Below are 72089 nucleotides of genomic sequence, written 5' to 3' on the forward strand. Positions count from 1 at the left end.
CATTCAGGCTACTGAATTAAAGTCATTCTTGCAGACTTAAAGTTAGAACTAGAATTTGTTTCTGAAGCCCAGTTCCCTTTGTTTTGCCTTTAACTGATCATTGGTCAGTAGTCTGTTCACTTCCTGTTTTTTGTTTTGTTTACTACAGTAAACCTCGGATATATCGGATTCAATTGTTCCCACTGGTTTTGTCCGATATAAGCGAAATCCGTTATATGTGTATACCGGAAAATGTCTGTTTTACGCATATATCGGATTTATATCCGGTATATGCGTAAATCGGATTTTATCCGTTATAAAAAGGCACTTCCTTGACTATGTTTCCAATGTACCTGGACTGGGCAATGAAAAGAGACGTAAGGTAATGAGAATTTAACTTTATTGGACTCTGAGCATAACAAATTGTTAATTAAGCTAGGCCCTGTTACGCCCGTCAGGCCTACGTTATTTCCAATAGTGAGGTTAAGATCTCATTCACTGCTGTGCTAGTATTATTGACGTCATTCACTTTTATATTTGTCCTAAATCTGAATAATAAACGTGAATATAAATCGCGCAGGCAACGCTGCAAATGACGTCGTATAGCGGCCTGTCGCGATTCGGCGAATCCGAGCGCCACAATGCGGCCATCCGATATATGCGAGGGAAATTGAATGGAATTGCATTGGAACGGGAGTGGAGATTTTGTCCGAAATAGGCGAAATCCGTTATAAAAAATCCGATATATGCAATGAATTTTTATTGGAAATGCATTACAGAAAAATCGGTTCTTTTTTATCTGTCCGTTGTGAGCGAATTTCCGATATATCCGAGTCCGAGGTTTACTGTATTTTACCATAAGGGACACAAACGACAAAATGATAAATCTGAAAAGCCCCCATCTAGACCGTTAGTTTGCCGTATAACTTCATATATTTTGCTAGAGCTGAACTTTAAGCCGAGTCTATCTCCGTCAGATCAACAAGCTTCAGATGAATCGACTAAGAAAGTAATCGTTTGTTGCAGGCCTTAATACATCCATACATCCACAAAAGTAAAACTCACAATTTCACTCTGTGTTGTCAGTCAATACTGAAGTCAAAAGGAAGTGCACTGGGAACAAGAGCGCCAGATAAGTGGTTCAGATGAAAGAATGAATGTAAAAACACATTGGAGTCTTAAGAGCAGAGGCAATAAACAGGATTTGGGGCAGGAGGGAGTCCGGGGATTTACTCCCATTCAGCAACAAGGGCTCCAGCGAGCTGGGCCTCTGATGTTGCCAGATAAAGGCTCGCCTCGCCAGCCGTGTTCCAGCTCATTGCATACGTGCAAGATGAGGTCCGAGCTCGCTGCAGGCCACTTAGGGCTCCTCGGAATCAAAGAGCAGGGAAGCAAAAACACCTTTGTGGGAGATGAGAGATAGAACTCATGTTTGCGGGGGCCTAACTCAAACATGAAAAGGAAAATCAGGAAGTGCCCGCAGAGTACAAACCTCAGAAATGAAGCAGAACGTATATATAGGTTCCATATAAACACCACAGACTGCACCTGCAGATGCTAACGTCCTAGCGTTCACATGTCGGGAATGGCTTGTCCTTCAAATCATAAACCGGGAGTTCTGAAAATATTCCCAGCGAGGGCTGCATACGGGAAAAATCAAAGGCTACAAGTCCACTTTCATATTTGACATTTTTTAATCTAACCCATGTACTGTAGATATGCCAACAACACTGTGTTATTCCTAGAATATTTTATTCAGGCAAAATGATCCGACACATTTGTAGGTTAAATAAAAGTAAAGAAACAAAAAAAGTGATTTTATTTTCAAAAAGTACATATAATGCAGTGGTCTCAAACACGCGGCCCGCGGGCCAAATGTGGCCCGCAGGACACTAGTTTGAGGCCCCCGCCTTGATATGAAAGTTTAATGTTAGTGCGGCTCCCGTGCAAGTTTGATACGGATGCTGTATGGCAGTGGTCCCCAAACTAAGGCCCGGGGGCCGGACACGGCCCACTTCCACATTTGTCCCGGCCCCCTGAACAATAAAGCATGGTCATTTTTCTGTCATAGAACTGGAAATGGTAACCTATTGTGACGTGACTACAACCACACTTTGCCCCAGTCATAGAACATAAACAAACATACGACCCTGACCCTGGCCCCCTTCAGAGGAAAGAAAAGTCATGTGGCCCTCACTGGAAAAAGTTTGGGGACCCATGCTGTATGGTATCATGTACCCAGAAAAAATGATTACGTTTGATTAATGTTCATGTTAAAGGTTAAATAACTGTTAATAGTTATCCTCCCTATCTGTGTGGAAGTGGTAAGTTTTTGGCTATTTAAGTTTGAAGGAAATAACTTGGAGGCTACCGTTTAGGTCGCTAGCTCTCTAGTTTGCGAGTTAGCATGTGTCTCAAGACCCTGCAGTTGCGCAATATGTTGTAAATAAAAAGAGTATAAATGTGACTATAGTCGTGTTTTGTCATGTCTACAGGGCTCTAATAATGCTTTGTTCATTTTAATCTGAAAAAAATAATTTGTCTACCCACCAACTATATGTGGTTTCTTAAGTTTTTATTATTTGCCTTTTTATTATTATTATTATTATATTTATTTATTACTGATTGATTTTATTTATTCTTGATTTGTTTATTTATTTTTCATCTTATTTTGTGCAGAAAAATAAAAATTAATACATTTGAGAACAGCGGAATGTTTTATCAGAGCTTTTATTGTAGAAAATCGGAACCAAAGCACTGAAAAAGTTTGTATATTTTTTTGTTTTTAATAAATGTGTTTTTTTTTTAACGCCAACATTTTGCGTACATTGCACGGTTAGTGTGCAATATGGAGCAAGTTTTGTGTTATTAATACACTGCAGAAGTGATACTGTGTTCTTAATGCATTTTCATCATAAAACGTCCTTGTTAGCAGCCTGTTAGCTTGCTAACACTACTGTATTTGCTTCCTATTTGTTGTCTTATTGTAGCTTTATTTTGTTGAACCAATTTCGAGGTTAATACTTGTGTTGCTCATTAGCTTCTGATTATAATCCGGGTTGAATAATAAGTCAAGCTTTTTAGTCAAAGTGTGTATTTGGGCAGGATCTAAGCTAATTCTTCTCCTGCAGGACTACTTTTAAGAATGTTTTTAAAGCTTCAACTTCATGTGTTTACAATAAAGGTTGAATGAAAGCACTGAAAGAAACTCAATTCCATCTTAATTGCATAGAAGCTTTGAATATCATTTACCATGCAAATCATGGAGATCTGATTTCCTTTGTCTTTGGAAATATTAATCGTCTCCATTACACCACAATGACTCATCTGCGACTCGTGCGGAGGGATTAGATATGAATGGAGGCATTAAATATGCCAGTCAATTATTACCACGCTGTTCGCATGCTCATAGCGTATGTCGAGCATCGCTGCATCCATTTATTAATACATTTTAGGTCTTGCTTGCCATACATGTGCTGTGTGTAATAATATACAAAAGCAATATTTTCATACTCTCGACACCAAACAAGAAAATTCAACAAAGTTTGGAGCTTTTATCCTGCCGGGGCTACAAATTGTAAGTCTTAGGATGACATTATTAACTCGTTATCGTTATTACTTCCCTCTGGTGTTTAAAAAAAAGTAAGAAACGAAAGGTTATGTCTCAGCCTTTACACATAGAACTACTGCCACTGCAATCATAGGACGTGTTTAATTTCCTCTAAATGCCAAGTTTTCAGGGCACCCCCCCGCCCCCCACCCTCCACCACGATGACATTCAAACACCCAAAAGGTAAAATAAATAAATAAGAAGTAAAATGTGTGCGGAACGGTGGAGGAGTGGTTAGCGTGCAGACCTCACAGCCTAGGAGACCAGGGTTCAATTCCACCCTCGGCCATGTCTGTGTGGAGTTTGCATGTTCTCCCCGTGCATGCGTGGGTTTTCTCCGGGTACCCACATTCCAAAAAAAAAAACATGCTAGGTTAATTGACGACTCCAAATTGTCCGTAGGTATGAATGTGAGTGTGAATGGTTGTTTGGCTATATGTGCACTGTGATTGGTGTACCCCGCCTCTTGGGATAGGCTCCAGCACCCCCACGACTTTTTCCTTGTGAGGAAAAAGTGGTAGAAAATGAATGAATGAATAAGTAAAGGTAAATAAAAAAATAAACGTTATCTTTGACTTTATGTGAGCACCTTTACACTCCCATTACCCAATGTCGTCGACATAATAAGAGGAAATAAGATATAAATAAGACTTGTGCTCATGTGTGTTGCACAGGAAGTGACATCAGCGGTTTAGGGTTGCGTTTTAGCTTGGCGTGAGTTACAGCTGCCACGGTATTTGTATCGTGAGAACATTCAAGCCTGCAATAAAAGCCTGTTGTTGTGGCGATTAAGTCTGGTGCTTGTGCGTCTCACTCAACATTACAGTAACATTACTGACACCTATTGACCGGTGTAGTGTACTACATATCATGACGTCTTCGAGTGCTAACGTAGGTCCATGTTTATAGCGTGCAGACAATCTCAGCACATCGTGCTTTCATTGTTTCATTTCATTTGTTTACCAAAACAAACAAATCTGTAATTGCAACACAACATAACAACGCACCGCCAGAACTGATTTAATTTTTAATAGTTAAATCATAATTAAATCATAAAATCATAATGAAACAGAATGGTGTTATATGTATTTTTTTTCGAAAATAAAAAACTTTCTTGTTTCTTTACTTTATTTGCCTTTTATTTAACCTACAAATGTGTCATTGTATCATGACTTCATCCATCCATTTTCCATGTCGCTGATCCTGACAAGGATGCTGGAGCCTATCCCAGCTGATTTTGGTTTTGTTGCAATATTACATTTTTTTTACATTAATATTAAGACATATTGGGGCGGCACGGCGGTCGAGTGGTTAGCGCGCAGACCTCACAGCTAGGAGACCAGGGTTCAATTCCACCCTCGGCGTGGGTTTTCTCCGGGTACTCCGGTTTCCTCCCACATTCCAAAAACATGCTAGGTTAATTAGCGACTCCAAATTGTCCATAGGTATGAATGTGAGTGTGAATGGTTGTTTGTCTATATGTGCCCTGTGATTGGCTGGCCATCAGTCCAGGGTGTACCCTGCCTCAGTAGTTGGAATACGGGCATTAAATGTTTTTTTGCAGGACTACCCGTGTTTAATAAGATACACCAATTGTGTTGGAAAAAGCATGCTAACAGGTAAGACGCTCATAATGCTAAACAGACAGCTACAAAATAAACCTCATTATCTGAAACAGTGGCATCATTTAACACGATAATCAAGTCCAGGGTCGCCAGCCAATCACAGGGCATATATAGACAAACAACCATTCACACTCACATTCATACCTATGGACAATTTGGAGTTACCAACTACCGGAGAACATGCAAATGCCCAAGCGGAGAATCGAACCCAGGTCTTCCCGACATGCTAAGCACTCGTCCACTGTGCGGCCATGTGCAATATCAAGCTTCTAAAGCCGATGAGTCTACAGTGTAGACTCATCGGCTTGTAGTGGGCAAACTACGGCCCGGGGGCCACATCCGGCCCGCCAAGTGTTTGAATACGGCCCGCCCAATCTTTCCAAAGTACTTCATTTAAACTCAACATACAACCTGGCATCATGGCCTGAGCCAACCTTTTGATGGTTTTATCAATTTCGTTTTTTGACATCGTCTGTTGTTTACAAAGTGTTCCTGAAAAAAGGGACACAAGCACATAATAATAATAATTATTATTATTATTAGATTATTATAATTATTATTAGAACTACTATGATTATTATAATTATTATATTAATGCTAATTATTATATTAATTATATATTATTGTTATATTTGCATATTTTACATAATAATAATATAATAATTATTATTTTAATTTTATTGTAATTATTATAATATTTTATTATTTTTAAAATATTTAAATATAAATATAAAATAATAAATAATAATAGCAGATTGCATGACAATTTTACAGATACAATAATACCAGGTGGACTGTTACGTGTAAAATATATAGTCTGCCCCCCCCCCGTAAATTTTGTCATATCAATGCGGCCACCCCTGGTCTATACTGTATGTGCCTTTAAAGTCTATATAAATCTGTATGTGCATATATAAAACATGCAAAGTGGTGCACAATTCCGGTGTTCCTTTCCTTCTTTCAGTTGGAATCAAACCTTATTGAATTTCCTGCATCTTTGCTCATTTGCATAATCCCAAACAGAGGTAGAAGCACGTTACGCAGGCAGCCCCTAAAGAAATGGCTTTGTTTTAAATGATAAACATGCAAATCTGTGAAGTCCCTGAATACTTACTTAGTAATACTTCTGTTGCTTTTTTGCATGTACTTTCCACTGTAAATGCTGTATACAATAAGTTCCTTACTAGCGTCACAGTGGAGATACGGGATTTGGGTGAAGGAAAAACAGCTTGAAAAGCAGCAAATGTGGCCAGATTCCATGAAAACATCATCGGCGTGGATGCAGATTTACAAGAAGCTAATGCACACCAGGTCCTGATTCAGCATTCATCTTCATTACTGCCATCCATAAAGCCAAATAGATTTTTTTTCAAGCAATTCCTGAAAGCCCATTATGTATCGTGTGCGTGGTGATCAATACTGTGTGCGATGGAGGGAATACATGAAAAATGCAACAACCTGGAATTGTCTTGGATTATTATCTTCACCGGAGTCGGAGGGAGGGTCCCGCTATGCAGCATCACAATGAAACAAAGCAGTACAGTGCTACTACAGAATATTTGGAAATATTCGGAACATGTCAAAATTAAACGCAAAACGGTTCAAAGTTCTATGACGGACAGCAGTTAGGCTCAAATACTTAACGCTAGCTTGACACTGTTAGTTGGGAGCTGGGAGAAGAGTGAAAATATACAAATGATATCAAAAAACCATCTGTGTGGTTCTTTGCTCATTATTTTCTTGGAAGACACACGTTCTGATAAAACTGCTAACAAAATCATTGAAACATTTCATCCATTCACACATTGCGTGGGTGTCACGTATTTTGTTTAAAATTCAAATCCAAAACACAAAATCATTCAATTATTCAAACACATTTGCAGTACTGACCATCATTGTACTAGGAATGCATGGTTTTCCCATGCAAAAACGCTTTATTATTATTATTATTATTATTATTATTATTATAATAATAAAAATAATGCAACAATGACTCGAGTCTTCATTGGATTGCCATCCTGCTGATGTTGTGCGCGATTCCTGGTTTAATAAAGTGGCACTCGCCGGAGGCAGGCGGAGTATTAATCCCTCTTAGTCACAAGAAAATGATCATGTGCTCATCAATATTTCAGTTGGAGCCAAGAAGGCAGGGCGGGAATCTACTTGTGCAGGCTTGGGAGAAGAAAAAAAAAAAAAAAACGATTACATGCAATTTTAATGTTTCATCATAAAATCCCTATTTTGGAGTGGCTGCATAAATCTAATGAGAGGCCGATATCGCTGCAAGACGGCGAGGGAAACGAAGGCTTTGTTGGATCAATTGAACTTTAATTACTACTCCACTCACCTTAGCTTACATACCTTCTTGCTTTCACGGGGGGCGGTGGTGGAGGGGGGCGCTTCCACAAGCTTCAGAGACTACAGTCATGGCGCCATCAGAGCGATTCCAACCTGAAGACACAAGAAAACTGCCGAAAATATTCTAACTTATTGAAACATCACAGTTGTGCTTTCAGCATCCCAGCATGCTTTGCGGTAATTTCATTCATTCATTCATTCATTCATTCATTCATTTTCTATCGCTTATTCTCGGGCGAGAAGCGGGGTGCACACTAGACTGGTGGCCAGCCAATCACAGGGCACATATAGACAAACAACCATTCACACTCACATTCATACCTATGGACAATTTGGAGTAGCTAATTAAGCTAGCATGTTTTTGGAATGTGGGAGAAAACCCACACATGCACGGGGAGAACATGCAAACTCCACACAGAGATGGCCGAGAGTGGAATTGAACTCAGGTGTCCTAGCTGTGAGTCCTGTGTATTAACCACTCGACCGCTGTGCAGCCGCCTTGCAGTACTTGTTTGGGAAAAAGTTGCTAGTTAAAATTCATTCATTTTCTACCGCTTTTTCCTCACGAGGGTCGCGGGGGATGCTGGAGCCTATCCCAGCTGTCTTTGGGCGAGAGGCGGGGTACACCCTGGACTGGTGGCCAGCCAATCACAGGGCACATATAGACAAACAACCATTCACACTCACATTCATACCTATGGACAATTTGGAGTCGCTAATTAACCTAGCATGTTTTTGGAATGTGGGAGGAAACCGGAGTACCCGGAGAAAACCCACGCATGCACGGGGAGAACATGCAAACTCCACACAGAGATGGCTGAGGGTGGAATTGAACTCTGGTCTCCTAGCTGTAAGGCCTGTGTATTAACCACTTCTCCACCATGCAAGCAGTACTTGTTTGGGAAAAAGTTGCTAGTTAAATTTTTTTTACAAGTAATTGTTTATTATTTCCCATAGTAGTAGTACTTGACCTGTTTCTTTACCTGTGGCAGAGTGATTGTAGGAACCCTCCTGCTCACATTATTCACCCATGCTTTAAATGTTTAAATGTTAAAAGAAGTAGGAATATCTACCTTTTGTCCATGTTTGTTCATATTCTGTCCATATCCTCTGCTGCTGTTAAAGAATGAAAATCGAATTTAGACTTAATCATGAGGAAATACACAAACAAAAACGGTGTATTGTATGACACCATTACATGAGAAACAGTTCCTTAATTCATTTAAACGTTGTAAGCATGTTTTACTATGCTAAAGTCCACACACACACACACTTCAAACTATAGTAATACAGTAAATTGAAAATTGATACATGTAAGGCATCTTCATAAGCACGTTTTAATATATTTAATTTCATATAGTTTCATATAGTATGCTCATTTCAAATACTTACTTTTGACGCTCATCATCACGCTAATTAGCATCAAATCAAACTAAACTCACACTTTCTTTTTCCTCAACATATGTCATATTTGTCGTTCACACTTAAATTAATAATGTAAACAAAAATCACTTCCGCTTCCTTATTTTGAGTTTTCTTCCTCGGCGCCATTTTCTCCTCACGTCTTACGTCGACTGCACTCTGCTGCCCCCTGTTGAAAGCTCCCATGCATGACGTCAGTTTGTTCCCTATTCATTGTAACGCACACGTGATTTGAAGTTGTTTTTAAAATAACAAACAGCTGATATGAAGTCACGCAGCGACAACAATCACAGCATATCATAGCAACCCCGATGTGAGCATAAAGAGCTTTTGTGCGTGATTATTACACGATGGCGGAGGTTTATTTGTATCAAAATAAGCAAGTGCTTCTGAGCCAAACATTGGTTCCAAGCGGAGCCCCGCCTCCCCTTCTTCTTCCTCCTCCTCTCCCTCCTTTCTCCTCATCCTTAAAAGCCAGAACTTGTGCCGTGGAAGCTCAGCTGTGACATCCACGCTGGAGATATCACACAATTCTGGATTATTATTATTTTTTATTGATATTTCCCCCGTATTCGCAGACATGGATTTTGTCAACCACAACTACTTGAGCGCGCGGCGGTCGTACGACTACACCTTTAACTTCTGGAACGACTACCTGGGCTTGACCACCCTGGTCACCAAGAACCACGCACTCAGCATGCCCCAGAGGAGCCCCAACTCCATCACGGAGTCCCTGAAGGCCACGCTGGGTCTGGACGACACTCCGGAGTGCGCCTGCGCCATCGCAGGAGCCATGGGCGACAGTCTCCCGCTCGACTGCTGCTGCCCTCCCGGAACCCCTCCGCCGGGCTCCATCCTGGAGCTGAAGGAGCGGTTCTCCATACTGAGCCCCTTCCAGAAGCAGCTGCCTGGTGGTCGAGAGGCGCACGGGTGTCTGGCGGGAAGCTTAGCCGGATTCGAGCTGCTCGGAGCGGAGCGCAGGACGCGCAAACCCTCCGCCAAGGCCAAGCAGGAGCCCAAAATCTGCGTGTTTTGCCGGAACAACGGCGCCCCGGAGGAGGTGTACGGCTCCCACGTCCTCAAGACCCCCGACGGGAGGGTGGTGTGCCCCATTCTGAGGGCGTACACCTGCCCCCTTTGCAGCGCCAACGGGGACAACGCGCACACCATCAAGTACTGCCCCCTGTCCAAGGACCAGCCCCCCCACAGGCCTCTCAAGGGGGGTAAGAGGATGCGAATCTTCTAGAAGCAGACTTTCAATTGCATCAATTGCACTGAACCATTTTCCCATCATGTGTCAGATTAGATGTCATATATTTTTATACTTCATTTATACTTTTGACTTTCCCACATGGGTGTAGAAAAACACCGTATAGAATGTCAGCTTTCTATTTTTATATCTTTTTTCTTCTTAAAAACCAAAGTTTTGTTCACCATTTCAAAAAAAAAAGTGAAGAAAGTATCCGGTAGCATAAAAAGAAACATGGCGGCCATCATGTCAACATTTCATTTATTAGCGACACTCTGACTGGATCCTTTCTTTGTCATAACTTTGCTTTTTCTTTACATTTCCACTCCCAAGACAAGCAAATGAATGTTAAAACACACACGGTTCTATTTCTATAATCCCAAATAATCCATGAGAATGTATCCCACTGACACGGAAGTTTAGTCGACCAAAGCATCCGTCGTGTCATTCAGTGTAGTCCAACCTTTCAGAAAAGTGACCTCAACCCCCCCCCCTCTCTCTTTTTGTACTTCTATGTAAAAAAAAAAACACAAAAACTTTATTGATATAGTGCCATTTATAATGAGGGTTTTTTGATAGTATTTGTATCGCATACTTGTACTTGTGTTACCATTTAACATCATTGTATGTAAATATACTCGATATACTTTTTAACTCCTTGCAAGAGAGCAAATCTACTGAATAAATGGACTTTTGAGTAAATGAAGATGAGATAATGAAACTTTTGTTATTTATATTTGCTGCTGTGCAGAATAACATGAAGAGAAATAAACATATGGAATATTTGGAAGCGTGTGCTCACCTCTTTTAGTTTTATTCCGTGGAAGAGTACTGCATGTCCAATCAAAACACGTGTGAAATTCTTGACAATATGCTAATATGCTAATATGCTCATCCCGGGGGCTCAAACAACAAAAAACATTCAAAGTGCACAAAAACACCTGTCCAGTTCTGATAAAACTGGTCCTGTGAAAACACCTAAAATTGCAGTCTCTGCTCACTGTCGGCCCCTAGCGGCCACTTCTGTCACCTTCAAGCATGGGGTGAGTAATTGCTAGTATTGTGTTAATAACTGAGGTAATTGGCTAGTTAATATATATAATACATTAATATTGATGACAATGGCCATCCATCCTCCATCTTCAATGCCCTTCATCCGCACTTAAGGTCACTAGTACTGTCCTAAAAACAGAATATTGACAAGTAATGCACTAAAATGGAGTACATTGGTAAGTACTGTACTAGAAACAGAAAACAGTGACTAGTACTGTACTAAAAACTCCAAATATTGGATAGTACAGTCTTTAAAAAGTCACAACATTGGCTTGCAATGTGCGAAGGATGGCCAACAAGGGCTAGTACTGCACTAAATATTTAAAACATTGAGTACCATCCTGGAAAATGGGATAGTACTGTGCTCAAAAAGCAAGAATAATGGCTTGTACTGTCTTAAGAACTGTACTAAAAACTGAAAACATTGGCTAGTACTGTCCTAATAACAGAATACTGACAAGTACTGCACTAAAATGGAGTACATCAGTACTGTACTGAAACCTCCAAATATTGGATAGTACAGTGCTTAAAAAGTCACAACATGGCTTGCAATGTGCGAAGGATGGCCAACAAGGGCTAGTACTGTACTAAATATTTAAAACATTGAGTACCATCCTGGAAAATAGGATAGTACTGTGCTAAAAAACAAGAATAATGGCTTGTACTGTCTTAGGAACTGTACTAAAAACTGAAAACATTGGCTAGTACTGTCCTAAAATGGAGTACATTGGTAAGTACTGTACTAAAAACAGAAAATAGTGACTAGTACTGTTCTAAAAACTCCAAATATTGGATAGTACCGTGCTTAAAAAGTCACAACATTGGCTTGCAATGTGCGAAGGATGGCCAACAAGGGCTAGTACTGCACTAAATATTTAAAACATTGAGTACCATCCTGGAAAATAGGATAGTACTGTGCTAAAAAACAAGAATAATGGCTTGTACTGTCTTAAGAACTGTACTAAAAACTGAAAACATTGGCTAGTACTGTCCTAATAACAGAATATTGACAAGTACTGCACTAAAATGGAGTACATCGGCAAAGCACTGTACTAAAAACTCCAAATATTGGATAGTACAGTGCTTAAAAAGTCACAACATTGGCTTGCAATGTGCAAAAGATGGAGACCAAGGGCTAGTACTGTACTAAATATTTAAAACATTGAGTACCATCTGGGAAAATAGGATAGTACTGTGCTAAAAAACAAGAATAATGGCTTGTACTGTCTTAGGAACTGTACTAAAAACTGAAAACATTGGCTAGTACTGTCCTAATAACAGAATACTGACAAGTACTGCACTAAAAGGAAGTACATCGGCAAGTAATGTACTAAAAACAAAAAACAGTGACTAGCACTGTACTAAAAACTCCAAATATTGGATAGTACAGTGCTTAAAAAGTCACAACATTGGCTTGCAATGTGCAAAGGATGTAGAACAAGGGCTAGTACTGTACTAAATATTTAAAACATTGAGTACCATCTATAAAAATAGGATAGTAGTGTCCTAAAAAAACAAGAATAATGGCTTGTACTGTCTTAGGAACTGTACTAAAAACTGAAAACATTGGCTAGTACTGTCCTAATAACAGAATACTGACAAGTACTGCACTAAAATGAAGTACATCGGCAAGTAATGTACTAAAAACAGAAAACAGGACTAGTACAGGCCTAAAAACAGGAAATTGACCAATAGTGCACTAAAAATGAAGAGAATTGGAAAGTAATGTACTCAAAAACAAAAACTCCAGCTAATAATACAGCAGTAAAAACTGAGTATTGACTAGTACTGTACTACAAATGGAGGAATGCTGTGGTAACAACTAAAATACTTTGCAATTGTGTTTATATTTCTTCAAAAAAAGTGTTGATTTCCAACACAATCACATCCATTTAAACCCAAAAGACAGCTAATATGTCGCCAACTACTGGCCTGGCATGCGTACTACAGCCTTTCTTGTATTTTTGTTGGACTATTTGTATAAATCTATGGCTTAAAACGATGACTGCGGGATTGAACACCTTCATGTTGGACTATCCGGACCGTATAGCGACTAAGGTTTTGATTGGTGTTGATGCTCAGCACGACAAGAAGCATCGGGAAAAAAAAAAAAAAAAAAAGACCCAAGTCAGCCGTTTGCATGTTCTTCCTGCAGCTGCGGCTGCTGCACATTAAAAATGGATGAGAACTAAGTGCAGGAGGGATTTATCTGGGCGAGAGCGAGAGAAGGGGCTGTCGGGCTGGCGTTGCAGGCAGCTAACGGGCAGCTAACGGATAGTATTCCCCGCGGGCCCACGCCTCCATTAGGCGCTGGGAGAATAATCCAGTTAGCTTGCGCATTTATGAGATATGTATCTGGCAGCAAGGTAGAAATGGGAGTGCACAATAAAAGTTGGAGTGCTTTTAAATGCATGGTAGGAGAACCAGGGGTGGTCAAAGTGTGGCCCGGGGTCCACAACAAAAGAGTCCAGGCACCTAGGAATTGTCTTATTGTATAGAAATATTTATGTATTTATGTATAATGAATGTCTTAGCTAATCCGATACCAAATGAATAACCATTTCCCACAATACACCTGCAGTGAGGATGCTGCCGTCGTCATAGCAACCCCTGCTATGAACATGGACAGCAGCTGGAGAGTAAAATTCTATCTTTAGGATTTGTTGTCCACTTTGTCTCGGGGGAGTCGCATCCAAATAAAGATGATGCACACGGGAAGATGTCATGAAATGATGGGAAAACGTCACGTGACCAGATCAGCTGGGTTTATGAATGAGTAATATTGCAATATTACTTGGATGGATGGATACCATCATAAAATGTATCGTACTAATAAAAGATTCTTTGTAATAAAAACATGGAACTCCAATTCAATGCAATTTCCAAACCATATGATTTTATAGTATTTAAAGGCTGGCCCTTTAAGGATGGCCCTTTAAGGCTGGCCCTTTAAGGCTGGCCCTTTAAGGCTGGAGCTTTAAGGCTAGCTCTGGCTGGCCCTTTAAGGCTGGCCCTTTAAGGCTAGCTCTGGCTGGCCCTTAAAGGCTGGCCCATTAAGGCTCGATCTTTAAGGCTGGATCTTTAAGGCTGGCCCATTAAGGCTGGCCCTTTAAGGCTGGCCCTTTAAGGCTGGCCCTTTAAGGCTGGAGCTTTAAGGCTAGCTCTGGCTGGCCCTTTAAGGCTGGCCCTTTAAGGCTGGCCCTCTAAGGCTGGCCCTTTAAGGCAGGCCCTTTAAGGCTAGCTCTGGCTGGCCCTTTAAGGCTGGCCCATTAAGGCTGGCCCTTTAAGGCTGGCCCTTTAAGGCTGGCCCTTTAAGGCTGGCCCTGTAAGGCTGGCCCTGTAAGGCTGGCCCTGTAAGGCTGGCCCTTTAAGGCTGGCCCTTTAAGGCTGGCCCTTTAAGGCTAGCTCTGGCTGGCCCTTTAAGGCTGGCCCTGTAAGGCTGGCCCTGTAAGGCTGGCCCTGTAAGGCTGGCCCTGTAAGGCTGGCCCTTTAAGGCTGGCCCTGTAAGGCTGGCCCTTTAAGGCTGGCCCATTAAAGCTGGCCCATTAAGGCTGGCCCCGTTCTTTCCCCAACATGACATCCTGTAGGAGTAGCGTGAATGAAGACGACTCAATTAGCGCAGCAGAAAATAACATTTAAATGTCTGTTCTTAATGTCCTTCTATTTTTAGGTTGCCCTTTTAGAAGCTGAGCTGGGGAAATGGCATTTAGCGAGAGTTGGGGAGGGGGGGGGCAGTCCAATTGTCAAAAGTTCGCAGTGACGAGGCGGTTTACTCACCTTCAAACGTCCTTTAAATCTTCCTTGATAAATTCTAATGGACCTGTTGAGCCGTGCGGCGGCCGTGATGATGCTAAGTAACAGATCTGCCGTCTTCTCCTTTCCAGTTCCAGATGCAGGCCAGAAGACACTGGCAGTCATCAGGATGTCCCTGTCGCCTAGCAACCCCCCCCCCCATCAAATTGGACCGCAGCCAAGCGTGAAAGTCATTCCACACAAGAGGTGAAGGGGGTTAGCATCTTTTAGCCCCCCCCCCCCGGCCGCCCCGGGGCCCACTCAATCTTTAAAAACAGCTCCTATTTCACGAATCCCTCCTGAGGAATTACACTCACATTTACATAAGATAATTCTTTGGACAAAACTGTGGAAGTGTAGCCACAGCAGTAATTTAGCAAGGATAACGTCAAAATATTATCATAAAATAAAATATAACGAGAAAATATTGTACTAGTATGACAATAACACAAGAACAATAGTATGAAGACAAATAAATAACGGCATTTCAGTAGCATAAAGTTCAAATATTACAAAAAAATAGACATTTACATTGGAATATTATGCCAAAAAAAGAAATTAATAAAGTAATTTTCCAAAAATAACATGAGGAAAAATAACCACTTGGCGCATTCGAATTTAACAGTGTCACTCTCAGGTTTTCAAAAACATTTTTTTAGTTGACGACTATTCCAAAAATATGCATATTTAAGTAAGTGTTATGTGGTTTTATTGTAAATTAAGCATTTCTGAGCATTAAAACGGCTCCATGAAGTAAAATACAAATATAAGGCAGGCAGAAGACGTATTGAAGGATGTGACATGCAGTATTATAGACTGGCCACTAGGTGTCAGTAGTGCATTCATGAGACGTATTAACGAGACAACCATGATAAACAAGGGATGACTGTACACCTTTATGACTATGATGACTGTACACCTTTATTATGATGACTGTACACCTTTATGACTGTGACTGTACACCTTTATTATGATGACTGTACACCTTTATGATTATGATGACTGTACACCATTATGACTATGACTGTACACCTTTATGATTGTGATGACTGTACACCTTTATGATTATGATGACTGTACATTATGACTATGACTGTACACCTTTATGATTGTGATGACTGTACACCTTTATGATTATGATGACTGTACACCTTTATGACTGATACTGTACACCTTTATGACTGTGATGACTGTACACTTTTGTGATTATGATGACTGTACACCTTTATGACTGATTACTGTACACCTTTATGATTATGATGACTGTACCTTTATGACTGTGATGACTACACCTCTATGATTGTGATGACTGTACACCTTTGGATTGTGATGACTGTACACCTTTATGACAGTGATGACTGTACACCTTTATGGTTGTGATGACTGTGCACCTTTATGATTGTGATGACTACACCTTTATGATTGTGATGACTACACCTTTATGACTGTGATGACTGTACACCTTTATGATTGTGATGACTGTACACCTTTATGACAGTGATGACTGTACACCTTTATGGTTGTGATGACTGTGCACCTTTATGACTCCACCTTTATGATTGTGATGACTACACCTTTATGACTGTGATGACTGTACACCTTTATGATTGTGATGACTGTGCACCTTTATGACTCCACCTTTATGATTGTGATGACTACACCTTTGACTGTGATGACTGTACACCTTTATGACTGATGACTGTACACCTTTATGACTGTGATGACTGTACACCTTTATGGTTGTGATGACTGCACCTTTATGACTCCACCTTTATGATTGTGATGACTACACCTTTATGATTGTGATGACTGTACACCTTAATGATTGTGATGACTGTACACCTTTATGACTGTACACCTTAATGATTGTGATGACTGTACACATTTATGACTGTACACCTTAATGATTGTGATGACTACACCTTTGATTGTGATGACTGTACACCTTTATAACTGTACATCATAACTCTATAAATGACATCATCGATCTACCGTACGGACTCCAATGGTGAAGATGACATCATAGATCTACTGTACGAACTCCAATGGTGAAGATGATGACGACATCATAGATCTACCGTACGAACTCCAATGGTGATGATGACATCATAGATCTACTGTACGAACTCCAATGGTGATGATGACATCATAGATCTACCGTACGGACTCCAATGGTGATGATGACATCATAGATCTACCGTACGGACTCCAATGGTGAAGATGACATCATAGATCTACCGTACGAACTCCAATGGTGATGATGACATCATAGATCTACCGTGCGGACTCCAATGGTGATGATGACATCATAGATCTACCGTACGGACTCCAATGGTGATGATGACATCATAGATCTACTGTACGGACTCCAATGGTGATGATGACATCAGTCCAGCTCCACAATCAAGCAGCGCAGAGCAGAAGACATTTGAATCGTCTCACATTTTTTCCTCCAGCTCCAAAGGCTGTGGCTCCAGGTGATGGTGGAGATCTTCTGGATAGATGAGTGATGAGTCGTGAGGAGGTCCAGTCGGCTTGGAGCAGTCACTTGTTAAGAGAAACAACTCGGTATCTGAGGAACTGATGACTGATCCTTCTGCTGACAGGACTTGGATTTTTGGTTTGAACATGCGTAGATGTGAGAACATTTCCTTCGGAGGGTCCGCATCCTGAAGATCAGGCAGATCATCAATGAAAAGTGGTTCTGCATCCCGTGGTGCAGTCTCTAGGGGACCAGAATCGGGTGCTTCATCAGGAGGGTCAACCTTCACAGAAGGAAGCTGGTTCTCGTGGCTTACAATTGCTGTGTCATTGCTAAGAACTTGAACCTGAACCTGCTGAAGCAGTTCATCATCTTGGATCTCAACAGACAATTCTTTGTGAAGATGCTCTAATTTAGAGTCTTCAGGTTTTTCGTTGGATTTCTGCGTTTGACTTTGGAAGCTCTCTAATGTGTCCTGGATGAAGTTCTCGGAGTTCTCAACTTCTGGTTCCAAATGCTCAGTTTTCAGTGGCAGTTCAGTCTCCAGTGTGCATGGACCTTCTGCTTCTTCGGGAGAATCTCCCCTCTCAGGGAGCGGCTTCTGATCCTGCTCCTCACTTGACTGGTTCACAGTTGGTTCTCTGGTTTGATCCTGATGCTCCTTACCATCTTTATCTTCAGACATCTTATCTTGGATCTTGGCCTCAAACCCTACATCGAGCTGTTCTGATTTGGAATCGTCTTCTGGTTTTTCTCCAGATTGCTGTGTTTGACTTTGATGGATCTCCAATGTGTCCTGTACAACGTTGTAGATGTTACCACCAGGTGGATCCACATCCTGAGGATCGGTTCGATTCTCAATGAGTAGTGGGTCTGCATCCTGTAGCCCAGTCTCTAGTGGACCAGGACAAGGTGTTCTTTTAGGAGGGTCTACCTTCACTGAAGGAAGCTGGTTGTCATGGTGCTCACTCCCATGGATTACAACGGTTGAAGATTCTCTTCCTGCTTTGATGCAAAGAACCTGATCTTCCTCTCCAATCACACACTGAGCCTGTTCTTCATCTTCCTCAGAACTCTTCACGTGGATCTCAACAGCCAAGCCTTCATTAAGATGGTCTGATGTCGAATCTTCTTCCAGTTTTTCATTGGAATGCTGTGTTGTAATCTGGTGGATGAAGCTCTGCATGTCATCAGAAGGTGGTTCCACATGTGGTTCTTCAGAAGAATCAACCCTCACAGAAGGAAGATCTCTTCCTCTTTTATCTCCAAGAACCTGATTATCATCTTCAACCACCTGCGGAAGAAGTTCATCCTCTTCTTCAGATATCATATCTTTGATCTTGTCCTCAAATTCCTCCTTAAGCTGCTCTGATTCGGATTTGAAGACTTTTTCATCGTCCTGGTTTTCCTTGGTCTGCTGTGTCATCTGGTTGTGGAAACACTTCTCATGGTGCTCCACTGTGGCCTGCACAAAGCTCTGGATGCTTCCAGCAGGTTGTTCATCATCTCGGAGAGCAGGAGCATCATCACGGTGCTGTGACTCTACTTCCTGTATCCCAGTTGCCATTGGGTGAGGGGAATGTGGTTCTTCAGAAGAATCAACCCTCACAGAAGGAAGATCTCTTCCTCTTTGATCTCCAAGAACCTGATTATCATCTTCATCCACCTCTTCTTCAGATATCTTATCTTTGGTCTTGTCCTCCAACTCTTCCTTAAGCTGCTCTGGTTCGGATTTGAAGGCTTTGTCATTTTCCTGGTTGTGGACCCACTCCTCATGGTGCTCCACTGTGGCCTGCACAAAGCTCTGGATGTTTCCAGCAGGTTGTTCATCATCTCGGAGAGCAGGAACATCATGGTGCTGTGACTCTACTTCCTGTATCCCAGTTGTACTGGAGGTGTGTGGTTTTTCAGAGAGATCTACCCTCACGGAAGGATGCTCCTGTCCTGCTGTATGTCTGAGAACCTGATTATCATCTTCATCCACCTGCTGAAGAAGTTCATCCTCTTCTTCAGATATCTTATCTTTGGTCTTGTCCTCCAACTCTTCCTGCTCTGGTTCGGATTTGAAGACTTTTTCGTTTTCCTGGTTTTCACTGGTCTGCTGTGTCATCTGGTTGTGGAAACACTCCTCATGGTTCTCCACTGTGGCCTGCACAAAGCTCTGGATGTTTCCAGCAAGTTCTCCAACATCCCACAGAGCAGGAACATCCTCAGCATGCAGTGGTTCTTCATCCTGTTGTCCAGTCTCCGGTGGACATGGACCTTGGGGCTCTACTCCGACCAAATCGATTGAAGATTCTCCTGCTTCATCACCAGGAAGTCCATACTCTTCTCCGTCGGCCTGCTGAGTCTGTTCATCTTCATCTGCAACCATGTTGACCTCTGAACTCTTTTCCTGGATTTCATCACATTGCAGTGTCTCCACCTGTGTCTCCAATGTGTCCTTCACAACGCTATGAATGTTCTGGACAGATGCTTCCACATCTCCAAGAATATGAAGAGACATTTGTGGTGGCTCCATGTCCTCCAGTCTAGTCCCAGGTCCAGGAGGACTTAGCGGTTCTTTGGGTGAGTCTCCCTTCATCGGATGAAGCTGGGTTTGATGTTCCTCTTTCAAATGACTCACAATTTTAGGTTCTCTTTTCGTTTCGTCACCAAGAACGTGATCCTCCTCTCCATCGGCGTGTTCATCTTCCTCGGACATCTTATCTTCAATCTTGGCCTCCAAACCTTCAACAAGTTCTGAGTTTTGGATGCTTGGTTGCAGCGTGGTTTGACCTGAGACCTCGTATGCTTCCAACATGTCCTTCACACAAATATGGATGTTCTCAAAAGGTGGTTCTACATCCTCAAGAACAGGTACAATATTCATGTGTACTGTTTGTGGTTCCTGCAGTCCAATCTCCAGAGGACCAGGATCATCTGGGTATTTAGGAGCTTCTACTTCCACAGAGGGATGTTCTTTGCCCTCGTAGCTTAATGTTTCAGGTTCAACCTCTGTTTCATCACAAGGAACATGAGCCTCTTCTCCATCGGCTTGTTCAAACATCTCAAATTCCATCACTGTTTCTCCTTTCTCCTCAAATTGCTCTGATTTGGAGTCTTTGCAGATTTCTTGGTTTTCGTTGGGTTGACTGTGGAGAATCTCCTCATGGACCTCCAGTGTGTCTTGCACAAAGATGGCTTCAGAAGGTGGCCCATCGATGTATAGAAGGTCTGCTTCCTCCACCCTAGACCCTGTGGAAGTAGGAACCTTTAGCTCTTTGGGAGGGTCTCCACTGACAGAGACCTGTTCCCTCTGTGGCTTCCTTTCATTGTTTGCAAACGTTGGAAGTTCTCTTTCTGGTTCTTTGACAAGATGGACCTGGTCCTCCTCACCATCTGCATGCTGAGCTCTTTCAGCTTCGTATATTTTATCTTCATCTTCAGCCTCCAAGTCATCAAGATGGTTTGTTTGAGGGTTTTCATTTTGCTGGTTCCCTTCGGATAGATTTGTTTGTTTCTGGAGAAACTCCTCATGGGAGTCCACTTTGTCCCACACAAAGGTCTGACTAGGTGGTTTCGCATCTTCAAGAATAGGAAGATCATCAACATGCGGCAACTGTGCATCCTCCTGTACAGTCACTAGAGTGCTGGGATTTTGTAGCGCCAACTCCAGTAAAAGAACCTTCTGTTGGTCGTCGTTAGCATGACTCACAATTGTCGGTTCTCTTCTAGTTTCATCCCTGAGAACCTGATTGTCCTGAACATCTACCTGATGAGCATGTTCATCAAGTTTCTCAGACTCCAACTCTTCATCAAGCTGGTCTGCTTTGCTTTCTTGGTTTTCTTTGGACAGTGGTCTTGTTTGACTTTGGAGGAACTCTTTATGGACTTCCAGCAAGTCCTGAGCTGAGCTTTGGATGTTGGGAGTAGGTGATTCCACATCCTCAAGAACAGGAAGCTCATCGACATCAACATGCTCAGTGGGTTCCATGGAAGGAAGCTTCTTCTCCTTTTCATTGTTCGCATTACTTGCAATTGTAGGTTCTCTTGTTTCATCACAGAGGACCTTCTCTTCATGGTCGACCTGCTGAGTCTGTTCATCAACTTTCTCGGCAAGATCATCGGCATGCAGCAACTCCGCATCATTCAGTTCCGTCTCCGGTGGACTTGCTCCTTGCGGGTCTTCCGTGACGAAACGAAGTTGGTTCTCATGACGTGCATCCTCACAGTTTACAATTATTGGAAGTTCGCAGATAACCTGATCCTCTACTTGACTTCCATCAGCCTGCTCAAGATGTTCTTCATCTTCCTCAGACATCTTATCTTCGGACTCTAGCTTGTCTGCCTCTAAGTCTTCATCATTTCCATGGTTTTCATCACACTGCATTGTTTGACTTTGAAGAAACTCCTCATGGGCATCCAAGGAGTTCTGCACAAAGCTGTGGATGTTCTCAGCAGATGATTCCTCACAAGATGTGTCTGACACGAGGGAAGACTGAAGCTCACCTGAAAGGAAACAAAATTCATTCATTCATTTTCAAACGCTTTTTCCTCACGAGGTTCGCGGGGGAGGCGGGGGTGCTGGAGCCTATCCCAGCTGTCTTCAGGCGAGAGGCGGGATAAACCCTGGACTGGTGGCCAGCCAATCACAGGGCACATATAGACAAACAACCATTCACACTCACATTCATACCTATGGACAATTTGGAGTCGCCAATTAACCTAGCATGTTTTTTGGAATGTGGGAGGAAACCAGAGTACCCGGCAAGAAAACCCGCACATGCAAACTCCACACAGAGATGGCCGAGGGTGGAATTGAACCCTGGTCTCCTGACCGCCGTGCCACTCCCAACAAAAAAAACAAAAATGTGCAAAAATAGTTGCAATTTTTCCCATAGGAAATAATCTAAATCTGTTCCAGACACCCAAAAATGTTACCAAAAAATACATTTTATTGAGAAAATATGTAATAAGAATGGAAATATTTATAAATAATGGATTGAACTTATTAAAATTAAATAATTAAATTCAATAATTTCTCACATTTATCAAAATCTCACCTCTCTCCGCTTCCTCTTTAAGACGTAGTTTCCTCTGGGCTTTCTTTTTCAGTAACGCCAAAGCATCCAAGCTGTCCCGGATTTTCTTCCTATCCTGGTTGTCCCACTGCTCCCTCTCCTTGCGCTCCCCCTCCAGGCCGCCAAGCGCCCAAGCCTCAGCGCAGGCTCTATCCCTGGGGAAGACCGGCCTGTCGTCCAGGAAGGTGAGCTGCTTGAGGCGGATGATGAGGGTCTTCCTGTAGTTGGGGATTCTGGTCACCACTTTGTTGCCCATCAGATTCAGAACACGTAATTCCGGCATGGCCTCAAAGACCGGAAGAATGTCTGGCTCGTGGAGGAGGTTGTGGGACAGATCCAAAACTGTGATGGCCACACACTGGCTCAGATGTTGAATGTCATCCACAACCTCCAATTTGTTATGTGAGATCTGCAGGGTGCTGAGTTGAGGCAGGCAGGAGATGTTCTCGATGGTGTTGATGTAGTTGTTGGAGACATTCAGGGAGCAGAGCTTCTGCAGCGGGGCCAGGTTCTCCAGCTTCTGGATCAGGTTCTGCTGCAGGAATAGGCAGCGGAGGTTAATCTGAGCGTCCAGGTTCTCGATACGTTGCAAGCCGTTGCTCTCCAGCCACAAACACTTGAGACCGGTGTACTCCTCCAAGTTCTCAATGGTGGAGAAACCCTTGAAGTGAAGGTAGAGCGTGTCATTCAGATATGGCGTAGAATACAGTTTGTTCTGCTTGCAGTGGTCCTTTAAGAACTTCTTTGTCATTCTTGGCCCGGTTTTTTGTTTTTTTTCTTGACATTGACTTTTTACAAAGGTTGTCTCTGCCTCGCCGCAACCACTCAATGAAATCCGCGTGGACGCTGCTTTTTCCATAGCGTCCCTGAACTCAGCAATGCTAACGTGAAGTTAAGCTAACTTGTAGCCTGACGTCCGCTACAATCCTTCTAAAGGCGTTTTCCGACGAAAGAAAAAGTGCCAATTAAAGCTATAAGGCGGTGTTCTGTTCGGTTATACTCACACTGGCGTCACCAGAAGTGCAGCTTTATCACGAAACGGAAGAAAAGCGGCGAGCGGGACGTCACATCGCTAACAGGCGCGCACGTCCTTTGAACGTCGTGGTGACGTGTCTGTGTCACGCGCCCGTAGTGACGTCACTCGCTGTGGTCCACAGTTGGCCTCGTGCAGGCGGGTGGAGGGACCCAACCGCCGGCCTCCATCATCACAACGAGTACCATGAAAGTCACGCCAGGAGAGTACCTGCTGTGGTGTGCCCTTAGAGCCCTCGTCCGCCTTCGTCGGTACGCCATTACACTTTTAAGATTTTTATTAAAAAATATATTGAACTTATTGTTATTTAACTTCAACACTTTGTATTGCAGGGCTGTTATTAACCACCGGCACCTTTTCTTGAAAGGTACAGTTTGGAAAACACACAACAGATCACTCACTTAAGTAGAATGCTCACCTCCGCCAAGTCCTTTCAAGGAAAACTGCACTTATTTAGAATTATATGAAACATGAACACAGGTGTTAATCTTTGATGTATTCTAAAGATACCAAAACAGATAAAAAAGACAGCTAAGAATGCATGTAATGGGGCGCATAATTAACCAAGTTATCCAGAATTTTCTATGCCGCTTATCGTCATTAGAGTCGCGGGGGTATGCTGGAGCCTATTCCAGCTGTCTTTGGCCAAAAGGCGGTCACCAGCCAATCACAGGGCACATACAGACAAACAACCATTCACACTCACATTCATACCTATTGACAATTTGGAGTCGCTAATTAACCTAGCATGTTTTGAGTACCCGGAGAACTACACACAAAGATGCCCAAGTGGAGATTGGTCTTCCCGATCTGACTGTGTGGCCGACATGCTAACCATTCGACCACTGTGCAGCTAACAACATTATTATTATGTTACTATTACTATTGTTACGCCGAAGAACTACGTGACTGGCGTAGTGACACCTAGCTACACCGCACTCGGCTAGCTACTAGCGTCACAAGCTCACATTGCATCAGATCTTTACTGAAAGCTAACGCTACATAATGGAGCTGCTACTGTTTTTATTTTCGAGTTTGAATAAGTTAATGCTAGGTGTAGCGTTTCTTTATGTTTAGCAATGTGAACTCAATACCCCCAGGAAGGAAGTTCCAGTAATGCTTAAGATTACCATAATACTTATTATTACATCTACATTACCATGAATCTGATACTGCATGGTCACAGCATGGATAAAAAAAAACATAAAATTAACTAATTCAATACAAAAGATGTATTCATATATTTTTAAAAAACCCGAAAGCGTGAGAAGCAAAAAGGTGATAACACAACTTTTAGAGCAGTTTTAAGCAATATACAGTAAAGTCTCGCTATATTGATATTCTCGGGAGTCGGAAAAAATATCGATATAACCGGACTATCCATATATCCAATCCTGCGCCGAACTGCATTAAAAGTGGGCGGATCTTTGATATGGCATGTAATTTTCTCCTTGAGTTCATGGATTGCATATCTAGCATGCTTTTGTACTACAATACATTTTGTACTACAGTAAATAAAAATAAACTTACGCTGTAGTGATTACCGGTTACCGGGACATAATTCAGCCCGGAACATAATCACCCCGGAACTATCGATAGGGAAGGTGTTGCCACCCGGAGGGGTAGGCGCAAGGGACGGGTGTTTTCCGCTGTGTGTGCTGCACTCTGGTGGTGGAAGTGTGAAAAAATAAAGTTGACGCCTTTTTGGTATTGAAATCCTTAAGCAAAGATTGATTTAAGCTGCTTTTGTATCGATATAAGCAGACCAAATTGGCTGGCGGGAGATGAAAAGGGCATCGTAGTAACCGGATTATCATAATAACCGTGTATCGTACTAACGGAGCTAATTATATCATAAAAGACTAGAAATTTGCCGGGAAATGAAAATAGTATTGTAATAAGTAGTAATTCGTTTTAACCGATATCGATATAACGAGACTTTACTGTAAATGGCCGCAATGTGAAAAATGTAAATAGTTCATGGTGTTATATTTGTAAATAAATGTATATTTGGCTGTAAACCCTTTTTGTGTTGTCTACATTATGGTATAGTTTAGATATTTCCGCTGTCGCAAAAGCTAAATATTTGTCTATGCTTGAAATTTTTTTTTTCCAGAGAAAGCTGTTTTTTTTTAGTTGGCAACTGATATTTCCCATGTTCTACTGATTACTAAAGAACAGAAACAGGTAGAAACAAACTTTTTTTTCCCAATGAAAGATTCTAATCTTTCTTTTGGTAGGTTCCAGGTTTATAAAGCCATGGAGCACAATATTTCATGTTGCGCTGAAATATCAGTCAAAACAATCCCAACAATTGGGATTGAACGAGTTAACAGCAGGCTTTGTAGGTGGAATAAGTGTTTCCCATTTGGTGCATTCAGGAGCGGCCTCTTTTTTTTAGCTCTTTGTGTATCTTTAGAATGAAAGGAGAAAGACATATGTGTTCATGTGTCACATAAGCATTGTCAATAATGAGCAAAAGTGCAAAAAAAAGTCAATTTTTTCCTGTAATTGGCATTTTCACCAAATTGTACATCTCAGTAGACAAAACAGAACTTAATTGAAAGCTACTTTGTGGAGGCAGTAATAAAGTCATTTTGTGATTATTAAAGCCATAAATCCATAATGAAATGCTACTTTGGCTTACTTGCAACATGGAAAGTTGTCAAAAAGATCCATTTAAAATGTAATGAATGTGTGAATTAAATTGCAGCTAGAAAGTGGAGGTATACAGTCAGAGGACGCCCTTGAGCATGAACTCAAGCTCCTGACAAAAAGACCACTTTGATTGGCCCGCTAGGAACAGGAATCACAACAGCTGGAATTAGCATCTAAGCTAGCTAGAGTCATAGAACACCTTGCTACTTAACGCAGGACTCAAAACATCTGAGACAGTTTGTCATCTGTCAGTCATATCATTTCAACTGTAACTCTTCTTCTGCTTCAGGAGAACATGGTGAGTGCTAAAAGGATTTTTTTCTCCCTCCAAGCAGGAAGTCGGGTTCACTAAATTTAATTTTTCAAGCGGCAGTATTGGTACGGGAGCCAAATATGTTGCGGTCTCTTGATTATGTTATTCAATTGTAAATTAAATTAAATTAATTAAATACACATATTTAAAAAATTTGCTTCCGGCGGCCGCAACGGATTCAGCGTGAGCCCGGTGTAACAATTATCGAGCCTCACTCTCTTTCTTAAAATTAAGTGACACTTAGAATTCTATCAATTGTTCGGAATAGATTGTTGAATAATCACATTTTTTAGCCGTTGAGCCAAAGTAAGGTGCAGTACATATCTGCCACCAGCAGAGGCACTGTTTATCCAATTACTATTTCAACTACGTTCGTCTGTAATCAAAACCAGACTTCAGAGCATTCTCATTAGAACCTTCTCTGTTCGCATTAGAACCCGTAAAGCAGGAGTCTCAAACTCAATTTACTTGGGGGCCACTGGAGCTAGGGTCTGGGTGAGACTGGGCCGCATCAGGTTTTCCAAAAAAAAAAAACACATTTATTAAAAACAGAAAAATGAATAAACTTTGCTTTGGTTCCAATTTTCTACAATAAAAGCTCTGATAAAACATTCCACTGTTCTCAAATATCTTACTTTTTATTTTTCTACACAAAATAAGATGAAAAATAAACAAATCAAGAATAAAGAAAATCAATCAGTAATAAATAAATATAATAATAATAATGAAACGGCAAATAATAAAAACTTAAGAAACCACATATAGTTGGTGGGTAGACAAATTATTTTTTTCACATTAAAATGAACAAAGCATTATTAGAGCCCTGTAGACATGACAAAACACGACTATAGTCACATTTATATTCTTTTTATTTACAACATATTGCGCAACTGCAGGGTCTTGAGACACATGCTAACTCGCAAACTAGAGAGCTAGCGACCTAAACGGTAACCTTGAAGTTATTTCCTTTAAACTTAAATAGCCAAAAACTTACCACTTCCACACGGATAGGGAGGATAACTATTAACAGTTATTTAACCTTTAACATGAACATTAATCAAACGTAATAATTTTTTCTGGGTACATGATACCATACAGCATCCATATCAAACATTAAACTTTCATATCAAGGCCGGGGCCTCAAACTAGTGTCCTGCGGGCCACATTTGGCCCGCGGGGCGCATGTTTGAGACCCCTGCCGTAAAGCAAACTTTATCCAGCGCCAATCCCAAAAATATAAACCATAAGTTTTACAGCTGTCTGGCAGAAGTCGGCCTGGAAGGATGTAGGAAGTCTTTCAAAGTAGTTTTCCGTAACTCCTAAGAAGAGTTGTTATCCCCACTTCCACAGCGCGAGTGTATCTCTATCCATGTGGGCCAAGCTGGCGTTCAGATCGGCAATGCCTGCTGGGAGCTCTACTGCCTGGAACATGGCATCCAGCCAGACGGACAGATGCCCAGCTCAAAAGCGTACGGAGGTGACGGCTCCTCCAACACCTTCTTCAGTGAAACCGGATCCGGGAAACATGTCCCCAGAGCGGTTTTTGTAGACCTGGAGCCCACCGTCATCGGTAAACGCAAATTGTCAAATCAGTGCAGCTTTGTGGACGTCATATTCATAGGCATGATTTTTTTTCCTCTTAGATGAGGTACGCACCGGAACGTATCGGAAGCTCTTCCATCCCAATCAGCTGATCACCGGCAAGGAGGATGCGGCCAACAACTACGCCCGCGGACACTACACCATCGGCAAGGAGATCATTGAGCTGGTGGCGGATAAGATTCACAAACTGGTGAGCAGCTGCGATTGCGGTGTCATCTTTTTATTATATTCAAATTCGGAATTTGAAGGATCTTGCTCGGGAAGTTGAAAACAAAACATGGAAAAAAACTGCAACCCTCGGCCGACATATGGCTCATTAAGCGTCTTAATCTGTCAATTTTCTTCACGAGGGTCGCTGGAGCCTATCCCAGCTGCCTTCGGGCGAGAGGTGGGGTACACCTTGGACTGGTCGCGAGCCAATCACAGGGCACATATAGACAAACAACCATTCACACTCACATTCATACCTATGGACAATTTGGAGTCGCTAATTAACCTAGCATGTTTTTGGAATGTGGGAGGAAACCGGAGTACCCGGAGAAAACCCACGCATGCACGGGGAGAACATGCAAACTCCACACAGAGATGGCCCGAGGGTGGAATTGAACCCTGGTCTCCTAGCTGTGAGGTCTACACGCTAACCACTCGACAGCCGTGCCGCCGTGATTTGCAATTATATTTTTCAATTATCATATGTCTTGGAAATAATTCCAATGGCGTCCGAAGCTTCAGACTCTGCTTTCCAACGATATGAGTTCCATCCATCCATTTTTCCTCCGCTTATCCGGGTCCGGGTCGCGGGGGCAGCAGTCTTAGTAGGGAACCCTAGACTTCCTGGTGTCCAGCCACCAAGGCGTTCCCCAGGCCAGCTATGAGACATAATCCCTCCAGCGTGTACTCGGTCTACCCCAGGAGCCTTTTCCCGGCTGGGCAGGGCAGGCCCGGAACACCTCACCAGGGAGGCGTCCGGGAGGCATCCCGGACTAGATGCCCGAGCCACCTCAACTGACTCCTCTTGATGTGGAGAAGCGGCTCTACTTTTAGCCCCTCCTGGATCACTGAGCTCCTCACCCTATCTCTTAGAGTGAGTCCAGCTACCCTACGGAGGAAACTCATTTCAGCCGCCTGTATTCGCGATTTCATTCTTTCGGTCATGACCCAAAGCTCATGACCATGGCTGAAATTATAAAATTATAATCACAGAAACCGAAAAGGGAACGTACCATAGCCCAGATGGACAGGAATGGGGGCCAATAATGGTGGCATCCATCTTCCACCGCTTCTCCGAGGTCTGGTCGCCGGGGCCGCTGCCTAAGTAGGGAAGACTTCTGTCTCTCGGGTTCCATCCAGGGTGATCCATCCATCTCCTCCCAGTGGATCCCAGGCTTGTTAAGAGACAGTCATTGACTCTGTCCTACTGGTTGGAGGTGTTCCGAACACTTCCCCAGGTAGGGATCCTGACCAGATGACCCAGATCTGGCAGCGGTTGTACTTCGAGTTTCACCCGGATGAGAGTCCTTTTAGACTTACGTCTAAGAGAGGACATAGAAATCATTATCTCTAAATGTGTGAGTGTGCATGGTGTGTTGACATAGTCACCAGTTAACCACAAATCATTACCATACGTAATCATAAAAACATTTAGTTTTTCCCTTTGTCCCCAGGCTGACTTGTGCTCCGGTCTTCAGGGATTCCTGGTGTTCCACAGCTTCGGCGGTGGCACCGGTTCCGGTTTCACCTCCCTGTTGATGGAGCGTCTCTCTGTCGACTACGGCAAAAAATCCAAGTTGGAGTTCTCCATTTACCCGGCTCCCCGGGTTTCTACGGCGGTGGTCGAGCCGTACAACGCAATCCTGACCACACACACCACCCTGGAGCACTCGGACTGCGCCTTCATGGTGGACAACGAGGCTATCTACGACATCTGCCACAGGAACCTGGACATCGAACGCCCCACGTACACTAACCTGAACAGGCTAATCAGTCAGATCGTGTCCTCCATCACCGCCTCGCTTCGCTTCGACGGCGCCCTCAACGTGGATCTGACGGAGTTCCAGACCAACCTGGTGCCCTATCCCCGCATCCACTTCCCTCTAGCCACGTACGCCCCCGTCATCTCCGCCGAGAAGGCGTACCACGAGCAGCTCTCGGTGGGTGAAATCACCAACTCCTGCTTCGAGCCGGCCAACCAGATGGTAAAGTGCGACCCCCGCCACGGAAAGTACATGGCGTGCTGCCTCTTGTACCGTGGCGACGTGGTGCCGAAAGACGTCAACGCCGCCATCAACACCATCAAACATAGACGCACCATCCAATTTGTGGACTGGTGCCCCACCGGCTTCAAGGTTGGCATCAACTACCAGCCGCCCACCGTGGTCCCCGGTGGGGACCTGGCCAAAGTCCAGAGAGCCGTCTGCATGCTCAGCAACACCACCGCCATCGCCGAGGCTTGGGCCCGCCTGGACCACAAGTTTGACCTCATGTACTCCAAACGCGCCTTCGTGCACTGGTATGTGGGTGAGGGCATGGAGGAGGGGGAGTTCACCGAGGCCAGGGAGGACATGGCTGCCCTGGAGAAGGACTATGAGGAGGTTGGCGCCGACTCCATCGACGACGCGGGTGAAGAAGCATGACATTTTGAAAAGGAGATGAAAAATTAATGGACAACATTTTTGTCTCGTTTTAAATGAAATGAACGCTTGTCTTTAAAAAGCATTGCTGCCATGTTAGCTTCATAATCAAGCATTACGGCTAAAATATTAGTTGAAAAATGAAATGATGTGACTTGGCAGGAATGTATAGTTTCACCCACGCGACCTTGTAAGGACATTTATTCCGAATGCATAGTTTCCTTGCATGGAAAACGAAAATAAACCTGGAAGAATAATTACAATCTTTATGAAAAGAAAAGGCTGCATGGTGGTCGAGTGGTTAGACCATGTTGGCCACGCAGTCAGGACATTGGAAGACCTGAGTTTGAATCTCCACTTGAGCATCTCTGGAGTTTGCATGTTCTCCCACAAACATGCATGCTAGGTTAATTGGCGACTCCAAATTGTCCATAGGTATGAATCTTGAGTGTGAATGGTTGTTTGTCTATATGTGGCCTGTGATTGGCTGGCCACCGGTCCAGGGTGTACCCCGCCTCTCGTCCGAAGACAGTTGGGATAGGTTCCAGCACCCCCGCTACCCTCGTGAGGAAAAATCGGTAGAAAATTAATGAATGAATGAATGAATGAAAAATTTTGCAAAAGTATGAATCTTGAGTGTGAATGGTTGTTTGTCTATATGTGCCCTGTGATTGGCTGGCCCCCAGTTGAGGGTGTACCGCAGCATACCCCTGCTATGTATAGATGGATGGATTAAAAGAAAAACAACCTAAAACATGCTTGATTTTCAATTAAAACTGAGCTTAATTCAATTATCCAAATATTTCATAAACCAATATCCCAAGATTATTTAGAACACATAATAGTGGTATTTCTAAGTATTTCATAAAAACTGCTTGAGGGTGTGCATTCCAATGTGGTTGTGCTTTGCACACCAATAAGAGACAGGAAATGACAGAAGTTTCCTGTTCAAAGTCTTGTACCGCTTCCAGGTGGGCACCATACATGCAAATAAGACCATTGCTTGCATGGCAGTACTGGTTGGTGCAAGAGAGACACCCAAAGGCTACGCACGGTACTGCACCTTGAACGGACTCGTGTAAATTAAATGTGCTCAACAGCACCCTCTAAAGGACGTCCTGAGAATTACAAGCAATTGTAACAATGGCAATGAGTAGGAAATGAGTCTTAATAATGAGAGTGCATCAATGCTAACCAGTTCAACTAGTAAATATGAAGTACGACCGAAAGTATACTAAGTTCTATGTGAAGTATTTCCATAATTGCCTCATATTAACTCTCTAACAATATCTCAGTGTATAGATTGGTCATATATCATCTCGTTTCATATTATCTACATACTGTATTGTATATAACTCTGGAAAAAAACTGTTGATTTTGTTAATACTTGGGTTGTTTACATTGTTTATTTTTCTATAGTGTGTATTTTGTACTGCTTAAGTGACTCTGTACTCTTGCTGCTGTGCAATACAAATTTCCCCAATGAGGGACGAATAAAGGCCTATCTTAATCTTAAAGTAACTGGGATTTTTCACGATAAATTATGTAAATTAGCCTGCCGTGGGAATTAATTATACAAATGGAAATAATGTAAGATTGAACAATGATTTTTTAAAAAAAAACATACATTTAAAAACAGCAACATAAGTTATAACATGGCCACCGTATATGTCAGTTTGCAAAAATTCCATGAAGGATTTAAGTGGAATTCAAATGATGTGTAATACTCACATCGGCCGCAGGGTGTCAGCATTGCACCACCGTCGTCCATGTAATCAAGACGTCACTGTCACAGAGCTTGGAGGGGGGCGGGGTGTAAATCCTTGACGCACGTGTGCATGTTTTTATCCGTCTCTGCTTGTGAAACAATGAACGAAGACAAAGTCAACCTATTTAGCATTTTTGGCGTTTTTAAAAATCACAACTACATAAACTATTAATTTTTGTAATTAATTTTCCTGTTAGAGGTTTGTCCTTTTTAAATAAACCACTTGAGGAGACAGTTAATTAGCTATGTCGTCATTGTAGCAGTAGCTAGATGATTAGCTTGTTTACCCTGGATGCTAACAAGTGGCCATCTGCTTCCTCGTCACCTGCAAACATCAGGTACAGTAGAAAAACAGACAAATCAATAAAAAAATGTGTATTTACAACAATTACAGCACAGGTTCTAGACTTTTTAGACGTATTTGAAAAGTATAAAAAGGTGTTTCTACTTATTGAAACTACCGTTTGTAATGACATACTGCATGTATTGACAAGCAACAAGTGGCTAGCATTACTTATTTCTTATTTTTCTGCACACATGGGGTTTTAGAATAACAATACAATCATTCAGTATCACTGATGAGCACAATGATTGATTTGATATTTGTATTAGAATAATACAATAACCTTGTTATGTTTTGTGTATTTCTACTGGAAGCCTTTTTTTTCTTGAATGGAAACATCTGCTGGTGCGTTTAATGCCTCGGTTAACTCAACTTAACAGGAGTGTTCACGTTACTTCCAAAGGAATTCACCGCCTCTAAAAAAAACTCCTCCTACCGCCACATAATAGCACACACACACACACACACACACACACATAGCAATGAATGTCAATGCAATATGGCCGCCGCCTGGCCGGTGGAGCTGACTTGTTTCCAAACACTTAATTCAATTTGTCATGACCACCGAAGGGGGGGCTGAAGTGGTCTAATTTGTGTTAATGAGGGGTAATAAAGTCATAGCCCCCATATTACTGCCAGGGGGGTTGAGGGGGGGGGGGGGGGGGCGTAGGGGAGTGTGTGTTACGTGTGTGTGTGTTTGCGGAGGAGGAGGCCGTTCCCTCCTGCTTTGCACCACCTTTCCCCCCCCGCATTGTGCTCCTAATTAGACGCCTTTGTCGGGACAATGCTGTCGCCATCTGCTCGGCCTTCCAGGGGTGTCGGCCTCCCCTCGTCAATAGCAGCGGCGGACACCGTCTTCCCGCTTTGGCTGACACCCGGAGGACCCTTTCACACTTGAAGGAATTAGTGAAAGATTGATGTCTCTCCCACACGCCTCCCTGCTGCCATATTGTCTCCCACGTCTGCGGCCTGCACCCGAACCTCAACACACTTTTCTTTCTTTACAAACTCATTGATCCAGCAGGAAATATCCATAATCCATAATCATAACAACTCGTTGATCATGTTTCAGGGTTAAACTGTGGCCGTCATCACCAGCAAGTGTTTGACGTAACACTTTCACTTTCTTAAGTGGAAAAAGAATAGAAGCTGATCTCAATAAAAAGACATGAAAACACGCTAGCAAAGACTTCAACGATAAGATGCTAAGTGGTGAATGGCAAGAGTACGTGTAGGTACGCTATGATATGACTTCATATTACTAATAGCATTACTAATACATTCTTGCTATGCTAATCTTGCTATGGCCGCGGTATGCAAACCAGGTTTTTGCAGGTCTTTGTGAAAGCATGTTGCTTTATTTTGTAGTATATTGTATTATATTCTACCAAAAGCAATTTAAAAAACATAAAAAAAATAATTATTACTGGGTAACTTTTAAATCCAAATAAATCATTATTATTCTAAAAATTATGTATGAATATTAAACTGTTAATTAGTTATTTACATTAAATACATGCTTGTCCAATTTTAAATAACATTTAAATAATTATGCAAAATATATATGATATATCTGTATTATGTTAAAAATTATTTTATATATGTACATTTGCATATTTCAAGAAAATAATTGTTTTATAACATAAAAAAATGACATTTAAGTATGTAATTTGTTTTATTTGTCAACTTTTAAATAAAAATAAAATAATTCATATTTATAATATTCTGAGAATTATATTTTCAGTTTTACTTTGAAACAACTTTTAAGTACAAATCAAATAATTATTGAACACTCAAAAGATGTATTTAAATAATTATTATTTTAAATATTGTGTGATACGTTATTTAAACAAAAACACATTCATACTTGCAATTTTTAAATAAAAAATAATATAATTTATGTTTAAATATTCTGAGTATTATACTTTTTAAAATAAAAACACATTTTTACTTTGAAACAACTATTAAATATAAATCAAATAATTATTGAACACTCAAAAGATGTATTTAAATAATTCTTATTTTATTATTATTTTATTATTTAATATTGTGTGATAGGTTATTTAAACAAAAACACATTCTTACTTGCAACTTTTAAATAAAAATACACAATTATATTTAAAAATATTTAAACATACTTTAATTTACATGATTTAAATGTATATCTTGATAACTGTTCTGTATACGTAGGCCCGTTTAATATTACATATTACACACTGTTACTTTGAAACTTTGAAGTCCAAGTAAGCAGTAAGTAACAGTTATGTATCATATATTAAACATATGATATGATATATTGTTTAGCGAAATGAAAAACACATTTTGAGGGCCCTGCTGCCTCACGCAACAGTGGATGGACAGGGAGAGTCGGCAGAAAGGTGTCTAAATGAAAGGTACTGAAAGGTAGTGAGTATGAAGTGTTACAGTGCGGTAAAGTACTGTGATGTACGGTATGTAGTATAAATGTCGTATTTGTCATCTTGCCGAAAAATGCTACTGCGGCACGGCTAGCAAATCTGAGGCGTCATGTGTACAGACGTACGCTACAAGACGCGTGTTGATAGAAGATCAATAGGAGTGATGACCCGATGGCGTGATCATTGGAGAGGAAGCTGTGAGCCACAAATGTTGACGTTGTGTTTGCGGCGTCAGTCAGCGTGTTTGTTTTGTTAATAATGTTTGCGTTGGGCCTTCGCCGCGTGCGTGCGTGCGTGCGTGCGCGTCTTTTTCTTTCTTTCAAGTGGCGAGCGCAACCCTTGCGTGACCTCGAGCAGTTGGCCGTCCTTCACGCCTTTTTTTTTCTTCCCACCCAGAAGGAAGGTGGTCCATCTGCCCCGCCCCCGCCCCAACACACACACACTTTACACACACACACACACTTTACACACTTTGTTGTTGTTGTTAAACAGCTTTCCACTTTGTCTTGGAGACAAATCATTCCAAAGCTTCTAAGGAGCCTACAATTGCACTTTTTCTAAATAGTCTAGAATAATAATTATTTTTACTAAATTAGTGTGGTTTTATTTTGAAAAAAAATTTACTTAGTTTTTTTTTTTTTAAAAAAAAAGCTTTATTTTGCAACAAAATGAAACTTTTTGTTTGAAAAAAATCCACATCAAGCCATCTACATCTTTACCTTGTGTTGACACAGCAATGCTTCTAACCATCATATCACATCATTTACAATATATGTATAATATATTTTACCATATAATAATAATAATAATGATATATCTTATTGTAATGGTATTGGTAATGGTTTTATTTCATTTGAACATGCATCAACATGCATATTGTACTTCTATAGTAATTAATACAAGTCATTTTGAAAAATTACAATTTTATTTTATTGTTTTTACATGAATATGAAATAAAACAAATATACATAAATTAAAATATATAACAATATTTTAGCAGGAATTTATTTGATTTTTCTTAAATTTCTTAAATTAAAGTCTATATTATACAGAAGCGGAGAACTGCCTCATTAAACATTAATATGTTTAATACAACAATGTTTCTCTTTCTAACATGGTATTATCACGAGATAATAATAATATATCATATTATTTTATGTTTATAAAGCTTTTATATGTTTATGTATATTAAGGATGTCCAATTTGGCTTTTTTTTTTGCCAAAAACGGATATGCCGATATTGTCCAACTCTAAATTTAACATATATATATGTCATATGCGGCATTTTTCTTAAATATCGGTTTTCATGATTGGGAAAAAAATACCGATATCAGTTGTGATATCGGTATCGGAATTTTTTTTATTTTTTTGATATCGCATTTTTATATATTATTGGGCTGATAATTATTGGTACAGATAATTAATATGAATAAAAAAACTAAATAACTATATTGGTACAGATAATTAATATAAAATAAATAAATAAATAAAAAAATAAATAAATAAATAAATAAATAAATAAATAAATAAATAAATAAATAAATAAATAAATAAATAAATAAACTAGTTAGCTAAATAAATAAATAAATAAATTGATATGTATAAGAGTATATATGTACAAATCCAAGGTGGACCACCACAATGTATCCCACCAGGCATGCTTTTGGGTTTGTCTCCTGCATCCCAGAGTCACCTGGTGGTGAAATCGTGTAATTGCGCGTCTATGCAAGCCTGGAGATAAAACCGTGTACCGTGCGCTGTCAATCAATTACCACATTCCAAACATTCCGGGCATTCCTGCACACAGATGTGTCCGAATGAGCACTTTGGAAGGTTTCGCTGGCGCGAGGAAGGTTTTCCTTGGAAGCCTGAAATGCGCATACTTCACATCCTCTTCATCCTCTTCATCCTCTTCATCATCCAACTCAGCGCTTGATTTATTTCCTTGCTTGCCAACTTTTTTTCTTCCCGCTTCTCCTTGTAGCGCTCCGACGAACAAGCTTTACGTCAACGGAATCAAGTCCAATGGGGTTAGCGCTCGTCATGTTGGGCTGCCGGTATGCTAATCACGCTAATCATGCTAACAAATGACTCTCTTTATAAGACTTCTACACTTGAAATGACTTTTTAATGGTGCTTTGACAAAAGCAGGAGGACATTTTACTTTACTTTATGACCCGCAAAGCATGCTGGGGAGGCTACCCAGCATGTTTTGTGGGTGATATAGTTCTATAAATAGTATGTTTTTGCATGTACATTGGTGTGGAAGTGTTCATTTCGATACCCTGCATGGGTGTGTGTGTGTTTGGTTGGATATGTGTCCAAAATAGACATTTTAAAGTAGATCTGACTGTTTTTTGGTGTATGCCAAAGTACTACTTGGCATTGTGGTTCACCATTCCTGGATTTGCTGTTTCGCAGATTTTTTTCGTCAATTTTAGTGTTTTTTTTTTAAGCTGCTACATTGCTGAGCCTGGCCCTTTAAGAAGGATTTCATTGTGGGAGGTTGAGTGTTGTAGTTTTGTTAGCGAGGCGGTAGTGTCTCTCTATTCTGTCACTGTCAATCAATCCCCTTTGTGCCGTCTCCTGTTGCGGTCATGGCTAGCAGTCTTGCTAACCGTGTGAGCTGCTTGCTAACCGCTAATACTGTAAACAATAGAAGAAAATAAAGGAGCTCCCCATGTGAGAAAAATACGACAACAGGACCATTATGTTTTAACAAGGATACAAAAACGCTACAGCCGAATCGCGCTCGGATGAGGCCCAGTCAGAGGAGTGACTTATTGTGTGCTATTTTAGGAACCGTGATAAACGAGGGAACGCTGTACTTGAAAGTTGTGACCTAGCCGCCAAACCAAATTTATCGGGAGAAGTTTTTAGTAGTAATGGCGCGGTGTAAACCCGTTTAAAAGTTGTGTATTCCACAAAAAAAAAGCCCACTGCAGCTTGTAAACACCCGATGGCGGCATACCCCTCCCATTGCCACCCCCCTTCCCCACCCCCCAGCCCAGATTCTTCCCACTTCAGCACACACACATGCTCTCTGCAGGCCTTCACGCTTCCTCGCTCGGTTAAAATAAACGTTACTGCTGAACCATATTGTGCCCCCCCACTCCCCCCTCCCCCATTCCTCTCCCCACATCCTTTATTCACAGGCGCGTAATTGGTAGTCAATTTAAGCCCCCCCTTTGCCTATTGTGGGCACATTTTGCTCTGACAGAGTGCGGAAGATTAATGGCTGCGAGCAGCCGAGGGAGGCTCGCCTCAGCGAGCATGAGCGCCCTAAATTCATTACACCAATTTCCCCTGTCCTGCACCCTCCCCGTTCCCACCCCCACACCCCCACCCCCCACCCGCCATCCCTGGCAGAGGATGGCGAAGACCTCACAATGCTACACAGACAACAAGCTGGACTTTTAGCGTTCGCCATGTTGGATGAGGGCGCCGGGGACGCACCTTGACCTTGAAAGGCGAGGGCGACCTGTCGCTAGCGAGCCAGCAGCTCGTAATTGCCATGATTTATTTCAGCCACCATTTCTCTACCCCCCCCCCCCCGTCCCTCCCGTCCCCTGCTTCCAGGGCATGCATGCCAGACCATGCACGTGAATGTCACATGCCCACGGCCATGGCGCCATGCCCCAAGGACTCCAACGGGAGGAGGTGGGGACTGATCTTCATTGTCTTGAAGTGACAGGACCCCGTGTGACCCTGCCCCTCTGCGGCAATGAACCTGTCCGTCATCCTCGCCGCCATCTTGACACATCCTGTCACCTGCAGTCTGCACGCCGCCCCACAAAGAGGCCCAATTTTTTATGATTGGCAGCTTTTTAAGAGCATAATATGGCACTTTTAACCAATTTAGTGGATCTGGAAGTCCGACTGGCGACCGGTTTGGGGTGTACCCCCGAAGTCAGCCGGTCCATCTGTGACTGGGATGGTTTACTCTGCTGTTTTTTTTTTAATGCACCTGTTCCCGATGTTTCTGTTCAGGTTTCTGTGCCGAGGGCGTGGCCACCATGGAGGTGTGTGCACGGGTCAGCACTCCCCCGCCCCCCTTGGATGGAAGCTCCTCTGGGGTTCTCGACTCATGGCTTTAAGAGGCACTTCCTGACCAGCTCATAAATCAGCGAAGACCAAATAGAGTCATCCACACTCAAAGGTGCGCAGGTTTAATACCCATTTTCACAGCTCCTATAAGATGGAAAGCTTCTTTGCTCCAAATGTTTCGCATGAACTTTTCACCATGTCAGGGGTGAGTGAGGGGGTGGGGCGCAGGTGGGGGGTGATTGCAAGGTTTATAGCGAGCAACACGGCGAGACGTCCCGGCGGGGGCAGCGGCGAGCCTTCATAAAGATGTCACAAGAAGACACAAAGTCTCAATTTGGGGCGCAGGCCCTGCACCAGCCAGATGTGGAGGCGCAGAGGCGCAGCGGCTGCATCGTAACCCCCCTCGTCCGTCCCCCGAAAAGCTAACGCGCGGAACCCGTGCGCTCGTTTGAAGTGGGTGCCAGGAGGCGTCCCGGGGTCCTTAACGACTCGCGATTTACGAGCGAGAGAAGTCGGCTTTTAGAGGCGCTTAAACGTCTTTGTTGGACTTCTCCGCGCCCGCCTCCCGCTCGGGTTTTATTCGTCCCGCTCTCGTCTTTCACTGCACCTGTTTGACACCTTGACTCTTTTACCGCCTTTGTCAGGCTGCTGGTAAAGTCATCCACGTGATGTTCCTCTCCTATCACACGCCTCGGAAAAAACACATCGTTTATTGGGGCTCGGTCCCATTAGATTAAGTGGAAAGGTTGAACGTGAATCCCACTAATATTGGAAATAATGGCTTTGAATCAGGTGATCAGCATGTGGAGGACGTGTGGTATTTATGTGTATGCCAGTAGAACTACATATCATACACATATAAATTTACAGTATATACATATATTAGTATGTTCTGGGGGTGCTGGAGCCTATCCCAGCTGTCTTTTGGGTGAGAGAGGCGGGGTACACCCTGGACTGGTGGGCCAGCCAATCACAGGGCACATATAGACAAACAACCATTCACACTCACATTCATACCTATGGACAATTTGGAGTCGCTAATTAACCTAGCATGTTTTTTTTTGGAATGTGGGAGTACCCGGAGAAAACCCACGCATGCATGGGGAGAACATGCAAACTACACACAGAGATGGCTGAGGGTGGAATTGAACCCTTGTCTCCTAGCTGTGAGGTCTGCGCGCTAACCACTCGACAGCTGTGCAGCCCCTCTAAATGGAACATTCATTCATTTTCTACCGCTTTTTCCTCACGAGGGTCGCGGGGGGTGCTGGAGCCTATCCCAGCAGTCTTCGGGCAAGAGGCGGGGTACACCCTGGACTGGTGGGCCAGCCAATCACAGGGCACATATAGACAAACAACCATTCACACTCACATTCATACCTATAGATAATTTGGAGTCGCTAATTAACCTAGCATGTTTTTGGAATGTGGGAGGAAACCGGAGTACCCGGAGAAAAGAGGTCATAAAGCCGTGTAACAGCACCACGCGGGCTATGAAGGTATCAAAATAAACCCTCACACACGAAAACAATGTCATTTTATATACATGTATAACCCGCAAGGCATGCTGGGTAACCTTCAGTGAAAGCAATACATTGATATAGGTCAGGAATGGTGAATATTTGTGGATATTTGATGGTATTTCTAGCGAGTCGTGAATGGTTGAAACGTGACGGACGAGTGGAACCAGGGTGGATTCTGATCTCCCATCCCGGTTCTAGCGGTGTTTTGTTCCGGCCCGGCTGTAAGTGATGTTTAGTGGAAGTGCTGTTTGACCTGCCGGTGACTCGGCCAGCACCAGATGGCCGGCCGAATTAATAATCATAATAAAAAAGCCATGCGATCTGAAATCAAGAGCATATGGACTGGAGCGGGTCCACTCCGAGGGGGATCTCGTCCGTGTTGAAGTGGAAATAAAATGTTGGAATTGTTGTAAGTAGGAAGTATTTGCCGTGCCAAAGGAAATTCATCATTAGCCGAGACGGACGTGGCCCACCCTCGCCTGTCTCCAGCGTACCAGGAGGGGTGTTGATGTTGTTTTCTTTCGGGGTAATGATGATGGCCGCTTGGATCACAACGTGCACGCTAGTTGGTGTTAGCGCACGCTGCCGCTACATCTGGAGCCACTTTGGAAGACCAACCTTTCCGCTTTCTTTGCTAATTAATTGTGGGCCTCGGGCCTCAATTGCACACAGATTGGAAATTACAAGCAATTTTTGCATCTGTGGACGATCATATTTCTGTTTATTGCCAAAAATGTGAGCAAATCTAAAGTGGGAGTTTTAAATGGACAAAAATAACGTCATAAAAACTTGGACAATACCCATTTATTTAAATTATTTTCTGAATATTATATATATATATATATATATATATATATATATATATATATATATATATATATATATATGACATTAAATATCCCATTTTTTAAATGACATTATTATTATTTTATGACATTTTAAGACATTTTATTTTATTATTACAAATAAAATATTTAGTGTTGACAACATTCTGATATAATTTTGCATGACTGTATTTTTTATCATATATTTCATTACCTTTAGTGGGCATGTTGGCCAATGTAAATAATAATAATATATTAAAAATAATAATTATAATAATATTATTATACTATTATTCTCAATATAATTATATAATAATAACATTAAAAAATAGTCAAATACTAATTACTGAATTTTATTGAATTTGTTTATTTTTTTATTTTTTTTATCATTATATTTATTGTTATGATTAGTAGAAGTACCCTTTGATTATTTTTTGAAAAAAATTATTATGTAATTAAATTAACACAGTGGGCTTATTTTTATTTTTTAGTATAATATTGAGTATTACCTAATAGTTTAGCATAATAATATTATTTTGCACTATTGTCTTTTCATATTCATAATATATTTAATGATATTTTGTGTAGGTATATTAGTTGTCTAAATCAAAATATAAAATTGTGCAACAATTTTTTTTGGCATCCATAATTATTTCATTTTCCCGTTTATAATATGTTTCATTATCTTGAGTGTAGTTCTATTAGTTTTCCAATCATTTGGGAAACTTCTGTAATATTATTATTATATTATTATTATTATTATATATATATATAGTCATCTACTTTTTATCAGTGTAGTTTAGTTGTATAGTTATTTCTTCTGCGTATGTATCAAAGTAGTAGCTTATGGTACGATCCAAATAACAAAGTACTGGCCTGTGAGTTCTACTACCTGAAGTTTAGAGGCGTGGAAGGTGCAAACAAGTAGCTGTTTAGCCGTGATGAAGACTTTCCTGCTTTCAAGGTCACGGCCTTTAGCCCGCTAGCGCTAAAGAGGACTGTAGGCTATACTTGGACGGACTGCCCAGTTGCAAGACAAGACCGCTCTCTCAAAGGCCGTCCAGACAGCGACTGACCCCCGTGGAGACAGAACCTCGGCGCTGGCCGTTTGACTGATTTTGCCAGATGGACCGCGGTGCCATCCAGGAACCCCCGCTGGGGCTCCGGTGACAGTGGGGGGGCCCGCACCAACCCAGCACGAAGCGCTCATGTTGTCCCACGCGTCTCTGCAGGAGGTCCCTGCTCAGCGCGTGCTGACATGTTCCAAAATCGTTCAACATGGCCAAGAACATACAAGTTTTTTATTGTTAAATTCTATTTTTAGAATTTCTGTGGGCCAATAAAAAACAGCCGGCACCCGGGCCAGACTTTGGACACCCCAGCTAGTTAGCTAGCTAGCTGAATTAGCTAGATGGACAGATATGAAGAAGATCCAGGCCGCTAAACATTCCTGATACTTTCTCATGTTTCCTCCGGGAGTGGATCATCAATCATGGGAATTGATCGCGCTGTCACATCTCAAATGCGTCCGCTCAGGGCGCGACCGTGGAGTGTGTGACTTTGGCTCGGTCAAGCCTGCTTAAAGGATGCGCTAGTCGCCAGCCTCGGAGGGTGGAAGGATGGGGCGGAGGGCGAGGGGGGGGTCACGCCGCTTCCCGAGCGTAGCCAATGCAAGATGATCGGTCACGTCGCTTGGAAGGAATGAAGACGTCCTGCTTAAAATACCCGAGTGGAGTCGCCGTGTGTTGATTCTTAGCCTTCCAGCTGCGCGTCACCACTTCGCTTTGTGCGCTTTGTCGTTATCGCGCAGCTATGCTAATGGCGTCTCCTCCGACTCGGCTTGCTGACTGATGGGCCGACTGACGCGGTTGAATGTCTTTGCCTGATCGCACGTTACATCCAGGAAAATATAGCAAACGCTAATGATGCATTTGACACTGCCGGCTCGTCGCAAATATCCCACCCATTGCGTACGAGCGCTGACCTCGAGTAAGACGGTGTTTGTTTGTTTTAGTCCTGACGGCTAAGCTTATCTTGCTAGCAATCTTAGAACGCACTTAGGTCATGTCGTATATTTCGTCATCACCGATATATAGAACTTGATATCGAACTTTCAAGGGAAAACTACGCCTCAAACGTCACACAAACGTTTGACTTTGAGATGTCAAGGTACCTCCATTTAGCAAGCATCAAAGATCTTCTATGCAACACGAGTGCTCTGCCGTTTTTAAGCACCTACTGCAAAAAACACTAGTCAAAGATCCTTTATAATATGGCAGGTGCACTCCACTGTTTTTCCGGAGCGAATGCAAGAATGTGAGTCAAAGATTCTTTATATGACATGAGTGCTCTGCTGGTTTCAAAGATCCTCTATATGACACTCATCACTAGACACTACTCAAAGATCATTTATATTATGAGTGGTGCGCTTGCTCTGCTGTTTTTAGGGAGCATGGGCAAAAATACTCATCAAAGATCCTCTACATAACAGGGGCGCTCTGCTGGTTTTCAGAAATAATAGCAAACATACTTATCAAAGATCCTTTATGTGACAGGAATCCTCTGCCGGTTCTAAGGACATAATGCAAAAGCACTCGTCAAAGATCCTTTATATGAGAGGAGTGCTCAACCGGTTTCAAGGACTCATTGGAAAAACACTCATCAAAGATCCTTTATATGAAAGGAGTGCTCTGCCGGTTAAAAGGACATAATGTAAAAATACTAGTCAAAGATCCTTTATATATGACAGCAGTGCTCTGCCGCTTTTCAGGACATAAAGTAAAAATACTAGTCAAAGATCCTTTATATATGACAGGAGTGCTCTGATGGTTTTAAGGACATAATGTAAAAATACTAGTCAAAGATCCTTTATATATGACAGGAGTGCTCTTCCGGTTTTCAGGACATAATGTAAAAATACTAGTCAAAGATCCTTTATATATGACAGGAGTGCTTTGCCAGTTTTAAGGACATCATGTAAAAATACTAGTCAAAGATCCTTTATATGGCAGGAGTGCTTAACCGGTTTCAAGGCCTCACTGGAAAAACATTAGTCAAAGATCCTTTATATGAAAGGAGTGCTCTGCCGGTTTTAAGGACATAATGTAAAAATCCTAGTCAAAGATCCTTTTTATATGGCAGGAGTGCTCAACCGGTTTTAAGGACATAATGTAAAAATACTAGTCAAAGATCCTTTATATATGACAGGAGTGCTCTGCCAGTTTTAAGGACATAATGTAAAAATACTAGTCAAAGGTCCTTTATATATGACAGGAGTGCTCTTCCGGTTTTCAGGACATAATGTAAAAATACTAGTCAAAGATCCTTTATATATGGTAGGAGTGCTCTTCCGGTTGAAGGACATAATGTAAAAATATTAGTCAAAGATCCTTTATATATGACAGGAGTGCTTTGCCAGTTTTAAGGACATAATGTAAAAATACTAGTCAAAGATCCTTTATTTTTGGCAGGAGTGCTCCTCTGTTTTTAAACACCTACTGCAAAAACACCAGTCAAGACTTGTCATGGAAAGCTAGCATCTCCGTCCCGCTCCGTCACACTGGCTCCTTTTGTAAACAACCCCCCCCCCCCATGCTGCTTGGTACGGATCGACGGGCTGATTTGCGTCGTCGTATTTGACCCGAAGGTCAAACTGTGGACTTGGGTGCGAAGTTTTGTGGGACTCCGGTAGAAGACTACGACCGTCATGTTTGTAGTTGAAGCCAAAAGAAGCTGCTAACATTGACGTCTTTGAAGTCCCCCCCACCCCCGCCGAGAAGCTGATGGTCTCCCCCGTGAATCTTGCCTAAGTGCATCAGATTAGCAGCATTTCAGGCGTTCACATGAGAAGGCATGAGAAACGGAGCTGGAAGCTTCCAGAAAGCAATAAAACTCCAATTTCTAGCCTACCTTCCAAACACTGGCAGCATGAAATTGCTGGAGGGGGTCCACTTCAAGGGGCCGTGCATTGTGACATCAGAGCCTTGTGAAGTCAACAAGCATGAAGGCGGGTTTTAAGCGGTGCGGGGGTGGATTACATCTATCAGCGTGAGTACGTGCTTCCATCTAAAAAGGCCTGACCAGAGGCCAGACGGCAATAAAAGGCTTAGGCGGCTACATAAACGCAGCGTGATGCTAAGTATCAAATGCTTACGTCGCCGTGACAAACGTCGGAATGTGGGTGGAAATGTAAACACAGCAGCGGCGATAATACCGTTGCGGCAAAGCAGCTGCCATGTTCGATTGTTGACATGCCTCAAAACGCCGAGATCACCTAATTTCGAAATAGAAACCCACAAAATAAAATAAAATAACAGCAATATAAATTATAAACAAAACAAGCAAATTAAAGCAAAAGTAATAATAACTGCTTTATGTTTGAACCAGTCTGAGCTTTTTTTTTGGTAGTTTGAGCGCAGTAGTACTTTCTAAATACGGTTTTAACATTATCAGAGCCCTCTCGACATGAAATAACACCCCTATAGTCACCTTTACACTCCTATTACCCAATAGAGTTGTCATAATAAGAGAAAATAAGACTTCAATAAGACCTCAAGTTGAGCTTGGTTGGTGTCCAAAGTGTGGTTCGGTTGATTTGCAGCCCACAGCTGCTTTTTTATTGGTCCATGTTACATTCTAAAAATATAATTCAACAAGAAAACTCAATAAATCGATGAATCAGCATCGGTTTTAATAAAAATAAAGTCAAAATATCAATAGAAAAAAAATTTAATTTAATGAGAAAAAAAGTTTTCTTTTACGAGAATAACGCCTTAATATTATGATGAAAACTTATTTCATTTCAGTAGTATAAAATTGAAATATTACTGAATTTTTTTTCGTTTTTTTTAAATATTATAACATTATGAAAAACAAACACAACAAATTAAAGTTGTACTTTTTGAAAAAAAACAAAAAAATATCACATGAAAAATGGCAGAAATTGAAAAAATATAAATAAAAAAATTTTAAAAATAAATTGGGAAAAAATTAGGAAAAAGTTTTTAGTATAAAGTTGAGATATTAAATGTTTTTTTATTAAATTAAATAAATAAATTAATTAAATACAATTTTTACATGTCATAATAGTATTGTATGAGACAAAAACAAAACAAAATAAAGTTGTAATTTGGGGGAAATTATATTGGGGAAAAAAATCTATAATATTATGGGGAAAAAGTCCAAATAATATAGGAATAAAGTCTTATCACTAACATGAAAAAGCTAAAAACTCCCCACACCCTGCTAAGTGATTGGCTGGAACTGATTGTCGGATGGGATTGGTGTAATAATAATAATAATAATAATAATTTTTGCCGTGTGTTTGTTTATGCATGCTAGCGGGTCCAGCACCTCCATGGTAGTGTCAGGTACGAATCCCAGAAGTCCACACATTAAGGCTTGAAAGCAATGATTGCATTTTTTTTTATTTTTTATGAATGGCTCCTGGACGCTGATGTTCGTGTGTGTGTGTGTGTGTGTGTGTGTGTGTGTGTGTGTGCGTGTGTGTGTGTTGCCGTTTTCCCAGGAATTTGCATCCTGATAAATGGGCTGATTTATTGGAGCTTCTCATCAGAGCTGAGTTGTGCTTTTCCTCAGCGGACACACATGTTAATAATCCCTAAATGTTTCCAGTAGGATTGTTTCAAAGGAAATATTGCAGACATTTGAAACCAGCAATGGACTGGAATGTTTTTTTTTATTTTTTATTATTATTATTAATTGCGTCCTTGGCGAGGGGAAGACGTCCAAGTATTTGATGTTGGCCAGAGTTGGCATGGATTTTTTTTGAGGGAGCGCACCTCAAATGTTAAACACGGGCCGTTCATTACTTCCTGCCAAGTGGATGAAAGACAATAATTGTTGATGGGAACACACTCCCAAGTCGGAATTGCGATCATTTCTGTGGCTTTTGGAACGGCACGTACAGGACGGGAAGAAAGTTCCAGCGGCAATTAATAACATGACACATTGATTTCAATTCCCATCTGATGGACTCTTGCGGACTGCTCATCAATAAGATGACATGCAATAAATCAAGTGCTGGCGAGACATGTGGTCAATAGTAAAAGTCATTACAAAGATGGATTATTATTTTTGATTTTTTTGGTGAGCATATTGTTGAAGAAATGTTTGAAAAACAATAAGTTGCTGACAAAAGTTTACACAGTAAGTCAGCGCAACAAACAGGAAGTGCTAAAAATGAAGATTCACCACTTGAACAACCATCTATTGGTTTTTTACCCTTCCATGTTGCTAGCATGCTAGTTAGCAACATTGTTAGCATTGACATTTTAGAGGCATTCTCTCAAAATTAAAATACTGTAGATGTCAAGAAATGATGTGCATATTACTTATCTACCCTGTGAGGCATTAGCTTTAGCATTTTGTGTATCACATTGGGATTTAGCGCGTTGGTAGCTACTGGTATTTTTGGGGGGGATTTTCCAAAAATAAAATAACGACTTGTATTTTAGCATTTGAGATTTAGCACTTTAGCAACCACCTATTGAAGTGAGAAAGATTCCCATGCTGTCACAATCTATCCACCCAGGTTGATGGCATGCGCACTGTTAGCATGTTAGCTATTAGCATAATTAATGTTGACATTTTTGGGTGCTGACTTAGGACTTTAGTAACCATCTTTCTAAGCCATAGATATTTCCATGTCATCACAATGTACCCACGCAAGTTAATAGCATATTAACTGTTAGCATGTTAGCTATTAGCATGTTAACATTGACATTCTGGGGGGATTCCTCTTGAATTAAAATGGGTTTTACATTCATAGTGGAGCAACCATCTACTGAAAGGAGAGATGTTCCAATGTTATCACAATGTATCCACTCAGTTGGCTAGCATGTTAACTGTTAGCATGCTAGCTATTAGCATTAGCCACATTGTTATTTTTGGTGGTTTTTCCCAGAATTAAAATAGTTGTGACAGGACTAGACATGCATTGTACCTAGCATGCGATGCTGTAACATTTTAGCATTGTTTATGTCACATCGACATGTACCTTTTTAGCAATAATCTTTCAATTATTTGTGGTAAAAAAAGTCACCAAACACTGGAAATAATCCACCAGGTCAAGGACCCGCGGTTTTGAATAAGCGGGGGTCACCTTGAGAGCTAATGGTCACGCCATAACAAGTAACGAGGGTGCGCCCTGGCACGGACTAATCATTCTTTGAATGCTACATGCAACACGTCTAATGGAGATATTATGGCTTGGGTATTTTTAGTTTTAAAAGGTGCACAGGTGCAACGTTGTCCCTTCACCCTTAGACATATGTTGGCATCCTAAAGGGTTGTATGAAATATTTTATACTGTAAAATATACATTTAATTATTATTATTATTAAATAATTTGTTGTCTGTATTATTCAGTCATATTGTATGTTTTAGTCATTAGGGTCTGAATGCCCTATATTTGTAATTTACGTCATTTAGTCAAGCCATTATAATAATTACAAAATGCCATACAAAATTTGTCCTGTACATAAAATACATGAGGGATTTTTAAAAAATCATAAACATTTTATGTCCAGGTCAAATTTAAGGCAATAAGACGAACACTTGATAAGTCGGTGGTCCGCTTAATCGGGTTCCGCTGTTCTACATTTTTATTGCTGTGGTCACCCATACGGAACAATAAAACAGCAAATCATAAACAACACAATTCAAGACATCATGGAGTTTGTCGCGGCGGGGGGTGGCGGGGGGGTGGAATCTTCCTCGTGACGACGAACACTTGTCGATTTCTGTTGACATTCCTGCTGCGAGAATGAACGCACGATTCCCACACCTTTCATTCTTTTAACCTCGGAGTGAGGTTTGTTTTGTTATGTTTTTATGCTTTGTTCTGCTTATTTTGGTTTCCATTTTTTATTTGGTTCTTTTTCTTTGTGTCAGGAGGCCAAAGCGCCACTAATTGGTGATGAGCAGCAGGTGGAAACGGCCAAAAGCGAGCAGACGAGGACATTTGACCCAGGTGTGATATATTTACCCACAATCTGGTTGCTAATACTTGTAATGAAACCTTATACCTTATATGAAAGGAGTGCTCTGCCGGTTTTAAGGACATAATGCAAAAATACAAGTCAAAGATCCTTTATATATGGCAGGAGTGCTCTTCCAGTTTTAAGGACATAATGTAAAAATACCAGTCATAGATCCTTTATATATGGCAGGAGTGCTCAACCGGTTTCAAGGCCTCCCTGGAAAAATACTAGTCAAAGATCCTTTATATGAAAGCAGTGCTCTGCCGGTTTTAAGGACATAATGTAAAAATACTAGTCAAAGATCCTTTATATATGACAGGAGTGCTCTTCCGGTTTTCAGGACATAATGTAAAAATACTAGTCAAAGATCCTTTATATATGACAGGAGTGCTCTTCCGGTTTTCAGGACATAATGTAAAAATACTAGTCAAAGGTCCTTTATATATGACAGGAGTGCTTTGCCAGTTTTAAGGACATCATGTAAAAATACTAGTCAAAGATCCTTTATATGGCAGGAGTGCTTAACCGGTTTCAAGGCCTCACTGGAAAAACATTAGTCAAAGATCCTTTATATGAAAGTAGTGCTCTGCCAGTTTTAAGGACATAATGTAAAAATACTAGTCAAAGATCCTTTATATATGGCAGGAGTGCTCTGCCGGTTTTAGGGACATAATGTAAAAATACTAGTCAAAGATTCTTTATATATGGCAGGAGTGCTCTTCCGGTTGAAGGACATAATGTAAAAATACTAGTCAAAGATCCTTTATATATGACAGGAGTGCTCTGCCGGTTTTAGGGACATAATGTAAAAATACTAGTCAAAGATCCTTTATATATGACAGGAGTGCTCTTCCGGTTTTCAGGACATAATGTAAAAATACTAGTCAAAGATCCTTTATATATGACAGGAGTGCTTTGCCAGTTTTAAGGACATCATGTAAAAATACTAGTCAAAGATCCTTTATATGGCAGGAGTGCTTAACCGGTTTCAAGGCCTCACTGGAAAAACATTAGTCAAAGATCCTTTATATGAAAGTAGTGCTCTGCCAGTTTTAAGGACATAATGTAAAAATACTAGTCAAAGATCCTTTATATATGGCAGGAGTGCTCTGCCGGTTTTAGGGACATAATGTAAAAATACTAGTCAAAGATTCTTTATATATGGCAGGAGTGCTCTTCCGGTTGAAGGACATAATGTAAAAATACTAGTCAAAGATCCTTTATATAAGACAGGAGTGCTCTGCCGGTTTTAGGGACATAATGTAAAAATACTAGTCAAAGATCCTTTATATATGACAGGAGTGCTCTTCTTGTTTTCAGGACATAATGTAAAAATACTAGTCAAAGATCCTTTATATATGACAGGAGTGCTTTGCCAGTTTTAAGGACATCATGTAAAAATACTAGTCAAAGATCCTTTATATGGCAGGAGTGCTTAACCGGTTTCAAGGCCTCACTGGAAAAACATTAGTCAAAGATCCTTTATATGAAAGTAGTGCTCTGCCAGTTTTAAGGACATAATGTAAAAATACTTGTCAAAGATCCTTTATATATGGCAGGAGTGCTCTGCCGGTTTTAGGGACATAATGTAAAAATACTAGTCAAAGATCCTTTATATATGGTAGGAGTGCTCTTCCGGTTGAAGGACATAATGTAAAAATACTAGTCAAAGATCCTTTATATATGACAGGAGTGCTCTGCCGGTTTTAGGGACATAATGTAAAAATACTAGTCAAAGATCCTTTATATATGGAGCAGCAGGTGGAAACGGCCAAAAGCAAGCAGACGAGGACATTTGACACAGGTGTGATATTTACCCACAATCTGGTTGCTAATACTTGTAATGAAACCTTCAATTGTTGTGTTTTTAGTCATGTCTTGCACACGTTTTCCAGCAAGGGCCACAAGGATGCTACTTTCACACATGTTTTGTAAAGCAACATGTACATATGCTAAGAAGTTAGAATCTAATTTTTTCTCATAAAGGGGACCTTTTATGCTCATTTTTTGGCCCTTTGAATTGAGTTGTGGACTCCTATAGAGCAGCTACACACAATAACCAGCACACAAAACTTGATGTACTTCCAGAATCTGCACCTATTCACCTGGATTTCTTTGGATTTCATGGTTCCCACAAAAACGGCCTTTTAACATACAGTCGTATGTGTTGGATTCCGAATCCGATCCGGAAGTAGAGACTGGACAGTCCGAAGTTTCTGAAGAAACAAGGTTACTTCAAGACGTCTCTCAATGGTAAGTAGCTTTAGCATTTTAGCGCTTTCTACAGCATGGGTAACATCTAATGTATTATTATGACTTTTGCCACTTTTACATCACAACTTTATTCTTTTTTATTTTTTATGTTTTATTGTGAAATTCAGACTTTTCCTCATTCGATTACAACTTTTTTTCCCTTAATATTTTGACTTTATTCTTGTAAAATTACTGATGATTTTTCAATTTAAAAAAATGTTAAGTTTGCTTGTCAAATTATATTTTTAGAATGTTCTACCGTCCAATAAAAATCAAGCAACATGCCACAAATGGCCTCCGCGCTGCACTTTGGACACCCCTGATGTAGTGCACGCATATATAACCACATATATAACCACATATAACCCACGGGTGTGCAGTTACCTTTCTAAACATTTTTCCAAACAGCTGTTACACTTGCGTTAACGCGGTGGGAGGATTTTAGGGAAAGGTTAAAAAAGAGCCGCGACAAATTCACAGAAAGGAGCCCGTCCTTGACCTTGTGGCGACCCGACGGGCCGTGCGGCTCTCACCCCAATAAACAAGTCCTGTAATGTCAAGTTAAGTGTGATTAATGCCTGCAGGCCCCTCCAAGTATTTGCTGCTTACAATACCCAGAACAGCGTTTAGGCAGCCATCCAAAGAAGAAAAGACACTATTTCACTTTGAAAGCTCTTCGCTTTCCAACCAATCACCGACGTTATTATTGACCTTAATGAGCTTTTATTTTGGACAATGACGAGCGAGAGCTGATCCTAAACCAGCTCAAGTTGTGGCTTTAAAGACAACAACAACTGGGAAGGGAAAGGAAAGAAATGTACTCCACTTTTCTTGGCTGGTGGCCATCATCGCCGGGGCATCGGAAGTACGCCTCAGTGTGTGTGTGTGTGTGTGTGTGTGTGTGTGTGTTAGATGTTAATGGAACATACACACTTGCGGCCAACAGGCAGTGGCTTCAGTATTGCCATTACAACATAAAAAATTGCAAATTATGTATAAATGGTAATACATACATTATATATGTATGTATATATTTATATATAATATACACATATCATTTATGTATTTATTTAATCAACACACAGTAATCATTGGGAGTAATGCATAACCATAGCACATGTATACTGTATACTGTATATATATATATAAATAAGGCAGCAGCTGTACCATTACACATTACATATATACTATGTGTTTGTGTGTGTATGTATATATATGTATATATATATTTATTCATAATATACACATATCATTTGTGTTTATTTAATCAACACATAGTAATCATTGGTAGTAATGCATAACCATAGCACATGTATACTGTATACTGTATATATATATATAAATAAGGCAGCAGCTGTACCATTACACATTACATATATACTATGTGTTTGTGTGTGTGTGTATATATATATATATATATATATATATATATATATATATATTTATAATATACACATATCATTTATGTGTTCAATCAACACATAGTAATCATTGGTAGTAATGCATAACCATAGCACATTTATACTGTATATATAAATAAGGCAGCAGCTGTACCATTACACATATACTATGTGTTTGTGTGTGTGTGTATGTATGTATGTATATGTATATATATATATATACATATAATATACACATATCATTTATGTACTTATTTAATCAACACACAGTAATCATTGGTAGTAATGTATAACCATAGCACATGTATACTGTATACTGTATATATAAATAAGGCAGCAACTGTACCATTACACATTACATATATACTATTTGTTTGTGTATGTATGTATATATGTATATATATATTTATATATAATATACACATATCATGTATGTGTTTATTTAATGAACACATAGTCATCATTGATAGTAATGCATAACCATAGCACATGTGTACGGTATACTGTATATATAAATAAGGCAGCAGCTGTACCATTACACATTACATATATACTATGTGTTTGTGTGTGTGTATGTATATATATATATAGTATATAGAATTATATAAATATTTAATATTTTTTTATTTAATATTTAAGTTGTACTCTACAATTGACATTTTTGTCTCCATGAAAAAAGTCTGATTCCGCTCCATGCTGTCCATCATGGCAGTGAGCATGCTGTCAGATTACTCGTCACCAACTTAAAACATACACAAAAGTATTTTTTTCTCATATTCCGATTCCATGTCTTTTGAATTCTGCTGTATGCCTCATGGCGTCCGACGTGCGTCCTAAAAATGTGCTCCCCTGTGTGTTCTTCGTGTCGGAAGTGGTGACTGTGATTGTGGCGGTAAGACTCAGGGCTGCCCCTCATATTTTGATGGCGTGTCGTAACAGCCGCTTCTCGCCGCTGATAGCATCTCGCTTTCTCGTCGCCTTTTTACCTCCTGAAACTGTCAGGAAGATTCACAGGCTTTCCTGATCCGTGGCAGGTCAAGGAACAAATCAAAGGTACCTAAAATGCAAAACCAGCGGCCCTGACAGTCGTGTGGAAGACGAGAGCGCGCATTCTTGTACGGTCGTGTAGTTGGGACATGTCCGCCGCTCAGTTACAGCTGTTTCCATCCCACAGTGGGGTGGAACGTCCTGCCAATGCGCTCCCTGAGATACATTCCGACATGTCAGGGAATGTGATAGAAGACATTGGTCATTACCATCGGGAGATAACACTCCCTGAAAAAAAAAAACTCCATGCTGAGCAGGACCCCTGCTGAGGATGAGCTGGAATTTCCCACAGTGGCTACGTTTACATGGCGTCAAATAACCCTATCATAACCCCAATATTAGCAATAACCCGGTTGCCACGGCCATGTAAACACTAATAACCCTTTTGAACCCGAATCTTAATCAGGTCATAGGGATATCCCCATCATAAGGAATATTGATTTGTGTTGGGCACATGTTCCATTCCAAAGGAATCTTGGGTCTTTGACAGGAAGTATTGATTTTGAAGAGGAAACGAACCATCTCATTAATGTGATGATAGACAGAAAAATGTTTACGTACTTTATAGACAAGTACTACCGGTCCCAGGTCGGTCATTATACACCTTACTGGTGTTGTTTTGTTTTTGTATACAGGAAGTAGAAGCTCCAAGCCTATTGTTTTTGTCCCTGTCAAATAGAGATATTTGAGGGTTGGTAATGGTAATGGTTTAATTTCATTTGAACATGCATCAGATTACAATTGAATGCATCACATAATCAGTTCACGGTTCCACATGTCCAAAAGGAGTAGGAAGAAGCAAAGCTTATTAAATCCTACCTCTCCATCTGGTACTTTTACAATCAGTAACTGTTACATTTGTTCACTTCCTGCTTTCCTAATATAATTTAATTATTTTTTTTAATTTTAATTTTAATTTTAATTTTAATTTTAATTTTAATTTTAATTTTAATTTTAATTTTAATTTTAATTTTAATTTTAATTTTAATTTTAATTTTAATTTTAATTTTAATTTTAAAAGTAGATCTTTAAAAACAGCAGAGCGCTCCTGTCTAACATCTTTGATCGATCATCTTTGGTGTTTTTGCAGTAGATCATGAACAACTGCATAGCACCTCTGTCAAACAGAAGATCTTTGACTGATGTTTCTGCTGTCTGTTTGAATAACTTTCAAATAGAAGATCTCTGACGAGTGTTTTTGCAGTAGATCCTTCAAAACCGCAGAGTGCTCCTGTCCGGTAGATCTTAGTGTTTTTGCAGTAAATCCTCAACAACAGCCCACTCCTGTCAAACAGATGATCTTTGACTGATGTTTATACTGTCTGTTTGAATAACGTCCTTTCAAATAGAAGATCTCTGACGCGTGTTTTTGCAGTAGATCCTTCAAAACAACAGCATGCTCCTGTCCGGTAGATCTTAGTGTTTTTGCAGTAAATCCTCAACAACGGCCTACTCCTGTCAAACAGAAGATCTTTGAGTCACGTTGTTGCTGCTTGACTGGTGTTTTTGCAGTGGATCCTTAAAAACAGCAGAGCGCTCCTGTCAAATAGAAGATCTTCGTCTGGTGTTTTTGCAGTGGATCCTTAAAAACAGCAGAGCGCTCCTGTCAAATAGAAGATCTTCGTCTGGTGTTTTTGCAGTGGATCCTTAAAAACAGCAGAACACTCTTGTCAAATAGAAGATCTTTGTCTGATGTTTTTGTACTGGATCCTTAAAAACAGCAGAGTGCTCTTGTCAAATAGAAGATCTTTGTCTGGTGTTTTTGTACTGGATCCTTAAAAACAGCATAGCACTCCTGTCAAATAGAAGATCTTTGTCTTGTTTTTGCAGTGGATCCTTCAAAACAGCAGAACTCTCTTGTCAAATAGAAGATCTTTGTCAGATGTTTTTGCAGTGGATCCTTAAAACAGCAGAACGCTCATGTCAAATAGAAGATCTTTGTCTCGTGTTTTTGCAGTGGATCCTTAAAAACAGCAGAGCGCTCCTGTCAAATAGAAGATCTTTGTCTGGTGTTTTTGCAGTGGATCCTTAAAAACAGCAGAGTGCTCTTGTCAAATAGAAGACCTTTGTCAGGTGTTTTTGCAGTGGATCCTTAAAAACAGCAGAGCGCTCCTGTCAAATAGAAGATCTTTGGTGTTTTTGCAGTGGATCCTTAAAAACAGCATAGCACTCCTGTCAAATAGAAGAACTTTGTCTGGTGTTTTTGCAGTGGATCCTTAAAAACAGCAGAGCACTCTTGTCAAATAGAAGATCTTTGTCTGGTGTTTTTGCAGTGCTCCTGTCAAATAGTACATCTCTAGTACAATTGTTGCATGAGACCCACGCAGTGCCAGCATCAACATATTTGATGGTGTTCTTATTCTTTTAAAGCGTAACCTTCCACAACGATCCGCGCCAATGGAAAGGGTTCAACAATCCGCTTTGTCCAAGCCCTCCCCTCATCACTATGTTAAAACCTCCACGAGAACGGTTGGGGGTTCAGCTGTCAGGTGTCTTTATGGAGGCTTTCTAACAAGCCCAGGTTACAAGATCGTTCCCAGAAGGATCGCTCTGATACCCGGCGAGATGCCAGCTCGTACAATAGTCTCCATTTCGTACTGGGCCTATTTTTGTGGCCACTGGAGCTCTACCAGATCTCCTCCACAATAAAGCTGCTGCCAGGGTTCGTGAAGGAACCTCACGCTGGCTACCAGCAACATGAGAAAGCTCACGAAGACCAGGGCTCGTCTTAACCGTCCAACTGGCCGATCGTCAGCTCATCCTCGTGAATTTATGACCGCCGAGACCCCTTATTTTCTGCCTCTCCCGCAGAGATAAGGAGGCTTTTTCTCCCTAAAAAAAAAAAAAACCCCGCTGGGGTGGGGTGGGGCGGGGCCGGCTGTACTTTAAAGAATACACTCAGCTGCTGGATGAAGTCATCAGCAAGCACATTGCGGGGTGTCAACACAAATGTTTCACGCATAAGACCCACGAGGAATGAACAGCATTCGGAGGTCACGGCTGGCGAGGACCCGAGTCCTTCTGGACTTTTAAATGTTAGTGTCTGCCTTTCAAGAGCACGGGGTGTCACCTCAAAAGAGATATGCCCACTTCCTGTCACTTTCGACTGGAAATGACATCATCGTGACATTGATATGACGTGCTAACATTTCCAAATAACGACATTAGTACAGTATATACTCCATAATGGATCAGTTCCATATGTGCTAGCACATTTTTGTTATCCACTTTTTTATCCACGGTTTGGATTTTTGAAATTAATACTAGATAGTCCTGATATTATCAGTCTTATGGAGATCCCATATACGGATATTTTTTAGCACTTTACTTTATTGTACTATTACTAGCCAATACTGCAACACATAATGCCTCTTTTAATGTAAAACCACTGGGTGCATGACACAAATAAATGCTATTATAATAAATTAAATATATTTCAATATACATCCCTAGCATGTTTTCCCGCTAGCATGATAATAACCCAAACAATTTTGGGTTCCTACTCCCACAGTTCCTACTTTCACTTTGTTTTTCGAGAGAAAGACTTTCAATTCAATTCAAAGTGAACCGGGTCCCGTTTACCCGACTACCGGCGTCGTGCTCCTCTTTAGGCTCTTTCACGAGCATTTTTAGGGGAGCCCAAAAACAACTGACAACAGAGACGGCGAGATCATGTTCAAAAGGAAGACGCATGTCTGCGGCATGCTGGCCTCTCTCCGGCCCGAGGCCATTCCTTGCGCTTCCACTCATCCCGAGCGTCCAAATTTAGCCCCGCGGCGCAAGTTTCATGCTAAGTTTCAAATTTTGCGGCGGACTCCGAGTGAAACGGCCTCCTCCGCATTGTTGACTCTGGACGAGTTCCTGCGCCCTGCACAAAATCCCCCGCACTTGAGCTTTGATTGCTTTCAGCAGATCCTCCGTAGTGCGCTTGTTTGCTTTAGCTTTGAGGAAGATCAAGACACCAGGCCCTGCTTAAGCCTCGTCCCAGCGGGTAACGGCAGACCCTCCAGCAAGGCACTTACGCTGCTATGTAAGACTACCAGGGCATGGGCTCATGAGCAAACCAACATAAACCCCGCCATGCAACAGAAGATCAGATTTGCCGATATGTAAACAACAAACCAGTTTTGGTCATTAATTCCTTCCAAAAAGGTCAAACATAAAGTGAAAAATGAAAGGATGCCATTTTTCCAGTTTGATATTTTGTAAAGAAAAACCCGGATCCCCGAAGTAGTTGACGTAATAACAGGAAATAAATCATTTTAGACAGAAATAAATATAAATAACATAATAGATAACATCTTTGAATGCATCTTCTGAATGCCTGATACAGTATCAGTACTTTTGTTGATTTATTTAGGCCAAGAATACATACAATTTGCTTAACGATTCATATTCTTTGACATATAACAGGCCGTAATCAAACACCCAACAGTGATCATTTTTTTCACTAATTTATTTTGAACAACGATGACAGAGCGAAGGCGTAAAATTCGTCTGTACGGATGTAAAAGCATATTATTAGTCTGAAATGTTGTTGTTTTTTTTCAAAATATTTTAACTTTCTTCTTGAATAATTTTTGTAATTTTTCTTCCTGTAATGTTATGAGTTTATTCCCATAATATTATCAATTTTTTCCCAATCTTATTTTCCAAAATTTACAAAATTTGCCTCATAATATGACCTCTTTTTTTTTTCTCAGAAAACATAAACATTTTTCTCATTAGAATACATCTTGTCTCTCTGAATATTTTGACTTTATTCCTGTCAAATTAAAGCTGTTTTTTTTTAATTTCTGTAGTTTTTTAATTTAATTATGTTTACTATGCTTTTTTAATATTTTTATTTTGTTATAATTATTAACATTTATTATTATATTATTTTCCAGATCTTTCAACTTTTTTCTAGGATTTTTTTTTGTAATATTATGAATTTATTTCCATAATATTATAACTAATTTTTCCGAAATTACAACTTAACTTAACTTAACAAATTAAAAAAAAAAAATCTCGTCATATTTAGACTTCATGAAAACGAGAGCTGATTGAGTCCTGAATATTGAACAAAAATATATTTGTTTACATATTTCCTTCTATTTCTTACAGTAGTAGCATGACATGAATGAATAGTGTATTGACACGATGTGCCCCCCCCCTGTCAATGACGGTCAATATGACAGGTCTGCACAGTGTTTTCAGTATTAGGTTCCCGGGTGCCATTTGGTATCAGTGGGGCATGACAGGTTAAGGGGCAAATGGCAGCACTGGCCCCCACCAGAGCCGCCCCCACCCCTCACCGGGTCCCAGGGGCTGGCGCCAGGCTAGCCCCGCAGGCAGCCGGGGCAAAAAATAACCTCTCTGCAGTTGTCGGGCAGGGGGAGAGAGGCAAGGAGAGCATGTCACAGCCGGGCTCGGGTTTCAGTGGCTGTCATCAGAGAGCGCTCGTTACTTGGGGACTAATTATCTCAGGACACGCGTCAACAAGTGAGCTGTCAGCCGTCGCAGTGCCACCCTCCGTCCAGCAGGTGGACAAGGTGCAGTGACAGGTAGACTGAGATCGGTACTCGCTTTAGGAATGGAACCCACCACCTTGAAATACAGTATATAGCAAAGGATGCTAGTGGCACAGTGATTTTTTATTATTCTGTAAAAAGCTATTAAAAAAACAATGATACTGCTCGGAATGGAATGTTTTACCTCTGCTTTCAGCAAGACATGTAGAATGCTTGTTGGGAAAATATTCCATTCAAAATTGACTGTACCCCTACATCTCTTGATACAAAACAAAACAAAGTATGATACTATTCGCAATGGAATATTTTCCCTCTGCTTTGAGCATGATATGTTGTTGATGTTGAAGGCTTGTTGATAAAAAAAATATCCCATTCAAAATCCACTATATTGTGAGCATCCTTTGATAAGGAATGGAATATTTGCTTTGAACACATGTTGAAGGCTTGTTAATAAAAGCAGAAGGAAAATGTTCCATTCCTGATCAAAGGATGCTTGGGACAGAATGATTTTTTGGGGGGAATTCTGTAAAAAAAAATAGCTAAGAGAAATGAAAAGCAAAGAAATAATATTCCATTCAAAATCCACTATATCCTGAGCATCATTTGATAAGGAATGGAATATTTTCCCTCTGCTTTGAACACATGTTGAAGGCTTGTCAATGAAAGCAGATGGAAAATGTTCCATTCCTTATCAAAGGATTCTCAGGATATAGTGGATTTCAAATTGAATATTTTTTCTTTAGGAATAGGATAAGGAATGGAATATTTTCCCTCTGCTTTGAACACATGTTGAAGGCTTGTTAATAAAAGCAGATGGAAAATTTTCCATTCCTTCTCAAAGGATGCTCAGGATATAGTGGATTTTGAATAGAATATTTTTTCTTTAGGAATAGGATAAGGAATGGAATATTTTCCCTCTGCTTTGAACACATGTTGAAGGCTTGTTAAGAAAAGCAGATGGAAAATGTTCCATTCCTTATCAAAGGATGCTCGGGATATAGTGGATTTCAAATTGAATATTTTTTCTTTAGGAATAGGATAAGGAATGGAATATTTTTGCTTTGCTTTGAACACATGTTGAAATCTTGTTAATAAAAGCAGAAGGAAAATGTTCCATTCCTTATCAAAGGATGCTCGAGGCACAGTGATTTTTTTTTAATTCTGTAAAAAAAGAGAAATGATACTATTAGGAGTAGACTTTTTTTTCTTTCTGCTTTAAACAAGAGCTATGTTGAAAGCTTTGATAAAGCTTTATAAAAGCCGAGGGAAAATGTTCCATTCTCGCTCTATTTTTCCTGTTTTTGCTGGGTGTTATTTTATTTCTGTGATAACAAACAAGCTATGGGCCGCAAATGGCCGACGAGTTAGCTTGGTGGCTTCCCATGTAGCAAGGGAACGACATGCATGTGACAATAAATATGATTCCATATAAAATGTATTTTTTATGAATATTTTTTGGTTGAAAATACATATCAACATGTGACCACAGTCCACGTACGTAACGGAACTATAGCGTCCACTCCATTGTGTTCTCCCGTGTGACTGACAAGCATCCGTGATCTCTAAACGGACTGAAAGCTCAATCTGAGCTGGGCTCCCGCTCGCATTCCCGGGCCTTCATGCCACATTTACGGCGGGTGAAGTGGGGGGCTGGGGGGTGGGCTCCGGCTCGTATTTCCGTGGCTCGCTTGGCCATACGGGCAGCAGTTGCGCGTGACCTGTGGTAAAAGTTGTCTTAATCTCCTCAGGCTTGAGTTGTGCCTCAAAGAGCAGTCGTAGCGTGATAAGGGTTTTTATTGCGGCAGTGTTGACTGTCGGGATTAGGAGGGGCTGCTTTCAACTTCCTGACTTTAAAACGCGGACCTACATTCTGGAGATTCATTCCGTAATCGTCACATGATATACAAATACTGCATGTTTCAATTAGCCACCATTGCTAAAATAGCTCATATTGTTGTTGTGCATTGACTTTTTGGGGTTTCCTTTGCAAAAGTTCATTCTTTTTATTCAAAGACTCAATAACAAGCATATTTTGGACAAATACACCTAAAACATATGCCATAAGATCTCAATTCTAGTGTAGGGCTCCTCAAACTGCAGCCCGGGGCCACAAATGGCACAAATAAAAAGACTGTTAAACAGGATTTTGTTTTAGTTTTAATGTTTTTTAGTTGTAATTTTAATGTTAAAATTTTTTTAAATTTTTTAAATTTTAATTTTTAATTTTTACATTTTTACATTTTTTAAATTTTTAATTTTTTTAATTTCTTTAATTTTTTTAATTTTTTTAATTTTTTTAATTTCAATTTTAATTTTGCCTCTCGTCCAAAGACAGCTGGGATAGGCTCCAGCACCCCCGCGACCCTCATGAGGAAAAGCGGTAGAAAATGAATTTTAATTTTAATTTTAATTTTAATTTTAATTTTAATTTTAATTTTAATTTTAATTTTAATTTTAATTTTAATTTTAATTTTATAAAGCGATGATTCAGGGTGGCATCGCTGGTATCAGGCGTCGAGTCATCGGGCCTGAAAAAAACGACCAACAGCATAACAAAGTCATAACAAGTCATAATATTATAAGGACATAACAAAACAAAAATATTCCAGAAAAAAGGATGTTATTGTTTTCAAAAGTCATCTTATTGTGAGAAACAAACAAAACAAACAATACATATTTCACAGTTCTGAGTGTAGTTAAAAAACAGTTTAATTTTTTTTAATTTTAATGTTTTAATTGTAATGTTTTAAAGCGATGATGCAGGGCGGCATCGCTGGCATCCGGGGTCGAGTCATCGGGCCTGAAAAAAACCACCAACATAATAACAAAGTCATAATAAGTCATAATATTATAAGGAAATAACAAAACAAAAATATTCCAGAAAAAAGGATGTTATTGTTTTCAAAAGTCATCTTATTGTGAGAAACAAACAAAACAAACAATAATTATTTCACAGTTCTGAGTGTAGTTAAAAAACAGTTCAAGTATTATTTTTATTATTTGCTATGCGACACATTTAGAGGTTCTCCTCTTTTACAACGGAGGAAAAAGTCAAATCCAATAATGGCTGATATACACGGTTAATGCCTTTGACCAAAAAATGTCCGATGTTAGCGGTTTGGTCAATAATAATTGCATTCAAAGATATACAAAATGACACAAAGTGGCCGTCACGTCTAACTGTACTTTATTAATTGCCCTCTTGTACCCTGTTTATTTTGGGGTGTTGGCTAAGTGAGCAAATATTTATATATGCGTTCCAAACCCAATTACTGGACAGCAGCGAGGAAGCTAAAGAGCTGATTTGCATGCTGAAGGATGAGCCGGACGTTAAACGACACCTCCGATGCAACGTGATGAATATGGATTTGTTTCTTCTGGGTGCTTTGACGGTCAGCAGAAACGTGATATCGGGTCAATTTCGCTCATGAGGACGAGGCGGATCATCCCGGTTTAAGACGCGAAAGCCCTGACTGGCTAATTAGGTTAGCTGGGATTTGAACCTGAGACTGTTTATGTGCCATTATGTCAATGTAAGAGGCTTAGTTTTGTGATGGAATGATGATATCGCCAACATGACAATTTCCACTGGTGCACGTTTATACATACAGCATATCCATAAAGCCTTGGTGGAGGTCTATGAAAATTCATATGTTGACTTTGGTACAGTTTTTTGTCATCGAGATCCTTCTACGTGTAAGATGTTTTATCAGCTTCATATTTTTGTGTAGAACTAACAAAATTAGTTAATATCCAAATAAAGTTTAGTTAGTTCCACATAATAAATCGAATATTTTCATAACAAGAACACAGCAAAATCTGTTTATGAATTTCTAAGTAAGGTTTTTTACCTTTATTAGAGCCCTCTAGACATGAAATAACACCCCTATAATGCGCAACCTACGAGATCACAAGAGACAGCTTTAAACATCGCATGCTAGCGAGCGAGCTAGTTAGCCTGCAGTTTATTTATTTTCATTTTATTTATTCCCTCATACTGTTAGGAATGGAATATTTTCTTTCCGCTTTGAACAAAACATGTGGAAGGCTTGTTAATAAAAGCTAGTGAGCTAACTAGTTAGTCTCCAAAGTATTTATTCAAACAGAGTGGGGAAGAAGGACAAAGTGCAAAGCTAAAAATTTACCATTTCCACACGGAATGGGAGAAGAATTGTTTGTACTCTGTCATGTTGAACACGCCAAGGTTAGCTACATGCAGTGTGAAGATAATCTAATCCAATGTCATGTCGGTCTCACTTTACAATAGGGAATTTTAAGAAAACTGCTATAGACTGACGGAGTGATGTTCAAGTCCGCTGTAGCGAGGAATGACTTAGACTTTGGGAAAATTTGGACATATTTTCCTTAAAGGGGACGTATTGTGCTCATTTTTGGACCCTTTGTATTGAATTGTGGTCTCCTATAGAGCAGCGCCACACAATAACCCGCACAGAAAACACAGAAAGTGCAATAGCAATAAACCATATATGGAAATCCACCCTTCTGTGACATCACAAAGGGAACTGTTTAACCACGCCTTTTCAAACTGAGCGTTTTGAGCCATCCCAAACTCACTTCCAAATGCGTCAACCTCATTATCTGAAACTTTGGCATCATTTAACATGAGAATAAAAATTTTTAAGTACATTTATCGGTCAGAAAAGTAAAAAAAAAAGCATCATAGTTCTCCTTTAAAAAAAATCGGGGTCAAATTCCAAGTCAACATTTGTCATCATGTGTCTCCAAAGTGTTTCGAAGTCTTAGGAATAAGACTTTAGTGAAAATTTAAGAGGACAACTTGAGCTTCTTTAAGCATCGACTCCAGCAAGTTGACATGTGAAGAAAAATAGAAGTTAAAAACAACAACAACAAAAAAAAACATCATGTGTTGCCCCTCCCCCTCTCCTCCCGGTCATTGGCAACTGGTGTCAGGGTCCAATAAATCATCCGGTATCAAAGCGGCCATGTATCGCTTTCTACATTTCAACATATGTGGAATCAGAGCGCGTCTGTCATCGACGTGTCGAGGGAGAGAAAAAGCCTTCCCGCTGTAATGCGCACCATATGTGCCACTGATTGGCCAGCTTTTTACCTGCCACGCCGGATACTCCTGAAAGAAGGCGAGACGGACGTTGTCGCAGTTTCAACGGCGGAGGAGGATTAGTCCCGTACAGCCAAATCCGGACGTGGACTCTAACATACTTTTCTGCGTTATCGTACCGCAAAAACCGCACAACCTCTCGACCGGAGCCAGACCGGGACAATTCATCTTCATGTTATAAATGGGCCGCCGTGTCATGTGAGGTTTTAAGTTCCCCAAACGAGCTGGTGTACGGCGGCTATAGATCTCCCTTTTGGAAGACAACTCCTCCATCTCCTGCAGCTTTGGACTTAAGGTGGCCCTTTCCATCTCCGCGACCTTTAGAAGCCTGGGAAGGCGTCATTTAGGAATCCGTGTTTGCTCATGTGGACGTTAAGCAGGGCAAAGCGTGGACCTCCGTATCAGATGATGTTGAATGATGATGGTCCCTTGTGGGGAGCCATTGTGCGATAATGATATCTTCTTGTTCTTCTAATGCAGTTTCTGGAACCACTGACATTGACTAACCCCCCCGCCCCCCCAAATTTGGAGTTGAAGTGCTTTTTTTTTATTGGTTGGACTGGAATGACACAAGAAACCAAATATCAAGGATGACATTATTTTGGGTTCATATTCTTTCCCAGTCCCGGTGGTCCTTAGTTTAATATGTCCCACGGTTGTAAAAAATAATAAAAATAAATAAATAAAAACACCCAGAAATGAATTAAAAACATAATTTATTTTCATTTTTATTGTCCCACTGCACATTTTCAAAATGTAATTAAACAAGTAATTAATATAAGGTAATTAAATATAATTAAATTAACAAGAAATCTAAAAATTATTCTTAATTATTCATTGAGAATAAATGTAACAAATAAAGTTTTTGGAAAAAGAGGTATTAGTTTATGAGAAAGTCAAAATATTATGGGGGTAAAGTCTTTACATTACAAGAGATTGATTTATACGGAAAAAGGTGAAATAATAGGAAAAAATAGCATAACAATAAACATCAAATTAAGGCAAATCAACTACGTAAAAAAATAATAATAATAATAATTAAAAAAAATATATCTTGCTCTTTTCCTTGGCAGAGCAAATGTGTTTAGCATGTAAACATCTAAGGCAGCAATGCAAAAAAAAATCAGAAATGGAAAAAAAACAGCTCAAAATTTACGAGAATAAAGTCAAAATATTAAGAGAAAGACGTCATATTCTTACAGGAATAAACTTGTATTATTAGGAGCAATGCTAGTGGGGTCATGGATTCTGTGCGCTGTTACAAAGAGATCTGGGGGAACAAGAGGTCATCCTTCCCGAATAGGTTTATTTTTATGAATTTCTACCGCTTTTATAGATCATTGCCAGCGAAAAGATTTATCGTTAGTTAAGATATCACAACATTATTTTCTTAGTTAATTAGTCAGTTAATCTGGTTTGGCAAAAATGTTTATTACTGTTAGCCAAAGTCAAAGCCGATGTGTGTGAATAAAGATATTAAAATAATAAAAGTAAAAATAAAATAAAACTTTAAAATTAAATTTGATGAAAACAATAAAAAACTAAATATATACAATTAAAATAAAAGCAATAAAAAATGAAAAAAAATTATTTTATCATTTTAAAAATAATTAATGAGCAAAATAGTTCTTGATTAATGGGATAATGAATTAATCATCATGTGATAGATTAATTGCTGCAGTTCTAAACTGTAAAAAAAGTAAAAAAAAAAAAAAGTAAAAATATTCATTTTCTTGCCACAGAGGGCGCTATTCTACCTCGTACAACAATTCCACATAAAAGTGGAATTTATTTGGACGCAGGTCGTAAAACAAGACCGCTGCATCCTGGTAAAAAACCATCACGGCCCACTTTTGTGGCATGGAAAAAAAAAGCAGTATTCCGAAAGGATCCCAGTGCTGCGTACAGCTGCCGTGCAGTCTTGAATTTCCTCCATGCTGCACTTCCAAAGAGCGGATCGTGTTTCCTACGCCATCGTTTTTCACGCGCATTTTTCCACAAATGCAGATGCAAGATTTATCTCCGCTTTGTCCTTCCCGATAACCGCTCACCATTTAGAAAAGTGGTTTTCATTTCACACACAGGTTTTTCTTTTTTTTTGGGGGGGGGGGGGGTGGGTGTTGGCTGGAGACCAGGTCAAATTTACAGCCGAAGGTGAGAAACCTTTCCTCATAAAAGCCGAGAGCTTGTGTGTTCATGGATATTGTAAATCTTGTGCGTTGAAACACACGATTCCAAAGTTGTACTCGCATGATGCCGAGCATGTGACTTGCACCACCCCCCCCCCCCCCGGTTAAAGAAGCGGAGCCTTGAGAGCGTCTTCACTGCATGGTGCAAATTCCCGGGATCAACGTAAATGACGAGTAATCTGAGGCTCTCCTGCACTCGGAGATCCGCAGGATTAAAGGTTCAAGTTCCAGTTGACGCTGGGGAAGAAAAATGGTTGGCCATCCGTCCCGAACAGCAAGCACCTCCGCGGGGTTTAAACTTGCTTCCCGCTCGGGGCGGCGAAGCAGGAAGAAAGTCAAGCAATTCACAAAGATAAGATAAGAACTTGGGAAGTGAGTTCTCATTTTGTCGAGATAAATGTGGGAATACGATTGGAATGGACTCCTGGGATGCATTCCATCCTCATCTCTACGGGTTAGTTATTTTTTCATGAACTTGAGCGCCAGACCCGACCGAATATTCCTTATTTATAAATGCGATTAATAAACCTTTTAAAAACCTTCTTAGTACGATTTTAAACATTATTAGAACCCCCTAGACATGGAATAATGTATATCACAAAAACAGGAAGTCCCACACACGGTTGTTCTGGATGCTTCAGCGGGGGCGGAGCTGATCGGTGGAAGGGATCGGTATCGATATCGATGCTGTAATGTTTACCGATATCGGCCAATACATATCGGTGGCCGATCGTAGCACTCCCATGATATTTTCACTTTATTGTTGCAACACTGACAGCACGGCGGTCTAGTGGTTAGCGTGCAGACCTCACAGCTAGGTGACCAGGGTTCAATTCCCACCCTCGGCCATCTCTGTGTGGAGTTTGCATGTTGTCCCCGTGCACGCGCTACTTAAATTGTTATACAAAAGCAGGAAGTGAACAAATGTAACAGCTACTGATTGTTAAAATTAAAATTAAAATTAAAATTAAAATTAAAATTAAAATTAAAATTAAAATTAAAATTAAAATTAAAATTCAAGAAACAATACAAGCAGTTGATGTTTGCTAAATACAAGGATGAAGAGTCTTGAACCAGTCATGATGTGCTATACATATCACTATATTGACACTTACTATGGTACCCATTATGGCATTGGATGCTCATATCACCTCGTACTTTGGTACGAGGTACATTATTAAAAAAAAATTAAAAAATAAATAAATAAAAACTTAAACTGTATTATGGAAAGCAGGAAGTGAACAAATGTAACAGTTACTGATTGTAAAAGTACCAGATGGAGGGGTAGGATTTAATAAGCTTTGCTTCTTCCTACTCCTTTTGGACATGTGGAACTGTGAACTGATTATGGGATGCATTCAATTGTAATGTGATGCATGTTCAAATGAAATAAAACCATTACCATGACCATTTTTACAAGCAAAAACACCCCAGTACTAAAACTGAAGTCATAGTTTCTGCCGTGTCGTTTCGGTGGCCAAGTGGAACCGGAAGACAAAGCTGGTTTCGAACAATATGTCCCTTTTTCAAACTAGATGTAAACAGTTTAGGATGACTTGATGTCGCTTTATGTGCGACATGACACAAAAACGACCTCACTGCATGTCAAGGTTGCCGTCCGTTTCATCGACAAGTGCTCACATTGATCGCCGCCCTTGATCCGAGTCCGCCCTTTTTGGCCCGGCGTCCGTTAACAAAGTTAACCTTCTTATGCGGCGACTCGGGCCGACCCCCCTCGGCAGACAGCTGTGCGCTTACCTCGGCATAAAGCGATAGGTCATCGTTATCGAATGAATCAAAGCTGTCACAATGAGACGCTATTGTCACACAAGCGCTGAGATCACGTAACGCTCAGATGTGCTGGAAAGGAAGCATGTGGGCATGCACACACACACACACACACACACACACACACACACACATAGCCCCTCCTAATTGCTGCATCATCGTGATAATAATAATAATAATAAGTGTCGCCATGTCACGATTATTTTTTCATCATCTGTACTGTGTGTCATATCAAGGCATATTGAGTTATCAATATGTCAATATGACAACTTTCATGTAACGATGACTAAGTCGATGTACACCCAAATTCTCTAAATTAACCTTCAAAAGATTAAAGACGCACCTTTTTTTATCAGGCTTTTAACTAATATTTTTAAGCTTTTCTTATGTTTTTATCTTTTTAGTCCGATTTTATGCTTTTAGTCTTCAGCTTTTAACTCCAGTGTTATGTTTTTATCTTGTTAGTCCTATTTTATGCTCTTGGTCTTCAGCTTTTAACTCCAGTGTTATGTTTTTATCTTTTTAGTCATATTTTATGCTCTTGGTCTTCAGCTTTTAACTCCAGTGTTATGTTTTTATCTTTTTAGTCCTATTTTATGCTCTTAGTCTTCAGCTTTTAACTCCAGTGTTTTGTTTTTATCTTTTTAGTCCTATTTTATGCTCTTAGTCTTCAGCTTTTAACTCCAGTGTTATGTTTTTATCTTTTTAGTCCTATTTTATGCTCTTAGTCTTCAGCTTTTAACTCCAGTGTTATGTTTTTATCTTGTTAGTCCTATTTTATGCTCTTAGTCTTCAGCTTTTAACTCCAGTGTTATGTTTTTATCTTTTTAGTCATATTTTATGCTCTTGGTCTTCAGCTTTTAACTCCAGTGTTATGTTTTTATCTTTTTAGTCATATTTTATGCTCTTGGTCTTCAGCTTTTAACTCCAGTGTTATGTTTTTATCTGTTTAGTCATATTTTATGCTCTCAGTCTTCAGCTTTTAACTCCAGTGTTATGTTTTTATCTTTTTAGTCCTATTTTATGCTCTTAGTCTTCAGCTTTTAACTCCAGTGTTTTGTTTTTATCTTTTTAGTCCTATTTTATGCTCTTAGTCTTCAGCTTTTAACTCCAGTGTTTTGTTTTTATCTTTTTAGTCATATTTTATGCTCTTGGTCTTCAGCTTTTAACTCCAGTGTTTTGTTTTTATCTTTTTAGTCATATTTTTTGCTCTTGGTCTTCAGCTTTTAACTTCAGTGTTATGTTTTTATCTTTTTAGTCATATTTTAAGCTCTCAGTCTTCAGCTTTTAACTCCAGTGTTTTGTTTGTATCTTTTTAGTCCTATTTTATGCTCTTAGTCTTCAGCTTTTAACTCCAGTGTTTTGTTTTTATCTTTTTAGTCATATTTTATGCTCTTGGTCTTCAGCTTTTAACTCCAGTGTTTTGTTTTTATCTTTTTAGTCATATTTTATGCTCTTGGTCTTCAGCTTTTAACTCCAGTGTTATGTTTTTATCTTTTTAGTCCTATTTTATGCTCTTGGTCATCAGCTTTTAACTCCAGTGTTTTGTTTTTATCTTTTTAGTCATATTTTATGCTCTTGGTCTTCAGCTTTTAACTCCAGTGTTTTGTTTTTATCTTTTTAGTCATATTTTATGCTCTTGGTCTTCAGCTTTTAACTCCAGTGTTATGTTTTTATCTTTTTAGTCCTATTTTATGCTCTTGGTCATCAGCTTTTAACTCCAGTGTTTTGTTTTTATCTTTTTAGTCATATTTTATGCTCTTGGTCTTCAGCTTTTAACTCCAGTGTTTTGTTTTTATCTTTTTAGTCATATTTTATGCTCTTGGTCTTCAGCTTTTAACTCCAGTGTTATGTTTTTATCTTTTTAGTCATATTTTATGCTCTTGGTCTTCAGCTTTTAACTCCAGTGTTTTGTTTTTATCTTTTTAGTCCTATTTTTTGCTCTTGGTCTTCAGCTTTTAACTCCAGTGTTATGTTTTTATCTTTTTAGTCCTATTTTATGCTCTTGGTCTTCAGCTTTTAACTCCAGTGTTATGTTTTTATCCAGTGTTTCCTCAGATGGGTCCTCCACACTGGGGGCTGTTCGGGTCTGCTGAGGGGGTGCCATCCTTGGGTCCCTTCGACACGGCCGGCTGGGGGTCCCTCCCTTTAACGTGGGGGTCCGCCCGTCTATCGGAGTCGGGGGGGCCCGGGTGCTGGTCCTCCGATGGCACGGCCTGCAGCTCCTCCCAGTGTGGACGGCCCCAAAGGTGGCGTTTCCTTGTTCCTCAGTGCCATGCCATGTCTCCCTACTGTGTGTGATTGTGTGCTTGCGTGTGTGTGTGTGTGTGTGCATGTGTGGGTCTAGTATGGAGGTTGATTTGATTCACACACAAAACCTCAGTAAATAAAAAATATAAAGAACATTTACAGTGGAAATAGTTAGAAAATGTAAAAAGGTCTGAAGACCCTTGACTTTCATATACGGTCATCACTTTATCTATACAAAAATATACTAATAAATATCCACAATGCATTTGACTACTAATTAATAAGTACTATACACTTGAATAAGAAACTACAGATATAATGTTTTGGAGTAAAACAACAACACTACTTACTACACAGCTAATAATGTATCAATCTTTAATAACAGCTGCTACATTGTGGTAGTGTGTGTGTGTGTGTGTGTGTGTGTGTGTGTGTGTGTGTGTGTGTGTGTGTGTGTGTGTGTGTGAGCGAGTGATGGAGGGGATGCAACAAGGGAGACCTGATTGTCACATTGATTAACTCTTCACTGTGACAATAAACTCTGTACCACTAGAAGCCTGACATGTCTTACACACACACACACACACAAACACACACACACACAGTGCACAGGCTCCCGGGGGGTCCCGGTGGACGCCGCTATCCCCACTGTGCTCCATTTCATAAAGCCATTCACTACATAATTGAAAGGGAAACTCAGGGGGCGTGTTTGACCACATAATCCATTTAAGGTGTTTGTGTTGTGTGTGTGTGT

The 72089-nt window shown here is 40.4% G+C and overlaps 3 protein-coding genes and 1 long non-coding RNA gene across 4 annotated transcripts; 3 read left to right on the plus strand and 1 right to left on the minus strand.

Moving 5' to 3' along the window:
* Nucleotides 1-9490: 9490 nt before the first annotated feature.
* nanos1 (nanos homolog 1) lies at nt 9491-11025 on the plus strand. Its single transcript, XM_058063939.2, has one exon. It carries the CDS (start codon nt 9575-9577, stop codon nt 10238-10240), a length of 666 nt encoding a protein of 221 aa, XP_057919922.1. The 5' UTR covers nt 9491-9574; the 3' UTR covers nt 10241-11025.
* A 6417-nt stretch (nt 11026-17442) lies between these two features.
* Nucleotides 17443-23729, minus strand: LOC131109433 (uncharacterized). Its single transcript, XM_058061424.2, is given in 2 exon segments — nt 17443-22061; nt 22616-23729. Coding segments are annotated over 2 exon segments (5496 nt in total). The 5' UTR covers nt 23493-23729.
* Nucleotides 23547-31140, plus strand: LOC131109443 (tubulin alpha-1B chain-like). Its single transcript, XM_058061467.2, has 5 exons — nt 23547-23917; nt 23999-24033; nt 27988-28207; nt 28281-28429; nt 29904-31140. The coding sequence occupies exons 3-5, from the start codon at nt 28090-28092 to the stop codon at nt 30870-30872; spliced, it is 1236 nt and encodes a 411-aa protein (XP_057917450.2). The 5' UTR covers nt 23547-23917; nt 23999-24033; nt 27988-28089; the 3' UTR covers nt 30873-31140.
* Nucleotides 31141-32717: 1577 nt separating this feature from the next.
* On the plus strand, nt 32718-49784 carry LOC131112547 (uncharacterized). The gene is made up of 3 exons (XR_013625427.1): nt 32718-32975; nt 39388-39556; nt 49706-49784. It is a non-coding gene; the product is annotated as an uncharacterized LOC131112547 (long non-coding RNA).
* The last annotated feature ends 22305 nt before the right edge of the window (nt 49785-72089 follow it).

This window comes from Doryrhamphus excisus, linkage group LG23 (assembly GCF_037039965.1).
Source record: "Doryrhamphus excisus strain RoL-2023G ecotype Guam linkage group LG23, RoL_Dexc_Guam_v1.1, whole genome shotgun sequence".
Lineage (NCBI taxonomy): Eukaryota > Metazoa > Chordata > Actinopteri > Syngnathiformes > Syngnathidae > Doryrhamphus > Doryrhamphus excisus.

Coding starts and splice junctions, on each gene's coding strand:
- nanos1 (XM_058063939.2), top strand. CDS start 9,575: ATGGATTTTGTCAACCACAACTACTTGAGCGCGCGGCGGTCGTACGAC.
- LOC131109443 (XM_058061467.2), top strand. CDS start 28,090: ATGCCCAGCTCAAAAGCGTACGGAGGTGACGGCTCCTCCAACACCTTC. Junction 28,208..28,280: donor CCTGGAGCCCACCGTCATCG/GTAAACGCAAAT, acceptor TTTTCCTCTTAG/ATGAGGTACGCACCGGAACG. Junction 28,430..29,903: donor CGGATAAGATTCACAAACTG/GTGAGCAGCTGC, acceptor CTTTGTCCCCAG/GCTGACTTGTGCTCCGGTCT.